The sequence below is a fragment of the Triturus cristatus genome, chromosome 2_1, assembly GCF_964204655.1.
Source record: "Triturus cristatus chromosome 2_1, aTriCri1.1, whole genome shotgun sequence".
Taxonomy (NCBI): domain Eukaryota; kingdom Metazoa; phylum Chordata; class Amphibia; order Caudata; family Salamandridae; genus Triturus; species Triturus cristatus.
This window is the reverse complement of record NC_140581.1, coordinates 397,308,959-397,381,047: the sequence shown is the minus strand read 5'-3', so window position 1 is coordinate 397,381,047 and position 72,089 is coordinate 397,308,959. Positions and strand designations below refer to the sequence as shown.

Below are 72,089 nucleotides of genomic sequence, written 5' to 3'. Positions count from 1 at the left end.
ACTATAACTATCTACTGGCGACCGCCAGTAGATTATATATATATATATATATATATATATATATATATATATATATATATATGGTTTTGACCGATTCGAATGTTTACTAAGATCTAAGAGCCAATCAGAATCGCGCTCGCGCACGCCACCGTACGCTTACGGTAAGCGCACCGTAAGCGCACCGTAAGCTGGCTCAGATATATATATTGATTTAAAGGCTATTTTCTCAGAATCTACTGAACAGATTTACACCAAACCTACAAAAGGCACTTCCTTGACCTGAGGACTACCTCTCTGCCAAATTTCTAGTAATTCTGTTCAGCCGTTCGGGCTGTAGCTGTGTCTAAAGGTCCTATGGAAAAATGCATGGGAAAAACGCGTTTTGGGACCCCCCTTTTATCTCAGCCCCCGCTTGACGAATCCCCCCGAGACTTTCAGGGTAGGAGCGGAGCGTAGCGCCCCACCTATTTTGAAGGATTCGTCGACCGGCGCCAAAGTTATTCAAAATAGAATGTTGCGGATTTCCTATGGAAACAGGGTCCTAACTATAACTACCTACTGGCGACCGCCAGTAGGTAATATATATATATATATATATATATATATATATATATATATATATATATATATATATATATATATATATATATATATATATATGCACCAAGGTGTATTGAAGAATGAGTGGGTGTATAAGTATCTGAATAAATAATTTAGTAGGTGCGTGACTGACTGTATAAGTGAGTTATTAATCGTGTCTTACTGAATGCATGGGTTAGTGAATAAATTGTGTGAATGTCTGTATTAGTCTGTCAGTTGGTGTGTCGGTGGCTGCATGAGTTGGTGAGTAGCTACATGAGTGTCTATATGGGTTATTGATTAGTTTTCTGAGTATCTGTATGGGTGCCTGAGTGTCTCTGTAGTTGGGTGGGGGATGTGTGCATAGATGTGTGAGTAGGTGATTCACTGGGTCTCTGGGTTCAAGAGTGCATCTGTGAAAGGCTGTAGGGGTAGGTGAGTGTGTGTATGGGTGTGTTGGTGAGTGAATGGATATCTCAGTGGCACATGTGTGAGTAACTACATATGTGAAAGGCAGTATATGTGAGTGTTGGAGTGTATAAATGACTATAAGTTAGAGTGAGTGATTGTGAGAGTGCCTGTATGGCTCTGTGTGTGCTTGTATTTAGTTATTGTAGAAGACTGTAAGTATGTGTTACTAAATGTTTGAATAAGTGAGGTGGTGTGTGTATAACTGTATAGGTGAGTAAATGGGAGTGTGATTGATTCTTTGCATGGCTGACTAGGTGTGTGAGTAACTCTATGGGTGAGTGGTGGTGTGTGAGTGTTTGTATAGGTGTATGAGTGCATATGATAGTGCTGTATTGATGAGTGACTGCAAGTATGAGCAACTGTATGGATGAATGAGTGGACATGTGTGAGTGGACATGTGTGTAGACCTAGGAATCAGTGAGTGGGTATGTAGTAACTGGTATACTATTGGTGTGACTATGGTTTCAAAAATGGCAGTCTGCATTTTAGAGTGGGTGTAACAAAGGTTATAGTAGGGTGTGAGGAGTTGCCTGAATGGTGTTTTGTAGCTTGATCTAGTGATACCGTGTTGGCAGGCGTTACATGATTTACATTAAAAAAAAACTTTTCTTTGAGCCAACCAAGTCACAGATGTTTTGTCAACTGGGTTAGTCTGCACCAACTCATCTTTCATGGAGGGGGCTCCACTGTAGGTGAAAGCTTAAGTGGCCTATCGTTGGATCGTTTAATACTACCGGCCAGTTTCTCCGGATAATACGGTAAATTTCTTTCTCTTGTCTGCTAAACCCAATTATCATTCTGAATGTATCCCCTGAGGTGCTTTGTCCATCTGAAACTGCCACCGATGTTGGGGGGGATACTTGGGGTTGATTAGATTTAAGTAGATCTGCCCTAAGTGACATCTGGCTTTTGGTGATAGCTGCATCAATACATTTTCTCGTGTACCCCCCTCCAGAAGTCTAGCTTTGCTAGCTTCTTGTGCTCTTCTCAAATCCTCCGAATTGCTACAGATTTGTTTCAGTCTAATCATTTCCCTGTAAGGGATACTGTGTATGAGGTGTTGTGGGTGGGCACTGGCTGCATGCAACACTGAGTTGCCAGCCATAGGTTTTCTGTGTGCCCTGGTCTCAATTTTACCCTCTTTAATGTAGACCTGAACATCAAGAAAAATTACAGTCTTAGTGCTGATATTGGCTGTAAATTCCAGATTAATGTCCTTGTTGTTTAGAATGTCTATGAATTTCTGTGCGTCTGACACGGTCCTGTGCCAGATTAAGAACAAGTCATCTATATCTTAACCACATATTGAAAATTCTTTGTAATACTGTCTCATAGGTTTTTTGTAGAACCAGCTCCTTCCACCAACCCATGTGGAGGCAGGCATGGCTGGGGGAGAAGCTGGCCCCCATTGCTACCCCACGTAACTGTTGGTACAAGGTACACTGGAATAAAAAGATATTGTTATTCAAGCAAAATTCAATCATATTAATGAGCATTTTGCTGTGCTGCTCATGTGAGGCGGGTCTTCTTCTGAAATATTGTTGAACCGCCCTTATGCCATCTTTATGATTGATGCTTGTATAGAGTGCCGTAATGTCCATGGTTATTAAAAGAAAGTCCTCTTGTCAATTAAAATGTTGTATTTTTGCTAAGAAATCACTGGTGTCTTTTAAATAGGAGGGAAGTTGCTGGACGTGCTCGTGCAGAAAATGGTCTCCCAATTGTGATGTTTTTTCAGTCAGACTGTTCCGTGCAGATATTATTGGCCATCTAGGGGGTCTAAGAGAGTTCTTATGTAGCTTCGGGATGACCAGAGTGGTTGGTGTGTCATTTTTTTAAAATGTGTACTCATCCGTTGTTAGTAAACCTGCACTTTTCCATGCTAATAGTTTATTATAGTATACATTGTAGGTTGCTCTTAAGGAAAGCGTGTCACTCTTGCAATAGCAATTTCAGTCTGATAATTGCCTTGTAGCTTCCTCTAAATACTCTGCTTTCCCCAGATAACTAGGTTGCCTCCTTTGTCAGCATTTCTTATTATTATCTGAGGATTATTCTTTAATTTGGCCATGAGTTGGGGGTAGTGATTTTCCTGTCTATTGTTTTTGTCTTTGTGGGATCCTCTTATATTGTGGTTTAAACATTTTATACCAGCGATAGTCTGTTCATGAAATATATCGATCAAATCTCTAGCCATTATTGGAGTGAATATTGATTTTGGTTTGAAGAGTGCCGTGGCAATGAGCTGTTGTTTATCCTTGTTGATGCCGGATTCTTCTGTTGTAACTGATGTTAAAATGTTCACTCCCGCTTCTAGATTCTCTTGGGCGAATTCCTCTAAATCTCTTAATATTGGCAATTTTTGATGTTGTGTAATTTAATGATTTTTTAGGGCAGCATGACAGTCCGAGGGCCAATATTTGTTTTTCTGCTTCATTTAAATCAACATTTGCTAGATTGACGACCATGTTGTTGGAGACTGCAGTACCTGTCATCTGCATTTCCAATTGAGTGTGTTTGGTCTTCTTTGTTCTCCCTGGTTTAGTTTGTCTCCTCTGCCCTATTCTAGTTGTGTTGTTTTTCTTTGTTTGTTTTGCTGGGGTCGTGGTCATCGAGTCTGTCTTCGTTCTTCGCATAAAAAATCACGTTCTTGTTCTAATGATGATTTTGCTGGGACCTGCATACCTCTAGAGTGTCTAGATTCAAGCTCGGTCTCACTCTGTAAGGCTGAACTTAAGACCGAAGTGGGGGAGTCTATATGTGCCCCCCTATTGTTACTAGTATCGGTTTTTACTGTGCGTGAGCTGCTGTATTTAGAGATTTTCAAAGAATTGTATTTCTTTGCAAAAGTAAAGATGCAGCCGCACTCATAATCAGCATTGTCCCTGTGGAACTTGAATGTCTTGCGTTCCTGAATTTTCTCCTCTTCCTTCCACAGACTTTTAGTCATTTCATCATGTAATTTCATCTCCTCTTCTCTATGACCCATCAGGATAAATATTTTCATTTCACTTTTCTATTTGTTCCTGTAATTTCAGGTGGTTGAGTTCGGCATATTTAACAAGTATCGCCATTAGTTTTTTGAGGACTCTAAATTGGTCTCAGCCCACTCTTTCATCATTCTTGGGTCGGGGGTCTCGTAGCTTGGCGCTAATAAGATCCTCAATCCTCGTGGGATTCTTCCCAATCTTTAGAGGGACTTGCCCTCCCACCCTGTGCTCTACTCGATTTTCATTAGTATTTCCAAAACCGGATTTTCGCTGCCACCTGCCAGAAACAGAGTTCATATTGCTGCGTGTGTATATATATATATATATATATATATATATGTATATATATATATATATATATATGTATATATATATATATTATCTACTGGCGGTCGCCAGTAGATAGTTATAGTTAGGACCATAGGAAATCTCAAAATTCTATTTTGAATAACTTTGGCGCCTGTTGACGAATCTTCGCGAAATGTTCAAAACTAATGGGGCGCTCCGCTCAGCTCCTACGCTGAAAGTCTCGGGGGGATTCGTAAAGCGGGGGCCGAGAAAAAAGGGGGGTCCCAAAACACGTTTTCCCCATGCATTTTCCCATAGGACCTTTAGTCGAAGGTACAGCCCGAACGGCTGAACAAAATTACTTGAAATTTGCCAGAGAGGTAGTCCTCAGGTCAGGGAAGTGCCTTTTGCATATATGGAGTCAATCTGTTCAGTATTTCCAGAGAAAATTGCATTTAAAAGCACATACATATCTATAGCCGCGCACAGTGCGCGCACCATGAGCGCACTGTGCGCGCACCCTAACGTGCGCGAGCGTAATTCTGATTGGTTGTTACATGTCAGTCAACGTTCGAATCGGTCAAAATCAGGAAGTGTCGGCCGCCATTTTGTTTGTTTTCAGTGCGAGAGTGGAAAAGGAAGGTGGCGAACGTGAAAAGGGGGCAGGGTAGAGAGTTCCTGACCCCTTAGCCTTTGTCAAGGGGTCCCTGAAGGAGCCCGAAGGCAGAAAAAAACATTTAATTATTTTTTTTTTAAATCGCGAGGGTGCGCGCACCGTGCGCGCACGGTGAAAAACCATAAAAAAATTAATAAATTTAATACGTAGTTTATTGAAAAATAGATATATAAAAAAAAAAATAATACATACATAACTTAGCATTTAAAAAAACATACAAATTCACTGAAAAAACCATAGGTTTCACACACGTTATAGTTAGGAATTAGCATTTAAAAAACCTTGCAAATTCACTTAAAAAACCGTAGGTTTCACACATGTTAGAGTTAGGTGGATATTTCACTCGTAAAAAACCAATGAAATTCCCCCGTTATAGTTACTTCAGATAACTATAACTCGCGCGACCGGCACTCTATCACAAGGATGATGTCATCAATGATGTCAAGAGTGATGCCACTGACCATGTCATGAGTGATGTAATATGTGACGTCATGAGCAGAGGATTGCGGGCGCGCGAGTTATAGTTATCTGAAGTAACTATAACGGGGGAATTTCATTGGTTTTTTACGAGTGAAATATCCACATAACTATAACATGTGTGAAACCTATGGTTTTTTAAGTGAATATATATATATATATATATTATATATATATATATATGTATATATTCAAGGCTCAGTGGGGTGTCCAACAAAGTAAGCAGCACTCGAACGCAGTTCCGCTTTTCCCCGTAAAAGCCTTTAATGGTATGCATGACATTCAATCTCAGTCCTTATATAAGCATACGACCACAGCCTTACGCGTTTCGTGGCTTCACTTCATCAGAGGCTGGAAGGTCGAAAGAGGCATTGCGGGTCACACCTCCCTTTAAACAATATCCTACGCTGTCATGCAGCTGCTCTGAATGAGTCTGTATGTAGTGTTTCTGGGAGATGTAGTCCGCCATTAATCCTCAAATGGATGCCCCTCAGATGAATGCTGGATACAAAGGGAGCCACGGAGTCTCAATGAGGGACTCAACGGTGGAATGCACTTCCTGGATTGAGCATGACATCGCTTCTTGGGGCTCATGGTGAGCTTTGTATCCAGCATTCATCTGAGGGGCATCCATTTGAGGATTAATGGCGGACTACATCTCCCAGAAACACTACATACAGACTCATTCAGAGCAGCTGCATGACAGCGTAGGATATTGTTTAAAGGGAGGTGTGACCCGCAATGCCTCTTTCGACCTTCCAGCCTCTGATGAAGTGAAGCCACGAAACGCGTAAGGCTGTGGTCGTATTCTTATATAAGGACTGAGATTGAATGTCATGCATACCAATAAAGGCTTTTACGGGGAAAAGCGGAACTGCGTTTGAGTGCTGCTTACTTTGTTGGACACCCCACTGAGCCTTGATATATGTATATATATATATATATATATATATATATATATATATATATATGTATATATATGTATGTATACGCTGAAGAAGGCATATGTGATGCCGAAATGCATTCGCCGTTGAGAAGCTTGTGATTGAATAAAGTGGCCTCCCTGCTTACCCCAATTATGGCCTCTGCTCTCTTCTTGGAGTCTGGGATATAATTAGCGCGTATGCCAGAAGCGCGCTCTAGAGGCCCCCGCATCTTAAAGTTGGCCTTGGTCTCGCTGGCACTGCTGTGGCGGACTTTGCGTTTTTCCAGGGTACTGGATCACCGAGGCCCACCCCCGGGTCCAAGAGGAGATGGGGCGGTGACGGAGTTACTCAACTCTGCACTGGGTGAGATAGGATCTCCGGTCTTGCCCCCACCGAAGGGAATCCTGTTCCGTGGAGGTTGATGCGGTCTGGGGACCCAGGGGGACACTGTAATTCATAAAACAGGCAGTGGATTTGGCCAGATGACATCATGATGCCAATTACCGCAATAACAACAAGTTTCCCACCCGCCTTACCTACCTGGATTTCTATTGCATCCTGGGAACTGTAGTGCACACGTATCAACTGCACTACAGGTGGTGAGAAAGGACATTGCTCCTGGGGGCGGGGCAGACCTAAACCAATCATGTTGGGGCCAATATTTAAATACACAATGTTACCTGCAACTCCGTATAAGACTCCTGGCGCTGAAGAAGGCATATGTGATGCCGAAATGCATTCGCCGTTGAGAAGCTTGTGAATGAATAAAGTGGCCTCCCTGCTTACACCAATTGTGGCCTCTGCTCTCTTCTTGGAGGAGTCTGGGTGATATATATATATATATATATATATATATATATATATATATATATATATATATATATATATATATATATATATATATATATATATATATATATATATATATATATATATCGCACAAAAACCCCGGAAGTACGGAGCTTCGGACACGGCGGTCCTGGACGTGCTCCGGCTGCCCTGTACGTCACATCCACAACTTTCCAAACATTACGAAAAGAAATCCAGGACACCCAGGGGTGCTTATTCAAGGTTTTAATCCCGTCAAATTATCGCCTCACCAACGCGTTTCGCTGTAAAAGCTTGTTCACGGTATATGAACAAGCTTTTACAGCGAAATGCGTTGGTGAGGCGATAATTTGCCTGGATTAAAACCTTGAATAAGCACCCCTGGGAGTCCTGGATTTCTTTTCGTAATGTTTGGAATGTTGTGGATGTGATATATATATATATATATATATATATATATATATATATATATACATATATATGTGTATATATATATAAGCACTTGAAAGCGAGAATGATGAGGGTAACAACACACGCTTGATTATGACGTATAATGGTAATTCTACCCAGATACGTAAGGTGATCAACCGTCATTGGAACATACTGAGAAATGATCCCATAGTTGGCAAGTCGTTATCAGAAAGACCCAGCATAACATACAGAAAGGGCCGCAGCCTCAGAGATTCTTTGGTGCATAGCGATCTAACAACTAATGTTGAAGGGAGGGGTCTAGATATAAAAGGCTTCTATCCGTGCGGCCACTGCAAGGCATGCAGCAACAGCAAAATGGTGAAAGAATTCTGGAACACGAGCACCAACACCATGATCACCATTTCCCAATTTCTCACCTGTGCTAGCACTTTTGTCATCTATGTGTTGGAGTGCCCGTGCAAACTACGTTATGGGGGCAGTACAACACATATGGCAAAAAAGCGTGTACTTGAACACATGCGGGCTATCACCAACAACGATAAACAATATCCGATAGCCCGCCATTTTGCCAGTCACCATTATTCAGACTACAAAAAGCTTAGGTATTATGCAATTGAACAGGTTCTACCTAAAGTGAGAGGTGGAAATCGTGTGCTAAGACTCAGGCAACGAGAATCAAGAAACATCATAGGTATGTGCACCCTCTTTCCAGGAGGCCATAACTTGGATGAAGAAATGGCCATTCACTTACAAGAGGAATGAGGGCTGCATAATATTATGCGTTTAACTCACAAGTTATGACTCTCATCATTATATGATTACACTGCAAAACACTGTACATATGCATCATACCTATGTTGTTTATTGTTCTATGTTTTTATGCTTTATGCTTTTATCTGTTATCCTATAATGTGAGCTGGTAGGTCTTTGTCTGACAATACCTCATCAACTTGACAACTATATTTCTATTTCCCACAGGAGGAAAGGAAGGGAATTGTCATCTAAGGTGCCAACGCGATCCCTACCCTTTCTTCAGATCATCCTGCAGTTACAACACGGAGATAAGATTTTAACATCCACTTTTGATTTGATTATGTTATTGGGAAATCACAGTTTACTCTTAGTAGTAGGGGGTATTAAATTAGATGCCGGTTTATTTGTGACCTTCCATTTTTACAGTTTACCAAGGGACTAATGGGTAGCATTTATACATATCTGCTTACAATCGCGATGTATTTATATGTTTGTACAAACTAGCCATCTTACATGAGAGACAGCGTTACACCCACTAGCCAGGGTATTTCATGATTTTTCCACTCGAGTAACGCATTAATTGAAGGAGAGCGCTACACCCACTAACAAGGGTGGTACACAATATTTCAGATATTCGATGATCACTTGTAAGATGCATTTGTGATGTCAAGTGCAATCGAGAGCTTTATTACTCACATAGTTCAGCACATACACAGTTGCGCACCCACCATGAGAGTATTACCCACGATTAGGGAATCTTGAGTGGAACCTTATAGAAATTCATAACGCTTTCATACGAATGTGTACGGGACATTTTTTACATGTTTAGACCAAGAATGTACAACGTAATAAGCATGTTCAAGAACATTTATGCATAAGATTCTATTATGTTAAGATGTTATAAGATGGCGCCCAAAGCTACCTGTAGAACCAACGGTGTCCTTTCACTATGTTTATTGACTACCAATACGGAAGTATATGTACAGGCATCTTTATTGAATATCACTGTGTGAACAAGCCACCACGGTGGCGAAACGCGTCACGGTGGGTTTATGAAGATAATAAACCCCCACTTGGATATGATCTAGTACCTGGTTTACTGTGTCAGAAGTTTCTTGAGAGCATGAGTGGAATCCCGTTTTTCGACATATTGATTTACCGGTTCTCCGCCGGTCTCGCGCCACCCCTCTACGGATTGGGAACGCTAAAGGAGGAACTTGGATTGATTGGATATATATATATATCCACAATGTGTACCTTTCACTATGTATGGGGCAGAGGTGGGGGCGGTTCTAACTGCTTGTCTATCCAACAGGATGAAAGCAGATTTTGCTGAAAGTTGCTATCTGTCACTATTTTGAATGCACGTTTTATCCTTCACAAAGAACTCAGACTCCCCTATATAACAGATCTGATCAGGATATGACCAGCCCTCCTCCGGCTCTTGATCTGCCAAAATAATGAGGCTACTGCTGGGTTGTGTATTGCTCTTTGTGCCTCTCGTGGCGTCAAGGAATCTCCATCTATGTAGGATTCTCAAACCGGAGGGGTAGAGAGACGGTTGGATCCTGGAGAGGGACGGTTGAATGTTCGTTGCTCCTGTTCCTGTCTTGTTTGGCAATAAATACATTTCATGAACTTATCAAGTTGCTTCTTTTCACTGGCGACGAGTTGCCGTTTGCCATCAAGATGTCCATGCGTGCAGATCCATTAGCCTCAAGAAGGAATTAGCCATTCGTGCCATTTTTAAAGCCTGATTTCTATTGAAATTTGTGCCTGACCTTCTGAACTTGTTTGGCCGCACTGTGAACCTCGAATCTCGTCTGAATTTTGCCATTTTGTTACTTTACCTTCGTTCTTCTCAGCGGTGACACACACACCCTTATAACAGTGTGTCCTTATTTCATTTCGGTGACACACGCACCATTCTTTAAAGAACATTTAGCATATTATCTATTGCTATCTTACCTTTATTGTAAAAAATAATCTACCTTGTACTTTCTATCATTTTGTGTTCACATCATGCAACAAGTTATCATGCCTCCTGCTGCATTCAATCCTAATCCTGCGTCCCCTGAATCTGATTGGGAGAAATGGGAGGAAAGTTTAGAGGCAAACTTGAATGCTCTTGACGGTGATTCCTACACACACAAAAAGAAATTTGCCATTTGAAGGCATTTTTGGGGTTCAGAAGGCCGCAGTATTCTTAAACATGTTCTGAAAGTTTTAGTTCTGTTAATTGAAGGTGAAGGCAACTGTGTTGAAGATGAATATGCCACAGCCATTAAATCTCTTGACACTAGATTCAAAGTTCGCAAAGTACCTTTAGCCTTGCGCGATGCATTAAAAAAGGAACTGGACAAACTGTGTTCTAGCGATGTCATACATCCCATTGAATCATCTGATTGGGTTTCCCCCATTGTTTTAGCCAGAAAAGCGAATGGGGTGTTGTGCATGTGTGTTGATCTTCGCTATTTGAATTGCCACACTTGGGTTGATCAACACCCATTGCCCAACATTACAGAAATGACAACTACTCTGAAGGATGGTAAGTGGTTTAGTCTACTTGACATGACATCTGCTTATCATCAAATCGATTTGCACCCCGAGTCCAGACACTATACTACGTTCATCACCCCAGATGGTTTGCTCCAATACAAAAGCTGCCTTTCGGACTTGTTTCCGCATCTGTGGTCTTTCAGAGAGTTGTGGAAAGCATGGTCAAAGCTATTCCCGGGGTGTTGGAATTACACGATGGTGTATGGTTCCGATTGGAATCAACACAACGAAAGATTGCATACTGTTTTTTCTATTCAACAGAACAAAGGTGTTACCCTGAGTCTTGAAAAATGTAAATTAGATGTGAGTTTTGTGGAATACTTAGGATACAAAATATCTGCCAAGGGTGTTAAACCTAAGACCAGCCTAGTCAAAGCACAAGAGGATTTTTGTGCACCTGGTGATAAGGATCAATTGAGATCCTTCATGGGACTCATTGAATTTTATGCTAGATTCGTTCCAAAACTTTTCTTATGAGGAATCTTCTTAAAAAGAATGTAATTTTCAAATGGAGTGTTGAGTGCCCTAAAAAATTTAAGCTGATAAAAAAGAAATTGCGCATGCCATTCCTCTCAAGCCTTTTGACATTAATGATCACACAATAATCATGACTGATGCCGGTCAAAAAGGAATTGGCACCGTTCTTGTCAGGTTTGGAGTTGAGAGAGTCAGATTCCCCCGATTACAACTACTACACGGTAGTCAGACCAGATTGGGGAGAAGGAAGCGGAGATGTGTGTCTGCTAGATCAATTTCCGCTTTCCTTCGTTTACTATTAGTTTAGATAGTCGCTTAGTTTCCATCCCTGTCCCCTCCCTAAGATGGCCGCTGGTTGGTACATCACTTCCCAGTTACTCCCGCTGTGGCTGCGTTGCAGTGTTTCATTTTTGATTTAGTGCGCGCGTGGCCAATACGCGGCGCACTTCAACCGTCAAACTCGGTGAAGAGGCGGTTTTCGTCTGGAGATCCGACTCTTCCCCTCAGGTTATTTTCAGTCGGATTCTTGGGAAGTTCAGCAAGTGTTTCCCTGTTTGGGTGACTTCCATTTGGCTCTATTAGCGGAGCGTATTTTTCGAGGGAAATCTCCACAGCGTATCCTGAGAAGTTTTGTCTGCGAGAAGCGGAGAATTCTGCTGTCTGCATTTTCTGTGACTTCGTTCTTCTGAAAGTAAGGAGGCAAGGTGGCAAGAGGGAGTCCATGACTCTTGAGAAGTAAGTGAAGCCTCTCATTCAATTTGCTGTTGCCACATCTTTCCAGTGCCTTTATCCAGAGACAGTTGTAAATTGAATTCAGTCATTCAGAATCAACTACGAGTTCCAGCCAAGTCCTTCAGTAGTTTGATTTACTAGTAGGGAGGCATTTTCAGTCGTCTAAACATTGACTCCAGAGCACCTGAAAAAATAAAGAGACTTGTGAGGAGAACTTTCATCAAGTAGAGACCTACCTACAGGCCACAAAGAGCTTCCTAGTAGTATATTGATATATATATATATATATATATATATATATATATGTAGGGTATACTTTAGTTCAGTAACCTATTGTGGAGTACCAAACTCTGAAAGAAGATTCATTATTACTTCAGCTCCACCTTCAAATTCAGCGATAGATTCAACTCTCTCAGATGGTAGACAGGTAAAGATAGTTACTAGAAAGGGTAAAGGGTGGGGAAGGTCATGGGTAGTTTAGGTTCTCACATGTGAATTTCTATTACAGGAATAGTTGCATGCCATCCACCCACACCAACTTCCACAGAAGAGAATCTCGCTGAAGTTGTATAGAGAGCAGCTACCCACTGTATCTGGACAGGTATAGTGTAGAAGGTGGTAATTAGAACTTTGTGAGTTAGTAGGAGTAGAGCAGTTGTTAATGAGTTTTCTTTGCAGGATCCTTGACGAAGAGGTTTCGAGGCCAGTCCAGGAAGAACGTACAGTGCAGTCTCTCTTGTCTGTCCAATTCCCCTTTCCCCCTCACTGCTGCTCGTGAGCCTTAGAGTTCGCGGTAGCGGAGTGGGGGAGTGGAGAACCAGCGTCTGCTCCTGTGGATTAAGAACTCAGCTGAGGAACTTGACAGATTGAAGTGCCTTAAAACTGAATTTTCCACCTGAGCACGATGGCTGAGGGAATTGATGTCAAGGCCCTAGCCACAGTATTAGATAGTATCCAAAAACAGTTAACAGATACTATGGAAGAGAATAGGTCCCTGAGAGAAGAAGTTAGGAAGTCAGTCTCAGATGCTAGTCATTTGCGCCAACAGTTTGAGGAGTTTTCTGGGGGAATTCGTTTACCTGTCAAGGAAGATAAGTCCCCCTCTTTCGCTCCCGCCCCATCTGCGGCGGAACTCACGACACAGGTGATCCACGCAATCTCGCCAACTATCCCTTTGGCAGCCCCTGAGAGATATAGTGGGGACCCGAATAAGGCCCAAATTTTCCTCACACAATGCTCTTTACACTATCTCTGTCGGCCCATAATTTTTAAGGAAGATCAGTCAAAGGTGGCGTTCATGCTGTCGTACCTGAGTGGAGATGCCGCCGCTTGGTCCATGCCTTTAGTAAATAACAATGATCCCATTTTATATGGTTTTGAAGAATTCAAGAAAGAGTTTCTACGGATTTTTGACAGACGGTCCATCTCCCAATCTACAGATAATGAATTATTAGATCTGAAGCAGGGGAATCGAGAATTAGTTGCATATTTGGCGCAATTTAATAAATTAATTGTTGAAACTAACTGGCCAGAAGCAAAACGTGCTGCAATCTTTTATCGAGGTCTCAAGGATGAGATCAAGGATGGCCTATCTCAGATCCCAAGACGTCCCACAGAGGTTTCCGAATTGATTGACCTTGTCCTTCAGATTGATCAGCGTCAGAATGAGAGGAAGAATGAGAGGAGAAGGGAAACTAGGTTTATCCCTCCTCGTTTCGACAGAATGAAGGCAGAAGGTGCTAAGTCAAAGGAAACGACTTCTGAAGATGAGCCTATGCAGATTGGTTCAGTGCGAGGACCCTTGTCAAAGGAAGAAAGAGAGAAGAGACGTCTGGGTAAGCTGTGCATGTACTGTGGGAATCCAGGTCATTTTGTGAAGGAATGCCAAAAGAAACCAAAGAACAATTCTTGGGTAAAAGATCGGCTCCACCAGTAGAAGGGGTTGCCCTGGTGGAAGCGAAGGAACAGCCAACTCCAGATTTGAAATTAGCGGCAAACACCTTGCAATCTTCGGCCCCACATTTGATTTTATTGGTACGGATAAGGTTTGGTGGGCAAGTCAAGGAGGGGATTTCTGTCATGATCGATTCAGGGGCCACAGGAAATTTTTGTGACATTGGTTTTGCTAAGGCTCTTGGAATCGCATTTGTGAGAAAAGAACGGCCAGAGCCGGTACGAGCAGTAGATGGAACGAGTTTGTCCTCTGGACCCATAGTCTAGGATTCTGAGGAAATTTTGTTGTATGGTCCAGGAAAACATTTAAGCTCTGTCCAATTCAATTTGATTGATGCTCCGCAATTCCAATTTATCTTGGGTCTGCCCTGGCTCACTGAACATAACCCTCAAATAGACTGGGCTCAACGATCCATTCGCATGAATTCAGACTACTGTTTGCAACATTGTTTCCATTAAAATCCAGATACAACAGTGGCAACACTAGTCTCTCAGTCCCAATGTTTAGCCAGTATAACTCAGACTATTTGTGCAGTAGATACACAAGAAATTCCCCAAGACTATGAAGATCTCGCCCCAGTGTTCGATGAAAGAGAAGCGGAACGTTTGCCCCCCCATCGAGAGTACGACTGTCGAATTGAGCTGGAGCCTGGTGCCTCACTGCCCTGTAGCCGAATATATGCACTGACCGAAGCAGAAAATGTCCATCTGAAGGAATATCTGAGTAGATACTTGGCCAATGGCTTCATACGCCCTTCTCAGTCTCCGGTTTCGTCTCCCCTCTTCTTCATTCCGAAAAAGGATGGCCAACTGCGCACTTGCATTGATTATCGTGCCCTCAACTTGGTGACCAAGAAGAATCGTTATCCACTACCTTTGATTTCTGAGCTCTTGGACCAGGTTAAGGGAGCGAAGTTATATACTAAATTGGATCTGAGAGGTGCCTATCATCTGGTACGTATGGCAGAAGGAGAGGAGTGGAAGACGGCTTTTCGTACTCGGTTTGGGTTGTACGAATACCAAGTCATGCCCTTTGGATTATGTAACGCCCCAGCTGCGTTTCAGCACTTCGTGAACGATGTGCTACGTGAATATTTGGATCGATGTGCAGTGGTGTATATTGATGACATCCTAATTTTTTCAGCCAGTTTAAAGGAACATGTCCAGCATGTTCGATCCATCTTGAAGAAGTTGTTTGAGAACCAACTTTTTGTCAAATTGGAGAAGTGTGTATTTCATTCCACCCAAGTTGAGTTTTTAGGATTTGTGCTGTCACCTAATGGTGTGTCCATGGATGAATCCAAGGTTAGAGCCATCAAGGAGTGGCCCTCTCCGAGCTCAGTGAAGGAAGTTCAAAGTTTCTTCGGCTTCGCCAATTTCTACAGGCGTTTCATCGTCAACTTCTCTGAGCGAGTATGTCCTCTCACGAGACTACTCAAGAAGAAGACCAAGTTTGAGTGGAATGCAGAAACTGAATCAGCGTTCAATGAACTTAAGAGAATTTTTGTATCCTCCCCAGTGCTGCTCCATCCAAATCCTGAAGAACCATTTTTTGTGGAAGCAGATGCCTCCAATCTGGCCATTGGGGGTATCTTGTCTCAGCGCCATAAACAGACAGGTCAGCTGCATCCAGTAGCCTATCGTTCAAGGAAATTATCAGCTGCGGAAATCAACTATCCCATCGCTGATAAGGAGCTGTTGGCAGTCAAGGATGCGTTTTTAGAGTGGAGACATTACTTGTTGGGTGCCAAGCATGTTGTAACTGTCTTTACGGACCATCGAAATCTGCAGTTCCTAAAATCCGCTCGCACCCTAACTCCACGTCAATTGAGATGGTCTTTATTTTTTGCAGATTATGATTTTGTTTTAACTTACAAACCTGGAACAGCTAATGGAAAGGCGGACGCTCTTTCCCGTTTGAATGTGGGTGAAGAAGTCCACACCAGTGACAAGGGGGTAATTATCCCTGTAGAACGAATCATTGGAACACTCTCCTATGCTGACATTGAAAAGAAGTTAAGTGATTCGCAGTCCCCTGAAGAGGTGAAGACTTGGACCGCCAAGGGAAAAGAATTCCAAGTCAAAGAAGGGAAACTCCATTATCTTGACAAGGTGTTGGTGTTAAATTTGGATTTGCGAAAGCAGATCATAGAACATTTCCACGACGATCCACTGGCAGGACATAAAGGAGTGAAGAAGACATTGGAGCTGATTCGGAGAATTTTGGTGGCCGGCAATGGAAGCTCAGGTGCGGCAGTATGTAGCCACTTGTGTGTTATGTATCAAGGGAAAGACACCTAGAAGGGCTCCACAAGGTCTTGTACAGCCGTTGCCTATAGCCCCATACCCTTGGCATACCATTTCTATGGACTTCATAGTTGATCTTCCGTCCAGTGGAGGTCTTTCTGTCATTTGGGTGGTGGTGGATCATTTTTCTAAGATGAGCCATTTCGTCCCATTGAAAGCTCTCCCCAATGCCACACTACTGTCCAAATTGTTCACACAACACATTGTAAGGGCACATGGAATTCCGAAGACAGTTATTTCCGACAGGGGCCCGCAGTTTGTCTCTCGTTTTTGGAGATCCTTTTTGAAGAGATTGGGTGTGGATTCTCGTCTGTCCACCAGTTTCCATCCAGAGACTGATGGACAGACAGAAAGAGTAAATCAGGAATTGGAACAATACCTGCGCCTGTTCTTGATGGATCAGGAGGGAGAATGGCCAGATTTGGTTTGGGCAGCTGAGTTTGCCTACAATAATGCTCAGCATGCTTCTACCGGTTACTCCCCATTTTATTTGAATCAAGGTAGGCATCCAAACACCCTAGTTGGTAAGGAAATCAGTGATGTTCCAGCAGTAGAAACGGTAGTACAGGAGTTACACTTGGCCTATCAGTCAGCTTCCAGAAATCTATCTAAGGCAAAAAGTTCTTTTAAGAAGCAGGCAGATAAGAAGAGGCGTCCAAATCCAGTTTATAAAAAGGGAGATCTGGTTTGGGTTTCTACTAGAAATCTACGTATGAAGGGGAACCGGAAGTTTCAACCAAGGTTCGTGGGTCCCTTTCGTGTAGACCGAATGGTGAATCCCGTCAGTGTCAAGGTTAGACTCCCACCTAGGTTAAAGATTCATCCAGTCTTTCATGCCTCACTGCTCCAGCGTAGTCCCGAGGGTTGTAGGCTAAGGAAGTCTCCTTTGTCAATTCAAGTGCAGGGTAGTGAGGAGTTTGAGGTGAAGAGAATCTTAGATTCTAGGCTACAGAGAGGGAAGATTTTCTACTTAGTGGATTGGAAGGGTTATGGTCCTGAAGAGAGATCATGGGAGCCATCATCCAATATTCATGCACCACGTTTGCTTCAAGAGTTCCATCGCACTTATCCTGCTAAACCTAAGGAGGGGAGGAGAGGGGCTTTGGTGGGAGGTACTGTCAGGTTTGGAGTTGAGAGAGTCAGATTCCCCCGATTACAACTACTACACGGTAGTCAGACCAGATTGGGGAGAAGGAAGCGGAGATGTGTGTCTGCTAGATCACTTTCCGCTTTCCTTCGTTTACTATTAGTTTAGGTAGTCGCTTAGTTTCCATCCCTGTCCCCTCCCTAAGATGGCCGCTGGTTGGTACATCACTTCCCAGTTACTCCCGCTGTGGCTGCGTTGCAGTGTTTCATTTTTGATTTAGTGCGCGCGTGGCCAATACGCGGCGCACTTCAACCGTCAAACTCGGTGAAGAGGCGGTTTTCGTCTGGGGATCCGACTCTTCCCCTCAGGTTATTTTCAGTCGGATTCTTGGGAAGTTCAGCAAGTGTTTCCCTGTTTGGGTGACTTCCATTTGGCTCTATTAGCGGAGCGTATTTTTCGAGGGAAATCTCCACAGCGTATCCTGAGAAGTTTTGTCTGCGAGAAGCGGAGAATTCTGCTGTCTGCATTTTCTGTGACTTCGTTCTTCTGAAAGTAAGGAGGAAAGGTGGCAAGAGGGAGTCCATGACTCTTGAGAAGTAAGTGAAGCCTCTCATTCAATTTGCTGTTGCCACATCTTTCCAGTGCCTTTATCCAGAGACAGTTGTAAATTGAATTCAGTCATTCAGAATCAACTACGAGTTCCAGCCAAGTCCTTCAGTAGTTTGATTTACTAGTAGGGAGGCATTTTCAGTCGTCTAAACATTGACTCCAGAGCACCTGAAAAAATAAAGAGACTTGTGAGGAGAACTTTCATCAAGTAGAGACCTACCTACAGGCCACAAAGAGCTTCCTAGTAGTATATTGATATATATATATATATATATATATGTAGGGTATACTTTAGTTCAGTAACCTATTGTGGAGTACCAAACTCTGAAAGAAGATTCATTATTACTTCAGCTCCACCTTCAAATTCAGCGATAGATTCAACTCTCTCAGATGGTAGACAGGTAAAGATAGTTACTAGAAAGGGTAAAGGGTGGGGAAGGTCATGGGTAGTTTAGGTTCTCACATGTGAATTTCTATTACAGGAATAGTTGCATGCCATCCACCCACACCAACTTCCACAGAAGAGAATCTCGCTGAAGTTGTATAGAGAGCAGCTACCCACTGTATCTGGACAGGTATAGTGTAGAAGGTGGTAATTAGAACTTTGTGAGTTAGTAGGAGTAGAGCAGTTGTTAATGAGTTTTCTTTGCAGGATCCTTGACGAAGAGGTTTCGAGGCCAGTCCAGGAAGAACGTACAGTGCAGTCTCTCTTGTCTGTCCAATTCCCCTTTCCCCCTCACTGCTGCTCGTGAGCCTTAGAGTTCGCGGTAGCGGAGTGGGGGAGTGGAGAACCAGCGTCTGCTCCTGTGGATTAAGAACTCAGCTGAGGAACTTGACAGTTCTCATGCAACATAGGAATGGCAAGGATGAGGTGTTAGCTTTTGCTTCCAGAGGCCGTAGAGGCGCCGAAGCAACGTACTCAGTGGTGGAACGTGAGGCTTTAACTTGCTGGTGGGGCATTGTTCATTTTAAACAATATTTATGGGGCTCCAAATTTACTGTAAGAGTGGACCACAAACCTTCAGGTCAGCTTTTTACCACCAAGAGGGGAGACAAAGCACTACCTCAGATTGCCAAATGGCAAAATAGGCTTTTAGAGCACAATTTCAATGTTGAGTACGTTCAAGGAATAAAACACATTTTAGAGGAGTGTTTGTCCAGATTGCCCTGTTGTAGATATGATGTGTGTGATTATGAAGATAAGAATTTTGACTCTGAGAATTTTTGTAATGCTGTGTCTCACCTGGATGGTGCTATTTTGGAGAGCAAATGGAGAGATGCCTATGGAGCAGATTTAGCGGTTCTGTTGGGTAAAAGAATGATTTCTTCACAAAGACACAGACAATTTCATTGATATCATTCAACTTTGATACCGATGGAACACAAACCAAAACCAAAAATTATGCAAAAAGATTTTACTTCATAGAATGTCGGTTTACCTTTTTACAGAAAAATGCAATCAGAATGTTTATTTTAACTTTTAAGGCTGTCAAGATATATAGTGACATATATCACAGTGACGTGAGTGCTCAGTGACTGTGGTAATGTGAACGCATTATATACAGATGTAAACGTTAGATATTTACAAATGATCAGACTGGATGTACAAATGAGGAAAAAATGGTCGGAACAAAATAAATCAGTTACTACGGTAGATGGCAAGCGTGCTCATTATTCTAAACCAAGAGACTTTTTGTAGCTGAGCCAACGTGTAACGCTGATATTTCGACCCTGAACACAGCCTAATTATTGATGTCATGATGGGTCTTCTTCAAGGCTAGGGTGTTGTAGGCTGCCCAAATGGAGGGGTGCATTCCCTCAGAGTAACCTCTTTAAGTCGAGGCTAGTGGTTGCCTGATGAAAATCAGGGACCAATAAACATTCTGATTGCATTTTTCAGGAAAAAGTGAAACTGACAATCTATGAAGTAAATGTTTTTGCATAATTTTTGGTTTTTGTTTGTGTTCCATTGGTATCAAAGTTGAATGATATCAATGAAATTGTCTGTGTGAAGAAATCATTCTTTTACCCAACAGAATCGATGTAGCTTTTCTGATAAATTCCCAGGTTCTGAGGGACACAGGGTCACCCCATTGGATGTGTACAAAATGAAGCAGACTTAGAAATTAAGAGACTTATGGAGGTGGTACACACAGTTTGGATGAGAGAATGTTCATAAAATGATGTCATCAGTAAATTCAAACATGTATTTGATGAACTTTCTGGTGTCAATGGACTCCTTTATTGTTCTTCTCTACTAGTGTTTCCTGTAGGCATGAGGGACAAAGTTCTTACCTTGGTCCATGAAGGCCACATTGACATGCGTGCCATGAAAAGAAGAATTAGAGAACATTTTTGGTGGCCTGGCCTAGATAGGCAAGTGGAACATTTTGTGAGAGATTGTTTATGCTGTGCTGTTAGAGACAGATCTCAGGTAACGTTTCCCAGTCCTGTTGAAGCTGTGAACGTTCCTTCCAAGTCTTGGTCCAAGCTGGCCATTGACATTATTGGTCCTTTGACATTGTCTAACAATGGTGTTCCTGAATATGGAATAGTTATCATGGATTACTACAGTCATTGGCCTGAGTTAAAGTTTGTAAAGGTTCCCAAAACTGTTTGTGTAATAGAATTTCTTGAATTTCTATTTACAAGGGAAGGCGTTCCTGATTAGGTGATTTTGGATAATGGTTGTCAGTTTACTTCTTTACAATTTGAGAAGTTTTTGGACTTCATGGGAATTAAGCACATCACAACCTCACTTCATCATCCAAGAAGCAATGGCCTTGTTGAGAGGTTCAATAGAGTAATCAAGGATAACATACAGTTATTCAAAGCCAGTGGTTTGAATTGCAAAAATGACCTGAAAAACCTGTTGTGGGCTGTACGCACCACTCCTAATTCTGATACCGAGGTTTCTCCATTCATTTTGCTCAGAGGTCGTCTTCCCTCTTCAAAGTTATTGAGGAGGTGGATGGGTGTGTTTGAGTTACCAGAAGCAAAGATGAAGGAGGTAGGCGAGAAAAGGGTGGAAGCTCAGAATAAATACGTTCAGCCAAGAACTAAGGAGTTGAGAGTGGAAGTTGGACACTGGGTCAGGGTCAAGTGTCCACGGATTTTTCCCAAGGGTGAGTCCACATTTTCTGATTTAAAACTGTTGAAAGAGTCAACAAAAGTGTGGTTAAACTGGAGGATGGCAGATGGTGGAACAAAAACCAGATTTCAGTTCCCAAGTGACATCTTGATTTGACGCCTGGTCTTTCTACGTCTCATACCAATCAGGGTGTGGTATGTCATGACAATAATATTTATGTTCCTTCCTCCAGGTCAACAAGGTTACCTGACAAGTTTCGTGACTATGTTATGTATTGTTATATCTTGTTCTTTGCATTTTTCTGCTATGCTATGATTACTATGATCTTATGTCTTATGTTAATTTGATGTTAGTTCTCCATTTAAATTTTGTTTTCATTTGTATAAGGGGAAGATGTGTTGGGTTGTGTATTGCTCTCTGTGCCTCTCGTGGCATCAGGGAATCTCCATCTTTGTAGAGTTCTAGAACGGGAGGGGGAGGGAGACGATTGGATCCTGGAGAGGGACGGTTGAATGTTGGTTGCTCCTGCTCCTGTCTTGTTTGGCTATAAATACATTTCATGAACTTACCAAGTGGCTTCTTTTCAGCTACCTTGACCAGAGACATCATAATGGATTATCTCTCTCTGCATAGAGGGATACAAATCCCAACGGACTGCAATGTGAGGGCTGAATATTTTAAACTTGGGATGCAATCTATCTTCACTGACCCCTTAACTAGTGTTAGAGTGAAAAAAGGATGATACAAGCATTCTGTACTTCCTTGATGTGACTAGATATCTTGGTTTGTACGAATTCGATCATACTACGGATTATATTCTATGCGCTTGAATTGCCTTCTGTATTTCCTTGGAATCATTGAGGCTAAGGGATGTGGAGGGGATGCAAAATGTCACTAGATATTTTGGTTTGTACGAATTCGATCACACTACTGATTATATTTTATGTGCTTGAAGTTGCTGGCATCATTCTCTGCTTTTTCGTTTTAGGTCAGATACCATGAAATACCTCTTCTGCTTTCCCATGGGTGTTGCGCACAGCCTTGAAGCAAACTTATGATCCTGTGATGATGTATCTGGCCAATCCATGCCTCATTTTATGTTTTCCTGCACATTTTATGTAAGATACACCAGACTCTTTTAATCGCACTTTTAAAGAAGCATTGCTATGATCTCAGACAATGTAGGTCCATGATAAACTAGTCTTTTAAATAATAAATTACTGTCATGATGACCGTGTTTAAATTAATTTTATGGATTTTATTTGAGCATGCTCATCTTACACTATGCAATAATGTCCATGTGGACTTTGACTCTGTTTTATTTACACTGTTTATTTTGTGTTCCCTTGTTCAATGAAATGCATATTTTTGCATGATTGTTTTATGCAAAGCATATTATACCTCCTTTTTTTAAATTCTTCTTTATTATGCATTTTCTCATTTTAAACACTCCAGAAGCCCAACCCAACCCACCAACCCACCTCCCAAGCAGCTGGTGAGAGATCTTAATAACAAATATATAATTCATTCTTAAAGTTCTTATACAAATAAGTAAATTATATATAATCCATAAAACCTCATATAAAAAAATACAATAGAGAACAAGAATATACACTCCCCCAAACCTATAAATAACCCTAAAGTGCCCTGTGCCATAGCAGCAATCTGTTGATAATCCAATCCGCCCATGCCAGTTTGGAGGCTCCTCTCAACCCATTCTGTCAGTGGAGCTCAATTTCTCAATCCTTTCTGCTGAGCACAGGCCCCCTTTCTTGCATAAACATCTTTCTCCAAATTATAAACGGCTAAAAGCCGGGCTAGCCAGTGCTGAAATCCCGGAGGGTTGGAGTCCAGCCATGCTTAAGCAATGCATAGCCGCATAACAACCATAGCAATAAAGATCAGATCTCGCCCTGCAGCCTCCACCTCCTTCCCTGCCACTCCTAGCAACATCAAGGTGGGAGAAATGGTACATTCCAGTCCCAGCTCCTCCCTGAAGAATTTAGCGATTTCTTGATTCAGGTTTGTAAGCATACTCCATGAAGCAAAAATATGGACACTGTCTGCACGATACAATGCACAACGAGGACAGCATGTCCCTTTAACCTTCCCCCATGTAGCGATCTTATATGGGGTATAATAAAGGGAACAACTGATCTTAAAATGCCGTGCTTGCAGTCAATCAGGTAATAAAATATTTTTGGCCAATTTGTAAGACTGGAGGAACAAAATATCTGAAATCCCTACCCTTTCTTGCCACTTCTGTGAACATATCTCCAGATTGTCTTTCATCACTAAGTTAAGGAGATTATAAAGAGACCCTATTGACATGTCCCTGGTATCTACCAGATTGTCAACTACAACATCTTTAACAAATCCAAATGCTCCATCCCCCTTTTTTGGATAGAAAATCCCTAACTTGGGAGTATTAAATAAATCCCTCCAGCCCAACCCAAAAATGTTTTTAAGGTCATCAAAGGAGGCTATGCCCAATGGGGAAAAAACCTCCAGTCTAGCCAGAACAAGTTCCACCCATCTTTTGATAGGTTCATCCCCGAAAATCTCAGATACATTTAAATTATTTGCCAGAGGTGTATGAAAATTAAGCCTACCAATACCCAATGACCTCCGAGATGTTCTCCATATTTTGAAAACCCCATACAATGTCTTAAAACAATCTTTCTTGTAGTAGCTATCATTTAATTGCTAACACAGACATCCCCATGCATCTCCCCCATTATACGTCTGTAAGAATATGGAACCCCCTCAATAATCCCTTCCCCAGGCTTTTCTTACAATAATATTACACCGTGCAACAAGTAGGTGGCCCAGTAGTAAAGCTTCAGATTGGGCAAAGCCCAAACCCCTCTCTCCCTTGGCAGTGTAAGAAACTGTAATGCTCTTCTAGGTTTAGCATAGGCCCAAACAAACCTAGAGAACAGATCTTCCATTCCCTTCAGCCAATAGGCTGAGAACTCTAATGGGATTGCTTAAAAAAAATACAAAATCTTGGGGGAAAAGCATTTCAACAATATTGCATCCACCAACAATAGATAGAGGAAGATTATTCAGTTTTAACGGATCATGTTTAGTTTTGCTTAAGAGGGGTTCCGTATTGTCTTTAAATATGTTATCTAATTCTGGTGAGATATTAACTCCCAGATAGGTTGCTTTCTTTGCCACTCATTTGTCTTGTATAGTTCTATTCTCATTAACAACCACTTGTGTTTTATTTTGGTTAGCAGCATAACCAGAGAGTTTCCTAAACCTCTCTGCTTCCTCTTCTTCCTTGAGAGCATTTAAGAGGTCTGAAGTCACAAGGGTGATATCATCAGCATAAGCTAATACATTTGTTTCCCACCCTTGTGTCTGAATTGGTAAAATAGCTCAGTTGTTTTAAAGCCTACGTATCAGAGAGTCAATGTAGATAGCAAACAACAGTGGGGAGCTCAGACATCCTTGTCGAGTCCCTCAGGTTATTAAAAATGGGTTCAACAATGCCTCATTCACAAAAAACCTGGCCACCAGGTAGTAATATAGCATCTTAACTGCTTGCATAAAACCCTCCTTGACACCCAACCTCGACAGGGCTACCCATAATAATTGCCAGGAGACCCTGTCAGAGGCGTTTTCCTCGCCAATCAGAATTAGTTACATCGGGTCCCTTGTAATAGTGGTGGCATAGAAAAGCGAGATCACCCTCCTTACGTGGTCAATTTTTTAAAAAGATGGGGATCCAATTCCGTATGTGATTACAATAATCCTCATTAATTAGTAAGGCTTACTCAAAGCTCCAAGATGTTTCCATAGGCTGTAAGTCTTCCCCCTTAATGTCACCCACTAAATAATTGTGGTCTGAAAGTATATGATGAGTTTTCTCTATTGAGCAGTTATGAAGTAGCGAATGAGAGACAAACACATAATCTAATCGGATATGAACACTATGCGGTATAGAGAAAAAAGTATATCCTGAATCTGACAGTCTTTGCCATTTCCATACATCGATCAAACAATGATCTTTACATAAAGCTCTCAGACCACGGAATACCTTAGGTTTCCTCCCGGTAGAGACCTAGTTGGCTTCTGAGTTCAGCGACCAATTAGCAGGTATATTAATGATAAAGTTCCCACAGAGAACGACTGCGAGAGGCCACTCTGAAAGTTCTCTGGTCACTTGTTCAAAGACTCCTGGGTCATCTACAATGCTACCATAAATTGAGCATATAGTAAGTGTTCCCCCAGTGCCTACCAGGCATTCAACTATGACCCATTGACCATAGTTATCGGCTAGCATACGAGTGAATTGTAGTCTGATGTTGAGCACCAAAATAGCCACCACGCATGTCCGGTATTCTGTGTTGTCCCCCCAACCAGCCTACGTCCCAGTGAATTCAGGAGATGAAGTTGGGCACCATCAATATGAGTCTCCTGGATACACACAATATCGGCTGTTAGCAATTGTAATACTGCAGCATATTCTGCCTTTTCTTGGGATCATTAAGGCCACTGAAATTAATAGTGGCTATACGTAATTTACCCATTCCTTGGCGAAAAGTATACTAATACTTCTAGGGCAATATATACTGTAAAGTAAAAGAGCTGTATGACCATTCACCCACAACCTCCACCCACCACCCATTACAAAGGCAACTGGGCTCAACCTGAGCCAGGACGATGTCATCTGAAACAATCCCACCCCCACCACTCCTCTAGCACTTCTCTCCAGCCAACCCAAAACAGAAATTTGAACTGATCATTCACCAGATTGCAAACCAGCAGACTAAATGAGGAAACTGACAATTAACACATCACCCTCCATGCTGTCCTTTCATTCCCCCTGCACAAATAGTGACACCGTAATCATATGATCCATAGAACCCCATTCCCAGGCACGCCCGTTATATCCTTTAAAAATGCCTGAGCCTGAATTTCTGAGGTGAAGCTACATAGTTCCCCCTAAAAGAATCTTCAGTTGAGCCAGATTCTGAAGATATAGTTCAGCTCCTAGTTGTTTGAATGGAGCAAAGAGCTGCCTTATACGCCACCTTCGTTCTACATTAGCATGAGCAAAATCCGTTCTGGTAAATAAAGTCACTCCATTATGCTCTCTTTTGGCAGTAGTATGGGCCATATCGTAGAGGGCTTGTTGTTTCAGAAAGTTACCAAAATAAACCAGCATTGCCCTGGCCAATCTGGGGTTTTAGGGGCACGTTTGGATAGCATTAAAGGGAACCTGTGAACCCGCTGGATTTCCCTGTCCCAATCCCACGTAACTAATTCAGGAAAAGCACCACTTAGAAGAGAAACCATATACTTTATAGCATCATTCCCCTCAACCCCTACTGGTATCCCCAAAAATCATAAGTTGTTATGGTGTTGCTGGTTTTCTTGCTCTTCAATTTTCCACATCATATCCTTGACTAGCCCCTCTTGAGTTACACCCTAAGATTTTAGGGCCATGCCTTCTGTTTCAAGGCTTCCATCTGGGTTTCAACAGCGGCTATTCTCTCAGCTATGTCAGAGCAGGTTCTGCCCACTTTCCTAATGGCACCCTGCAATTTTTAAGCTGCAAGTCGAGCTCTCCGATTATCACTTTTCACTTCCTCCTGAACGTTTTTAGTAGATTGCAGAATCATTGCGAGAGAGGGATCTCTCAGATTTCCACTGTCTGATGTACCACCAGCATTGCAGACCCGCCAACTCTCTTCAATGTTTACCCCCTCCTTCCTCTGGAGCAGCGAACTGTATGTTGGAGTAATCCCACTTCAGATACCCCTGACTGCCTCCTTCGGACGTTCCCCGTAGGCTCTTCTCATTCTTTCTCCCTCTTTCAGAGAGAGATTTTCTTTACCACTGAGGGTTTACTAGATCTTCTGGCCCAGAGCTGCTGTTCAGTTAGCTCCTCTTCTATGCTGGAAGTCGATATCCTAGCATCGGAGATATCTCACTCATCCATCAAGGAGTAAAATTTCTCAGTCACATTGGAGGACATCGCTCGACCTTGAGGGGTAATTACTATTTTGCACTTGGTGGTTATGTCATCCAGAGGCACCACTGCTCTGGGTGTTACTGCATCGCTTGCCTTGACAGTCATCACAATTCGAGGGGTCTCGGTGGAGGACAGGCTCTTATCCCGTAAATGAAGCTTCTAAAATGGACTCTACTTTAGTTTGTAATAACAGGCCAGATTCAATTTCCACAGCATCACCTAAATCCTTGCACCCTACTGATAATGGATCTACTAGCGAGGTATTAAGCTTCTCGCTGACAGCGTTAGACTTGTTAGCAAGTTGAGTTCCAGCCCCCTACTCCTGACCACCAGGAAGCAAACAATCAACTCCAGAAGTGAAAAATTATTTAGTGATTAGGAGTTGGGACCCTTCCACATCCCGAGAAGGCCTCTTGGGTGCTTTTTACACAGTCTCCAACGTATCCTACTTACCGGTTCGACGTCGCCCTTCTTGCCGCCGGTCTGACTCCCTGTCGCTGTCTCAGGCAGTGGGGAAGGCTGGCCAGTTATCGTCGATGAAGAAGGAGCTGGGAGGGCAGCTCATTGCTCAGCACCTTTGCCACCACGCTCTGTCATTGCAGTCAAAGGACGCCCCAGCTGAGAGACCGGAGGCAAAACAGTCAACCTCCAAATAATGAGCCAGCGCTGCCGGATCGCTGAGGCAGCCGTGACCCAAAATATGCCCCACCAAGCACAACTTGCTCCAAAAATCCTCACATGTTTACTTCGCCATTTGGTTGGCTCACTTGAGGGCTGGAGGTCCGGCTGCGGGAGAGGTTAGAGCAGTGGATTCACTCGGACGCCACCTTGCCCTGCATATTATGCCTCCCAGTAACGTTTATTGATTGTTTGATTGATTGAAACATATACTCAGAATATGACGGAATTGAGAAATATGAAGGATAAAATACCAGTAACAACTTACATTGGTGTGCTGTGAATTGACTTCTCAAAAGCAGATAGGCAGCATTTGTGCTCACTGTTATCTTTGATATGCTTATGATGCTATGTCTGTGCCCTGGGATCACTTCATATCACCAAGAATGTTTACTTCTTGAACCCCAATTTTGTGAATCAACATCTAAATGTTTTTTCATACGTGGTGATGTCTCCCTGCCTACAGAACACATTGGCTTCCTTGAAGCTAATTTAATCCATGAAAATCCTGCTAATATGTTGGAGGTAGGTTGCAAGGGCAGGTGTTTGAAAACAGCTTGAGGCCAGACGATTGTAGGGGCCCCCCTTATAGTCCTTGGGGCGAGGGGGGCTAAGATTTTGTTACCCCAATGACGCATTTGTTTAAATTGCAACAGCATGCATGCTGAGTTCATCGCACATTATTCGTCTGTGGTGTCACTCAACACAGAATTGATGCCAGAAGATTCCGGCGCCTATTTGAGTTTGACTTATTCTGGGACGTAATATCACACTCAGCAAAGACCTCCATGTGCGATATTTAGCGATATAAGCTCGCTTTTACCGCGTCACTCATAACAAGCTGCTTAGATTTCAGAATGCTTAGGGACTGTACTGTACAGAGCTACCAGTGCAAGTTTTAATTCTGAAGTTTGTAGAATTGGTTCCATGACCCCACTGTGCAAAATGTAAGAGCGTTTACAGGTTAGAACAGTATTTAAATAGCGCAATTCTAGTATGGCTTGGAGTTCAAGCTGCTCATGCATATAGATGACTTAAATCTTTACAAACAGAAAACTCTGGAGGTGCAGGGAAAATTTAAATGGTTGAGCGTTTAAGGTTTTGAAAAGCTCTTTCAGGACAGTAAGACACGATTCCTTTATCCCTCCTCGTTTAGCAGAACTCGGGGGCTGCTGCCTGCGCGAAAGGGCAGCGATTGCTTTAGTTTGATGGCTGCCGCCTGTACCTGCGCTGCGGTCGCTCTGTGCTTCGATTTCAAATATAAAGACGTTGAAAGTGGAGTGAAGAACGGTGAAATGGAATGATTGATTCCAGCTGAGGCTCTCTTATTTTTTTATTTTTTTTGCAATGTCACAGAGTACTGCAGGAGTCAAGATTCCTTGAGGGAGTGATATCATCAGTAGTTCAATGTGTTGCAAATGAAGATGTAAACGGTGAATAGGTATCGCTCTTTAAAGGCATTCAAAAATACAGTCTGCAGAGGAGCAGGGGGTCGGTATTTTACGAGCGTGACTTCAATATATTTATTAGACCGTATTCTTTAAACATCGCTAATATAGTGTCACATCCAGGCATCCACTAGGAGCAGAAGATGCGGTGATTTCCCTATTATGGAAGAAAACCCTTCTAGAGGGTGACGTCCAGAGGGACGCCCATCAGGAGTTGGCCCACTTTGGGCTTTTGAATGGCAAGTAGACAGCACCGACAGCCATGGCAGGAAGATATGGCTGGGCGCTGGTTGAAAAAGAGCGGTGTGTTCGCCAGCAGGGCCTGTGTTGTGCTTTGGGAGCTGTGTAATGCAGCAGCCCAGTTTAGATGACTGTGTATGCAGGTGTGAGGTTTGTCTGGGTAGAGAGGCCGCTGTACCATGGAAAAGAGGCGTTGAATCATAAGCAAGGGAGCAGAGGTGGGATTATAAGCAGCCTGACGGCTTCCTGCTGTCTGGTGGTTCAGTGATGTCACCGGTGGTTCAGTGATGTCACCAGTGACCACGCGTCCTGGACTGACTGATGTGTGGTATTACCATGGGAAGGTTGGCCACACATGTCACTGAGGTAAATGAGAGGTCATTAATGAATAGCCTGCACCTTTATTCAATTTCTCCCCTCCCTAGTCAAAAAGGAAGATCATCCTGGAATCATTCTGGACTCATCCGATGATTACAGTCAGGCTATTCCTGCAATTATCTGGGGAAGTCATCTGAAGCCATCCTGGAGTATGCCTATAGGAAGAAATATTTAAATGAGATGACTCTATAGACTCATCACAAAAACTACCCTAGGATGGTGCTCTGATGACTTCCACTGGCAGGAAGCGATTACCTCTTACAACTCCACGAATACTAATTGACAACTTCAGGATGAGTGAGAATTACTCCAGGATGGGTTCTAGCCAATTTAAGGATGGCTGTCAATTATTCCTGGATGATCCTATAACCGCTTCAGGATGGAAGTTGATTACTCTGGAATGATCCCATGACAATTTCCAGATGAATGTGGATTATTCCTGGATGATCCTAATACAGCTTATTGATCGCTATTGATTACTTCAGAAAGGCCCCATTATATTTTTAGTAATGTGTAGATTACTCTAGGGTGCTGTAATGCCAACTCCAAAAGGAGCTTGGATTACTCATGATTATTTGAAATACTCCTGGATGACTTTAAACCAACAGAAGAATAAGAGTAGATTACTCCCAGATGATTTAATTAATAATTTAGAATGCCTGTAGATCACTAATAAATCATTACAGGTGCATTACACCTTGACAATTCCATGTTAGGAGCACGTTAGCCACCTGCCAGTATTCCCTACTAGTTTAGGACTATGAATTTGCTGGTAGGAAAACATTTGGCAGACAACCTTAGATGTATTTTCCTGTTGAAAACAGGTCACTTTGATGTAATATGCCTTTTTTTTACACAATACCAAATATTGTTTGCAATGCCACAAGTTCTAAAGTAAGGCCCAGCTTTACAAATCTGTCACTGAACGCAGTGCAGCACCCGATTGGCTGTGTTGCATAACCAGGGAGAGAGCTGGGAAGGGTCATGTCTATCTCTCTCTAGCACCACTGCACTAGAATGCAATGTCTGTGAGAGTCTAGCCTGGGTTTTGTCCTGGAAGGTTACGCTTCTGGTTCCCAAAAAATACTGGGGCATATTTACAAGCCCCATGCATCACGTTTACGCCGCTGTTGCGTCACTTGCGTGACGCATCGGCGGCGTAAACGTGGCGATCCCTGCGACCCATTTACAACATGACGCATCTAGGCAGATGTGTAAGGTTGTAAAGCCCTGCACCACATGTGGGTGTTCCCGGGGCAGGTGCGCCTCGCAAAAGTGCCTGCGTGAAATATTACATGCAGGCACTTTTGCGACGCTACTGCGGCAATTCCTTACACCTGCTTGAACCAGGCGTAAGGACTGACGCACCGCCGTGATGCAAGGGTAGTTTTGCGTGACGCAAATCTTCTGGCGCATCTCTGCTGATTTGCAGAGATGCGCCAGAAGTTGTAAATATGCCCCACTATGTCTAGGCAAACGTGTAACCTTTCCCATTTTGGATGAGTGTTGTACCAAATACCAATACACTGATTTGTAAATCCTGAAAAGGATTTTGATTCAGGTCTGCATTGTAAAACTTAAGCAAACCAAAGAAAACTTCCCTAAATCTGGTCCTAATAATCTGATTATTTTTTAAATTGTACAGTGAGAGGTAGATACCTGTATAAAATAAATCTGAGAAATGCTATTTTTGGCTAGGTTTGTGCTGCAGAAATACCACAAGCACCTTCATACAAAAGAAGTGGTCTGCAAGAATGTTATACTTTGCATTCAGATAAGTGTAACAACCAGTAGCGGCTTGCATAGGGCGTGCAACAGGGCAGTGGGACGGGAGGGGCAGGGTGGGGGAGTAGTAAACACTGACATACGATGGACGAAGGCAAGTAATTATTACGTTCCTCCGTTCTGTCGTATGTCATTGTTTGCTACCCTCCCACCCTGTCTCTCCCCCGCCCGCAGCACGCCCTATACGAGCCGCTACTGTTAACCTGTGCTGCTACTCACATACTCCTGACTCACTGTGACTTGCCTTATTTTGAGGTACAGAGCATTATCTGAATCTGTTTGACATGGTGACCAGTGGCAAAAGAACAAACCAAACAGTGGTTAAATGAAAAATGTTCCAAAAGGTATGTGTCAACATGTAATTTTATTTATCGAAAGCACATATTTGGCCCCATAGGGGCCAGGATACCAAACAAGAGGAAAAATCCAGAAAAAAAAAAAAGTCAAGTAAAAAACAAAAAGGAGGGGGAAAAAGGCCAGACAGAAAAAATTGCTTAACGAAAACCAGCAAGTTCATGGTTTGATTCGAGATGCGGAGTTTTCTTTAATCCTCTCCTAGCATTACAAATCTTTGTAGCCAGCTTCCTTCTCATGCTTCTGTAGTCCAGTGATGGCCAGCCATTGCTACTGCACACAGACTTCATAAACTCTGGAAAAATAAAACATACATCAGTATCATGTCACCACCACTATTTTTAGATTTTAAATGGGCTGATCTGTCTTTAAAAAGTTTCAGTACCATTATTTCATATAGAGTGCCAGATGAGATAGGGTTACAAGGGTTCACAAGTGTAACATTAAGGGCAGTTGGTCAAAGAGGCACAGGTGAGAGCAAGGCATTGATGAAGAGGGGGCGGAAGGTGAGGAAAGAAAAAAGTCCCTTTATGAACTTAAGAGGGAAGCAGCAAGTTGTGGATTCTGGAAATCTGTTGGAGTTTCAGGAAGGACACAGAAATGTGCACCTTCAACAAAGGTCTTAAATGTTGTGCAATGGGACCCCTGATGATAAAAGATGAGGTCCCCTCCAAAACTTCAGATAAAACTCAGGGCAGCAGGAGTGGGCATGGCTCAGAGCAGGCGTACATTTCTGCATCTCTAAATCCACATTAAATAGGAGAATTATTAAGGAGCAAACGTGACCGACGACAGAAATTGAACACAAAGCACCACCACATAACTGGTGTGTAGCCCCTGGTCCCTAATGACCATTACAGCCCAAAGTAGAAGTCTGTCTTCTCTGCCTCTTTCACCCTTTTGAAACGCTGGGGTACTTGGAATAAAGACTGTACCGATGTAGAGGAAGTGAAACAAACATATTCTGTAAACACAGTCACGCTTCCTCTGCAAACAAAGTAATCAGTGCCAGATTTCTTAACAAAACCATCCTGGAGGCAGAACTCTACTTGCAATGTTCATATTTTGAAAACAGTCTAACTAGCATAGGGACTAGAAATAAAAATTGGAGCTTACAACCAAGTGCTAGGGACCGGACCAACTGGTCTATTAATCATAAAAGCTTCAATTACAGTATTTTATAATTTCAGTTTGCTATCACCCATTCATCCAGTTTGAGCCCCTCACCTGGACCACAGACTTAGAAATAAAATCCCAACTCAAGGCTTTGTGCCAGATTTGTAGCACAAACTCAGCACACATTGTTAATAAATGACAAGCCACCACCATTGTTCTTCTTGTTCATTTGCAGACATCTGTTGAGTAATGGAGTTATCGTACCATTATATGATACAAGACCACATATGCAAACCTTCTTTAACACCATGTATAATAATGAATTTTCACAATCCCAGATAGACAATGTTAAGTTGAACATTTGTAATATCTTACCAAATAATGCCTCGACCTTCTCCTCATCAAGGACAGCTGCTCCAGCACGAGCCTTCGTTACACCTTTTGCCGAAGCAAGTTCTTTGGGCGAAAAAAGTATTTCGCTGATGCCATTGAGTAGAAAACCCGCACTGTCTCGAGCTGCCTTGGCTTCCTCCAAGAGTTTGTGCAATTTTCGCTTTGGTACGAGAACATCTTTGAACCGTGAAGGATCATTTGAGTCCTTGACCAACTGCTGCATATCAGGCTGCAAAATAATACAACTATTAACTATTTGCCATCATGTTAGGTTACATATTAAAAAATATATGAGTTTTATATTTTGATTTGGCATCTATACATTGTGTTGTATATTGATTCTTACTTAACATGGCTGACTGTATTAGTTAGTCCTTTCTTAGTGTTATTACCTCCTCAGCCTACCACATTACCTAAGAGTACTCTAGCCTGTACTCTAGCATTCTACACTTGTCAGCTGATGGCCTGGTCAGCTGGTGAGGTTTTCTGAACTCTGCTGTAACTTGAATAAATCTACTTATATCTAACAAGAAGCTTCAAGAACATATTTACAACACTTTGCTAACAATGTAATATTTGCTAGTGTAGCACCTAGAGTATAAGGCAGCCATATTTAAAAACATAGCATGCAGAAAGATTTCAAAGTCCTCATGCAGGAAATCTACAAGGTTTACCCTATATAGACTTCAACTGGGCTAAAAGAGTGGCAGAGAAAAGAAGTACCTTTTGTACAGTGAATGATCGACTGCATATCTTTGATGCTGCTGTATCTGTTACGTTGCTTGCATTGGTCAAAGCAGACATCGCAGCTTGCAAATACTCCAATGCCAACTCCCTATTGCAAGTGCCTTGCAACTGTGCTATAATCAAATAAATACAGTTGTTAAAGGCAGCAGATAATACAATAGTCACATAACGAGCATACTCTTTGGCAATGCATGTATTTTGGTGGGAAAAATCATTATTAATGGGAATTTGTTGCAGTTTACTTGGGAAGGTAGAATATCAAGCACGCACCCTTTAAGTGTTCGATTTCAGCTCGTAACCGTACACACTCCTCATTCTGACAGGAACCAGGGCCAACGGAATAGTTTTCATTGTGATTAATTATGGCCAAGGAGTTATATACCATTTCCTTAGAGAGAAAGCAAATCATAATTAGGCCATACAGGTGGAAATGCAATTTCCTATGTATCTTAAAAAAAACACAAAAAAACATTACCCCAGTGTTGAATGATGGACTTTCCTCCGTCATCAAATGAAAGACACAGAAGTCACAAAAAATCCTGTGCTACACGTTACCAAGGGCAGAATTGAATTAATTTGTCCTTTTTCTACATGAGAGTAGACAGAACATTTCATTAAAGAAACAGATGACATCATTATACAACATGCAGCACCAAAGAAAGTAAAAGTAGGATCCTTGCAGACTTCAGGCACAGCAGATGACATTATCCCCAATGGTACAGTATGAAATTATAAACTCCTTTTTATACCGCGTGCATTAACAATTTGATGTCTGAAAGTATATACTTTGACAGCACATCACTTGCGAAAATGAAGGCCCTCATCAACCCACATTGAGTTTCTGTCACAGGAAATGTAATTGGTTACTGACGTACAATACATTTACAATCTAATTAACCCTATTTTGCTTACTAAATGTACAATGACGTACTTTCTTTTGTCATAGGTATTCATACATCACCTTCTGCAGAGCATACAGTGCATTCAGCCAACTGTCCAGCATTACCAGAGTATACCCCACCAGTAGAGGACACAGATGAAGATCCAATTGATGCTGTTTGGGATACGCTTTGTAGCAGCTTAAAAGGTGAAATGGATGCTCAACTTAAAGATGATTTAATTAATGACTCGGATTCTGGTTTTGAACAACTTTTGGAACAAGTTGGATATACCATTCAAAATGAGTACGAAGATATTCAAGTTTGTTCTGATCAAACTAATACCACAGATGAATCATCACCTATTTTTGAGGGCTCTAACAAATGCTTAGGGGTCGTCATACTATTGCTTTGTTGCTTTATTATTCGTTTTCGCTTGAGTGATGAGGCAGCTGGCTATATGCTGAATCTCATCTATTTGCTCTTGCCATGTGATAATAGAATGTTCCGAACTATGTATCACCTTCACAAATATATCAAAAAAAGTGTTAAGGCCCCAAATATTACTTACTATTGTGCCACTTGCTATACACATGTTGATAAAAACACTCAGACCTGTACTAACCAACACTGTGGGAAAGATTTGAGTCCAAGTGAATCGGTGTCTTATTTCATTCAGCATAGCGTAATTGCACAGTTACAGACTATGTTTAGGCGGAGACATTTTACAGAAAAGGTGAGGAAACATCGATTTGATCACTATATGGAGAATGAGAAACAAACAATGAAAGATGTATATGATGGAGAACTGTATTTGGATTTATTCAAGAGTGGATTCCTGAAAAACCCTAACAGCCTTTCATTTGCAATGAACACAGATGGTGTTCCTGTATTTAAAAGTTCTAAAATATCAATGTGGCCAGTGTACTTAATGGTAAACGAGCTGCCTGCATCCCAAAGAAAGCTGCGTGAAAATATATTACTATATGGTATTTGGGTTTCTGCAAAAAAGCCAATAATGTGGTCTTTCTTAAAGCCATTATATAACGAACTTGCACAGCTGGAAAGTGGAGTGTCATTTAACGATCACAACAATTGTAGTTTTACTTGCCACGCTACACTTCTGACAATCACATGTGATTTACCAGCTCGTTGTCTTGTTTCAAACAGCACCCAGTTTAATGGGAAGTTTGGGTGCTGGCATTGTTTACAAGAGGGTGAAGTCACTGTTTCAGGAAAAGGGCACTGTAGAGTATTTCCCTACAATGCTGAAAACCCAAAAGGGCCACCAAGGACACTTGATACTATTAAATCGGATGTAAACAGTGCAATAGCTAATATTGAGAGTGGACTTTCCGATTACAGTGTAAGAGGGATCAAAGGTCCCATGTGGTTCATGTTTTTGAAACATTTTTGTGTAAGCAGAGGATTTGTGATTGATTACATGCATGGTGTATGTAGTGGCATTATGAAATTGTTGATGACCATCTGGTTCACTAAAGAATATAAGCACCATTCATACTCTTTTTATGAAAAAGTCAAATTAGTTAATGTCTATTTGAAACAGATAAAACCCACACTGGATGTTAGTAGAGTTCCAAGGTCTGTTGATGAACTACCATATTGGAAGGCCTCCGAGTTTCGGAACTTTCTTTTATTTTATGGAATGCCTGTTTTAAAACATGTTTTAGATAGATCACGCTATTTACACTTTTGTGTACTTATGAAAGCAATTCATAAGCTATTAAATGATGACATTAGCCAGGAAGATTTAAATATAGCAGAACAGTGTTTACTATTGTTTGTGCAACTGTTTAATGATTTATATGAAAAAAGATTTTTGACAATGAATGTTCATCAATTGGTCCATTTAGTGGACAGTGTAAGAGCAGCAGGGCCTCTGTTTACTGCTAATTGTTTTGTTTTTGAAGATCTTAATGGTTTCCTTTTACAACATGTGCATGGTACAGTAGGTATAGAAACACAAATTCTAGATGCAGTAAATATGATACAAGTAATACCTGTGTTAGTGGAAAATCATTTGCCTCCTGATAGTGTTGAGGCAGAATTTTACCAGAGTATGATGTGTTCATATAAGAGAAACAGACAACGATACTTAAAACTAGAAAATTGCATTTATAGCGTTGGTTCGACATACCCTTACAGCTTAACAGAGAATGAATATGTAGCAGTAACTCAGATCACTCATATTTTAGGCTCTGATGTAGTAGCCTATAACAAAATATTTTTAGAAAAAAGCAATATTCTTGTTTACAGCTCAAATTACACTCGTATTCAGAGGAGAGACCAAAGTGTAATAAAATATGAAACAGAATCCGGGGTGTTTGCCTATGGCAGGGTCACTAGATTCATTCAGTGTAAGCAGGCAGACGTTTCTATTAATATAGCACTCATGGTTCCACTTAAGTGTGAATCCTATGACATCCGTGAACCAGTTCATCTGGTAGTAGTAGATAACATCATCACAGCTATCAGGATATCAATGATAAAATGTGCCTGTTTTTACATTCAGGTAGAAAATGAATCATTTGTTAGTGAAATGCCAAATCTGTTTGAAACAGATTAAGGCAAATCATGATAGAAAGTTCTCCTACATGCACGTCTCTTTTTATAGCGCATTTGATTAGAAATCATCTTGATAAGCATTCTTAACATGTGCCCCAAGGACACCTAGGGGCCCGCAACACCTATGAAGGGGTCCTAGACTGCTCATAAAACATAGTAATGTTGGCCAAATAATAACGTGTATAGCAATATAGATGCAAAATGTACAACTGAACATAATATGCAGCATTTATTTTTGTTATGTTATTTTGTTTATCCGGCCGCATATTTTCATACTTCATTTTCACTTAACTTCAGTGACCATGCATATAATGCCCAATGTTCATCTTCATTAATGTTATGCATTGGTCTTTTTACAGTGGATGCTTATTTTACCTGCCTTGTACAAAAAGAAAGTGACAAAAATAAATACATGTGTTAAAAATAACCACTGACTTATACACTGTTTGCTAAAGCACATTGTATGCTCTGTTGTGTATAATAGAAAACGTATATGTCATTTTGCGTTTATCACACTATCCACTTTGTATAATGCGCAAAGCGTCAGTTCCACATCATCATTTACACAAGTGTTGAGCACAAAAAAACTGATTTTTGCCATAAAGCGTTACACCAAAACCTTTTGGAAAGACACTTCTCTTTGTAAAAGCTGTTTGTAGTTTACTCAGTTTGTCTCCTTCAAAATTACTTTTAGCCAAAATGTTGTTCCACCAGATCCCTTATATTTAAATTTTAAAGGTGTGTGAAGTTCACAAGGATTATAAAGTTTTAGAAAACTTTAAAAAGGTGGAAAGGAAAAATCTTCACCAGTTTTAATCACTGGCCTCACTCTTCTCAGCTCACGTAGCGGGTAGTTTCGCTTAGCGGAAATATATATGTATTGGCACTGAGCGAACTGCTGGTGAAATATATCTGTATTAGGGGACATTTCCCTTATTTAAAAGCAAAAGAACCTAACCTAAGACTTAAACACAGACACACAGTACATGTGATCACGGTTCCTTCTTGAAGAGATGGAGCAATGTTATGAAATGTTAGCACACTCGCTTGGCACGCCTGCGCGGCAGCCATAGACAGGGCCGGACTGGGAACCAAAACCGGCACAAATGTGCACACTGGTATTGTTGTGAGTACGGAAGATGAGACTTGCTACTAGTAACAAGTGGCCTGCCCCAACATGTCCGTAACCCTAAAACTACCCCGGACCACTAAAAATAAACCTACACCCCAAAACCTAAACCTTAAACATACCCCTGCACCCCAAAAACTAAACACACCCTGAACCCTAAAAATACCCCAGCACCCCAAAACCCAAACATACCCTTAACCCTAAAATTAGCCATGACCACTAAAAATAAACCTGCACCCCAAAACCTACAACGACCCTGAACCCTAAAAATACCCCTGCACCCCAAAACCTAAACCCACCCTGAACGCCCAAAATACCCTGGGCACCCCAAAACCCAAACATGCCCTTAACCCTAAAACTACCCCTGACAACTAAAAATAAACCTGCACCCCAAAACCTAAACCCTAAAAATACCCCTACACCCTAAAACCTAAACCCACCCTGAACCCTAAAAATACCCCAGCATCCCAAAACCCAAACATGCCCTTAACCCGAAAATTAATCCTGACCACTAAAAATAAACCTGCACCCCAAAACCTAAACCCACCCTGAACCCTTAAAATACCCCTGCACCCCAAAATCTAAACCCACCCTGAACCCTACAAATACACAGACACCCCAAAACCTAAACACACCCTGAACCCTATAAATACCCCAGCACCCCAAACGCCTTAACCCTAAAATTTCCCCCGAACCCCAAAGCATATAACCCTACACTCCAAAACCCAAACCCTATACATACCTTATACTTACATATAAATCACATATGCTTCTACCATTCATGCATTTACAACAAATTGCGTTGTAAAAGCATGTGTGGTATATGCATTGTAATGCCATGCGTTGTAATGGCATTGCCGAGTAATGGTAGTTGCATTGTGATGGTATGCGGGGTGATGGTAGTAGCGGTAAAAGATTAGTTGTAATGGGTGTTTACCTCTTGCACTAGAAGTATAATCATTCTCAAAACATAAGGAGCAATTTCATCATGTTAAGAAGAAATGATGCTTGTGGAGATTTGGATGTTTATTTTCCAATCATCAAGCACAATTGGATCTTATGAAGTAATCACATACTCATTCTTAAATCCTCCTGAAGTCATCAGGAAGTCACACCTTGTGAAGTCATCGCATACTCATTCTTAAGTCTTCCCGAAGTCATCAGGAATAGTCACACCTTGTGAAGTCATTGCATACTCATTCTTAAATCCTCCTGAAGTAATCAGGAATAGTCACACCTTGTGAAGTCATCAGATGCTCATTTTCACGTCATCCACAAGTCATCGAGCTCAAGTTTCTAAACTCTGCTGATGACTTCAAGAGCTTGATGATGTCTGATGATGTGAAAATGACTTCTAGAGTAGTTGGATGATCATCCAATGACTCTGGGATTGCTGCTAAAGTAATCCTGTTTGACCTGGGCTGTCCCGTTCCCTGGATGGAACTGGATCAATGATCGGCCTTGTTGTGACCCCCTCTGCTCATAATTTCACTGTTATGGCAGCTGAGACTATGCCTCGGAGTCTAGGCACTGCATTGCTCCCCCCACTTCCCTGAATCTTCTTGTTGGGAGCACAGGTGGACTAAAAAGGTATGTGAGGGCTTGGAATGCCGTGGTCCCGGACATTGATGGTAACATGAGCCCGTGGGGGTAGGGGGATATTTTGGCAAATGCTGTGTTGCAGTCTCTCAAGCTCCACACCTACCTTGGACAACTGCTGCTCTTGGAAGTGCATTCTGGTAATCCATCCGAATCCTCCTCCAACATTGGCTGACCAACCATTCTACTCTCAGCAATGGAAAAAGACAAACGTGATCCCATCCCCAACCAGAGTAACTATCAGAAATGTACTCATGCAAAGAAGCTGAATGGCTCCTAAAAGTGAACAAGCTGTGCCACCTGCTGGCAGAGTTGCGGCTGTACACTGTCTTTGGCAGTTTTCATCCCGCTAGATGCAAAAATGCATGGGAATTTAGGCACAGATGTAGTGCTTTTATGACAGAATCTTTGCAACTCAGTATGCAGAGTGGCTGAAGCAGCGAGAGAAGAGTAAACAAGTTGGATGAATCCATGAAGGAGCTGAAATTCGCAGTGGCATGCTTGATTGGCATGTGGAAGACCCTGGAGAATCAAGTGTAGGATGTGGAGAGCAGTGTCAGAAGAAACACCCTATAATAGGCATCCTGGATTCACCCCCAGAGTGGTCCTTGGAGTCATGGTTGTGCACCTGACTGCCAGCAAGGAGCTGTCGATGTTTCATAGGTGAGAAGGCGCATAGGGTACTGACAATTGGGTGCTGCTCATGGCGCTGCTGAGACCACTTATTGTCAGAATGTTTTATTACAAAGGCTGAGATGTGGTACTGTCTGCAATTTGCCAGCAGATAATATACTATTTGAGTCTGGCCACGTAATGATTGCCCTCAACTGCAACAGGCTGGACCAGAAACACTATATTACGTTAAAGAAATCAAGGAAACGTTTTGGTGATGTTAATGTACTAATTATTTCTTTACCTTCACAAAATTCTTGAATTCAAAGTTGCATTTCTTGGAATCTCGTGAACAAGTCTGGGACTAGGTCGCCGATCATAAATATCAAATTTTATCCGCGAAGTCTATTCAATCAAGGGTTGCCTTGGACCTTTGACTACAAAGGCAAGGGTTTGATGACAGAAGATCAGGTGGTACTGTGGCATGAAAATTCTGTGTTGTAAAGTTTCTACTTGGCTCGTACATCACTGCAAGGTAAGTAACAAATTATAGATATTCAATTATTCCTTTTCTAACAATTCAAGTATACATGCTAGACCTCTAACATCTTCGCTTTGACACTAATATATAATATGAGTAGATACCCTTGCTTGATAGTCCTTCCTGTTCCATCAAGTGATATGCAAATAAATCAGTGTCAGAAGAGTTTATATAAATGTTAAACTAGTTCAAACTTTGTTTCCATTAACGATACAACTTCAAGAAATACTTCTCTGTATCCTCAATGTCTTTCAATATAATCCAAGGAAGCAACTGGTGTCTAGCACAGAAAACCCTATATGTATGTTAGAAGTCCTGACTGCAGCAACTTTGTTGCACGATTTCCTAGCAAAGATACTGTGGGCCAAGATAGCAGTTATACCCAAATATCTATGATGGCTGTCCCATCTCCAGACTATGTGGGTGTTCGTGTCCTGCTGGCAATTGTAGTTTGTCCCCAGGAGAATGTCGTGTGGTTCATTCCCCATGCATGCAAAGCCACAGTTTAGATAGTATTAACACACGGCAGGGCCCGCCAGGCATTCATTTCCTGGCAAAGACTAACTGCGAGTGGGATTAAAGTATTGCTCCCTGTAGCAGTAAGCAATACTTCAAGCCCTACTTCCCGACACATTAAAGAGCACCTTTCACACTTACAGTGTATTAAATGTGGGCACTTCATAGAAACTGACCATTGCTGGAAGGAACAGACGAAAAAGATGTAATTCGAATCCTCAAAACACTATGGGGCTGATTTACAAGAAACTGACACATCTCTGCATCATTGCAGAGATGTGTCAGTTTACTTGCATCACACAAAAAAACCCTTGCGCCACCATGGATGGGTTCCATTTACAGTGCGGCACACCATTTCGCAAGGATTGACAGATGCGTGACGCATCTGATGGCGCAAAGATCACCCTTTGCTGGAGACGTGTCAAGCACTACGCAACTCCAGCAATGCTCAGGAAGAACTATAACTATTGTGCTGCATCACTCCTTACGCCTGCTTAAAAAAAAACTTTCAGACCAATTTCCTGGTGTTTTTGCGGTTATTTAGGACGTCTCGATGATTTCATTAACCGCAATAATCACGCCTTTTCCATAAAGTCTAAAACACATATATCCATACATACTACAGTATTTTCCATCCTAGGGGTTTCTTATAGATTTGGTGCATATTGGGACGCGCCCTTCGGTTTGGAGGAGGTGGGATTACCGAGGCACTTGTGGATTATATATATATATATATTCAGTGAAAAAACCATAGGTTTCACACATGTTATAGTTAGCTGGACATTTTACTCGTAAAAAACCAATGAAATTGCCCCGTTATAGTTAGTTCAGCTAACTATAACTCGCGCGCCCGCAATGCACTGCTGATGACGTCACATATTACATCACTCATGACATGGTCAGTGACATCACTCATGACATCACTGATGACATCTCAAATGACATCACTGATGACATCACTGATGACATCATCCAGTGAATGTGTGTTTTTCTGAAAATTAAATATGTTTTATATATGTATATCTCAAGGTTGATAGAAGAATAAATGGGTATATTACTGTCTAAATGGATGATTTCTTTTTGAAAAATTGATTGTGTAACTGACTGATTAAGTGTATCATAGTGAATACATGGCTTAGTGAGTAATATTTAAATATGTAAATATCTGTATCATTTTTTCACTTTGTGTATAAGTGGCTGCATGGGTTGGTGAGTAGCTACATGGGTGTCTATATAGGTTATTAGTTGGTTTTTTTGAGTATTAGTCTGAGTGTCTGCATGGTTCGGTGGGGGGTATGACGTAGTGCATAGGTGCATGAATGAGTGACTCACTGTTTGTATGTGTTGAACAGAGCATGTGTGCAGGACTGCATGGGTGGATGCGTGTGTGTATTGGTGTGTTAGTGAGTGAATGACTGTCTCAATAGTGTCTTATGAGTAACTACATATGTTTTAAACTAGTATATGTGACTATTGGTGTATATATGTGAGTATATGTGAGAGGGAGAGATTGAAAGAGTTCCTGTATGAATAAGTATGTGTTTCTATAAGTGATTGTTTAAAAGACTAAGTATGTGTAAGTTTCCGTAGAAGTAAGTGTGGTGGTGTGTGTATAACTGTATATGCAGGTGAATGTATGTTTGATTCTTTATTAGCATGAGTGACTATGTGTGTGAGTAACTCTATGGATGAGTGGCATTATGTAACAGGATGTATAGGTGTATGAGTACATATGATGAGTGAGTACATGTATGAGTGACTGTATAGGACTGTTGGTGAATGAGTGGATGTGTATGTTGATCTTAGAATTACTGAAGAGGTTGTTGTAACTGGTATTGGTATGTCCATTGTTTTGAAAATTTTAGTCTCTATTTTTGAATGTGTGTATCAAAGCTTATATTAAGGTGAGAGGAGGTCTGCCACTCTATCACAAGGATGATGTCATCAGTGATGTCATCAGTGATGTCATTTGAGATGTCATCAGTGATGTCATGAGTGATGTCACTGACCATGTCATGAGTGATGTAATATGTGACGTCATCAGCAGTGCATTGCGGGCGCGCGAGTTATAGTTAGCTGAACTAACTATAACGGGGCAATTTCATTGGTTTTTTACGAGTAAAATGTCCAGCTAACTATAACATGTGTGAAACCTATGGTTTTTTCACTGAATTTCTAAGGTTTTTTAAATGCTAATTCCTAACTATAACGTGTGTGAAACCTATGGTTTTTTCAGTGAATTTCTAAGGTTTTTTAAATGCTAATTCCTAACTATAACGTGTGTGAAACCCATGGTTTTTTCAGTGAATTTGCAAGGTTTTTTAAATGCTATTTTTTTTTTTTATTCTTCATTTTTTTCAAACATATTTTTAATTTAATTTTCTTACCTTTTATAAAGACTATGCTTAAATTTTTAAAATCATGAAATATTTATTTTATATAAATTTTTTAAAATAAACATGTAAAATTTATTTCCAGATTTTTTTTTTTTTTTTTTTTTTTTTTTTTATAGTACGCGTACCGTAAGCTCACGGTAAGCGTACGGTTTACGCAACGCCCGTAATCTATCTACGCTGCTTGCGTATAGTTACGTACTTTGCGTAGCCGCGCGTACTGCGCGTGGGTCGCGTGCGCGCTTACGCCACACGCGCACGTTACGCGGAAGTGCCGGGGAGTGACTGTTATGCGCATGCGCGCAAGCGCGTGTCTTTTTTACGCGCATGCGTACTTTTTGCCGTAAGCGCACCGTAAGCGTACCGTAAGCGTACGGTAGGTCATGTGATCATGAAACACAACTTTTGATTGGTTGAAAGTACTTTCAGTTCTAGAACTCTCCTACACCACACCCATTCCCCTCATTTCTGCTTGTGATCCCTTGGGAGAAGGAGCTGGTTTGTCTTTGGGATACGATGGCAGAACAGCAGAGCTCTTCTGAGAGTGAGGCTAGCACCAGCAGCACTGTCTTGAGGCAGAGAGCGAGGAAAGTAAAGCCTTCTTATGTTTGGGATTATTTTACTTTTCCAGAAGGCCAGCAAAAGGTGAATGCACCCTTAGTTACTTGCAAGCTGTGTAAGCGTGTACTTTCTAGAGGTAATCCTAACAGGAAGTATTCCTTTGGGAATCACACCATGAAGAGACACCTCCAGGATGTATACAGAAGGACACATGGTCATCTTTTTGGAGGTAACTCTTCAGAAACACGAGCCAGTACATCCACAGCAGCTCAGCCTGGACCATCACCTGCAGGGCTTACTCCTTCTTCTGCAGGTCAGGTGAGCCCTTCATCTGTGGGGGGAGAATCTCCTTTTGCTGGCCCTCTGGAAATGAACCTTCGATTTCGGAAGGTTGATATTCATTGCACATTTTGTAAAGGTCTAATTTGTCATAGGGAGACCAGTGTTTCCCTAGTGAACAACAAAATAGATCAGCACATTTGTAGCTTTGAATGATTTTCCCATGCTTCCTTTCCTCTGTCCCTGCATGAACACAACGGTTCTTTTAAGAGCCAACCTTATCTTCCATCTTTTTTTTACTTGTTTTTAAAAACTTTTTTTTTTTTTTTTTACCGTACGCGTACGGTAAGCGTACCTTTTTTTTATTTTTAAAAAAAAAACACTAAAAATCATTTATCACATTATAAAGTCCTTGAGAGACTACAATTTTTATTATTGACTTACCATACTCACTCAAAAAAATATTTATTCATTTGTTTTTTTTAAAAATAGTTTTTAAAATGGTTGTAGTTTCCGAAAATTTTCTATATCGATCTGAAAATAAAGAAAAAAGTATTAATATTTTTAAACCATTTAATAATACAGTACACATATTTACATTTTTTACCAAAAAATATTTTTGCCTTATTTTTGCTGTTTTCAGAATAAATTGCATTTCACTATTAATTGTGAAAGCAATTGCATTCATCATTTTACAGCGGGCAAAAAAAATTAACAATCACAAAGATTGTATTAAAAAAGCCCAGAATCTCTTCTCACTTAAACTTATCATTACAGAAATGCATATTATTCTAAAAAAATATCATCTAAAAACAATACTTTTTTCTTTAAAATACCGTCTGATATGTTTGTTTGAGAAGTATAATCACAATATTATATCTCAAATAACTCCAAAATACATCTGATTTTATTTCCTTTAGGCCAAATAGTATTTTTTTTTTTTCCTGGAATAAATTTCCAAGGGAAATCCATTAAAATTCTAAAGTTTAATCTGTCCAGATCTCACCGATTCTCTGTAACATTTTGGTTCACGAAAATTTTTTGAATAATTTATTTAGTCCACAATAGAATTGCTTACTTTTCCACATGGCCAAATAGTAATTTTTTAAATCATTTTTGAAAAAAATTTCCAATGGCAGTTCAATAGCATTCCAAAATTTAAAATGTGCAGAAGTTACCGATTATCTCTAAATTATTGGTTTTTCAAAATTGCATTAAAAATTAAAAAAGTCCACATTACAATTGGTTATCTTTCCTTTAGGCCAAATGATAATTTTAAAAATATTTTTTCTACAAAATTGCAATGGTAATCCAGTAAAATGGTAAAATTATTTTGTCCAGATCTTGCCAAGTCTCTCTAAAATTTAGGTTTCAGGAAGATTAGATAGGAATTTGCTAAATCAAAAGGCAAACGTTGTTTGAAAATCAATTGGGAATCATTACACAGTGTCCAGCCTTTTTCACATTTTAGATAAACTGTGTAATGTCCAGAAGTAACAGTAGGTCCATCATGGAAAATTATTGCAACAGTTACAAAAGTTTTTCCTGAAATTGATAATTGCTGTCCTGTAAACTTCTTTATTAAAGTATCCAATTTTGATCCATCAGCTCTACATCGTTGCATCATTAAAATTACATACTGTCCGTATTCCCTTAAAATTAATGTTGATAACATGTCAGAATTACACTCACCACATTTCATGCTATGATTAGCATCTTTAACTAATTTTGCAAAAGTGACTGTTTTACTCTCTGGCAATGTCAAATAAATAAACCTTTCATTATCAACAATAGAGCCACATATATTATAACAATTATCACAACTATGTTCCCATTTATAAGAGAGACCAAAAAAAATGTCAATGGGAACTCCTTCTTCTTCCACTACCTGAAGAAAATACATCAAAAATTTGTGTGCATCTTGCTGTTCATTTTGAGAAAACTGTGTTCGTCCTGAACATACATCTAAAAGTTTTCTAATGTCAGTAGCACTTTCTATTTGAGTTTTATCTTTACTCAGCTTTTGAAAAAGGAGACTCAGCTCTGAACAGAATCTTTTTCCCTGATTTACTATTATCTGCTCTTGCAAACTTTCCAGATAAAATGCAACATTCAGCACTACATTTGCATAGCAGTTGACACCAGAGCTATTTTCAAAATGACATCCTACAACCTGTTCTTCATTTTCCTTTTTCTTTTTGCTTGCAATTACATCACTCCTCTTTTTTTTCCTCTTCTCTATATCTTCATTACAGATATTCTCATTTCTCCTTTTACGAGAAACTACACGTTTCTCCAACACAGGATACTGACCTAAATGAGGAGCATAGCTTCTTCTTAATCTATTATACTCCTTTACACAGTTTGTATCAGCACTAACTTTTGAGTCATCAAAGTCTATCATGAATAAACCTGATAATGTTTTGACTCGTGACAAAGCTACATATGCCATACCTTCTTTGAACACAGTTGAACCAATGTTCACAAATTCACAATCTACAGTCAATCCTTGAGACTTGTGAATAGTTACAGCATATGCTAGAGAAAACGGAAACTGCTTCCTACGTACATATAAGTCTTTCACAAGCATAAAACGAACTGTACAACGACAAATATCTTTAACTTCTTCTATCTGATCAAATTTTATTTTTAAACATTCAATTCCTTCTTTTTTCTGATAATTAATAAAACCCACAACTCTTCCCATTGCTCCATTCACTAAGCCTTTCTCAACATCCAAATTTCTCCTTAAAAACACTCTACAGTTCATGCAAACATATAGATTTTTTTCTAATCCTGCTGTTTTGGAGATGTTCTTCTCTAGTGAGTCCAATTTATTTTTCAGTTTGCCTGTTACTGTGACAGTAATTCTTCCATCCTCAATTTTGTCCACTGCTTCCAATTTCCTGATGTCTTCCTTTTCCAATTTCAAAAGCTCCTCATTAAATATTGAGCATTCACGTAGAGTTGGCATTAAGCAGATGACACTTTTGTTTTCTGCAATATTCTTGTATATTTTCTCTGCAACTATTTCTTCCTTTGGAAATAAATTATGTAGCAGCCGACTCTGTAATGCTTTTTTCCCAACTTCTGTGAGTATTCCAATCCTGATATCTTTCAGAATACTTCCATATTCTTCATCGTTTGCTTGCCTCATATTAGTTGTAAGTTCCTTGTACTCAAAGAAGGACCAAATATTTGTATTTCCAATGCTTCCCAATGACTTCTTCGTGTCTTCATGTGTCACAGTATTAAACACTGGTTGTCCTTTAACTGGAGTAAGTTGCAAAAGATCCCCAAAAACTATGACGTGTTTTCCACCAAATAACACGTCATAGTCTGTCTTCAAAATTTGCTGCATTCTTAAATGCACAAAGGCAAGCATTAAGTTCGATACCATGCTCACCTCATCAATAATGAGAACTTGCATCTTCTTCAATACTCTTGAAACTTCCAAGGATGCTTCTCCAGTTAGCTTGTTGAATTGTATTTTGTTCTCATGCTCCACTGGTAACATTAGCAAACGATGTAAGGTGATTCCTTTTATGTTATATGCTGCTAACCCAGTTGGAGCAGTAACCACACAAGACAAAGTAGAATCCGTTTTTTGCTTTAGGTAGCTTCTGATGACTTTAATTAGGAAACTTTTTCCAGTGCCAGCTTGTCCGCTTACATACATCCTGATTGGATGAAATGATGTGCATGAGCACTCTTTTTTGATATGTAGAAATCCGTGATCAATTTTGTTTTTGATCTCTTCATAAATTTGTTGCTGCTCTTGATTCAGTTGTCTTTCCAAATTTTCTAAGTCTATAAATTCTTCTTGACCTTGATTCATAGCCGTTTCCACTTCATTCATGGCTATTGATGCTTTATTTTCAACGATTGGTTGTCCTAGGGGATCTTGACTGTATGTTCCTGAACTTTGGCTGTCCTGAGAACTGTCTCTAGCTATTTCTGCTGCAATTGTAGTTTCCTGTTCAATTTCTTCATTTAACATTTGCAGATAAGTTGAGAATGTACTGCATTGTATGCTGTCTTTACAAGCATTAAAAGAATCTTCATAGCTCTGGAATTCTCCCAGTAGTTCATCCTCTGTACGCCATGGTTTAAACAACTGTAAAAGAGCCAAGTAGTAAAATTCTTTCTTGTCGGTAGTGTCGCAACTCAGCTTCCGGTGATTTATCAAACTTCCTTTGGTTTGCTTCACCAAACATCCTTCTTCACCAACAACTTTATATTTTCCACTGTTGATGTCTTCTGCAGCTTTCCGTGAATAAATGTAGTTCTGTAACACTTCATAGAGACACATGTTCTCCAGATGATGACTTCTCTTGGGATAATATGTGTCCAACATGTTTGTTTTCAATATATCTGTACTTTCTGGGTCATTCTCAGCCAAATATTCAATTTCTCCAACAGATTTCAGTACCCGATTTCTCATTGCTGCAAGGCCTAAACTTGCCCAAATTATTCTTCTTGACTTCGAGTAGAGACTTGCAGAAGATAACCTATCTGAACATTCGTAGGATCCAATTTCTCGATGCGATAACATCTTCAAACTGAAACTGTACAGCTTCTTACTGACAGTCTTCTCGTGAGAAATCTCTTCCCACATTTCCTTCAATTCTGTTTTTTCTGATTTCGTAATGTAAGACGTTACATATCGAGCAACAGCAATGGAATTGTCAGCAACATACTGTATATCCATGTTAGCGTTCCACATGGATAAAATGACTGGGTTGTAGTCATTTATATTTTTAGATTCTTCTTTTCTTTTAAGGTTGTAGGTATTCTTAGGTGATTTTCTTGTGATAGTATGTCTCACAGCTGACATAAAACTGTTGACTCTTCCATTTGAAAGAACTGGTCTAGGAAATCCAAATCGACATTTAGTGTAGTATTTTTCTTTGCTCTTGTATTTCCGTCGACAGTATTTTCCACACCGATGACTTTGGAAACGTAGAACTTGCTCCTTTAACTTGTTCTCTTCTGGGCTTTTTGGTATAGCACATGTTGCATATTCTTCAATGTAAGATAACACTGCTTCATCAGTATCTGTTCCAAACTTTGGGGCATCCTTGATCCACAGCAGCATATGAATATGAGGAGCACCTCTTGCCTGGTACTCTTTTCTCCAAAAGAAATCCACTACTTCTCCAAGGGGTGGATTTTTTTTATTGCAGATGAAGGACATCATAGCCTCAAATCTATGATTGAAATATCTGCAAACATTAACCGGATCCAATGAGCACAGTTCTCCTGCTGTCTTGTATTCGATGTTTTTAATGTTTGAATTGGCCTCTCGTAGAAAATCCAGTAAATCATCCCAAGCGTACTCGGCACAGCTTAGGGTAAGGAACCATGTTGGTGTTCCTAAATTGCGTAACATGCATTTTAGTTCACCATGGCGTCGGTACCAATATTCATTTGTCCCACGCTGACAAGCCATCAGATTGATCAGTTGTGTTTCCAAATGATCATCTCGGTGCTGCACTTTCTCCATAAAATCCTTAGCAGACACATTTTGTAAATGTACTCCACTTTTTAAAATGTGATTTACTGCATAAGACAGTGCAGACAAGTCGCTTTCAAATAAAAGATGGAACAAATAAGGAATACTTTGTCGAAATCTGGGATCTTCAGCATATAGTCTTGTAGTTTGATACTCTGAAGCTGGAATCTGTTCTGGACGTTCATCGTATCGTCCTCCTGTTCCTTTAGGAAACAGCTGGGGAAAACATCGAGCTTCCAAGCTCTCCTCCCATACACTCACGGGATTTCCTTTTGCTTTCTTCATCTGAAAGAGATCAATATTGTCTCCCATAACTTCTTTCGAATGGAGAGGATGTATGCTAAAATGTTCATAAATTTCTTCTTCCTTTGACTTGTCCACTTTTTCAATTTGTCCAGTTGGTGTTTCTGTGTCTCCTTGTAAATCTTCTTCTTCTTCTTCTTCTTCTATATAAATTGATTCATACCATTTGTTATTTTTTTTCAAATACAAATTTGCTCTTTGTACTTTCCGCACATCTACCAGCTCCTGCCAAATCTTCTTATTCTTTGTAGGTACACCATTAACCAGAATAATTAATGGTTCAGTTTCCAAAGTATCCGCATCAATAGTTTCCATATTTTTTTTCAAATCCAAGGGCAAATACACCACTCTACCTTTTAAACCTCTCAGTAAATCTGAAGGAGGTAATTTACCAGTTTTGGGCTCCATACGTACTATGGTCTGGAACGGATGAACACATTGAATGAGTATAGACTCATATGTATTTAATTCAGAAAGTTCAGCAGGAATAGCATCCAATTCTAAATTATTATGTACAGCTCTGGTCGGCATTCTATTTTCCTCTAACTTGTTATAACAGTATTTACAAATACGCTGATCTTCACCCAATTCAAAACAATTTTCTAGAAATATATATGTGGCAAAATCCTTCCACTTATAATTATCTTCATTTTCACTCTTTCTGTAGAGATCAACATTCCTAGTTTGTTTTCTATAATGAGTTCTGCGGCAACAAATACAAGTAAAATTTGGTCTTTCATTAGAGACTATTGCAAATTTTGTTATGTGATCATTAAATGTGTTACTTACAGAGGGTTCTACATTCTCTTCCACTTCTTCCTCATTTACTGTGTCCTTCTCTGCACTGTTTTGTTCAGGACCAAAGTAACAAAACTGAATTTCATCAACAACCTTCTCTACATCTGATACCGTTCCTCGGAACAGAGCCCTATTCAATTCATTTAACTTTATTGCTGGACTTTTGGCAAAATACAACCGTCTCACAAACTTTCTCATTTCAGTATGATGAACAGCCAGCATCCTAAAATGATGGAAAACACTATTGCACACTTTTCTAGATAGACAAGCAAGAGAATGACCCTGCAAACCAGTATTCTCTCTCACTCTGCATGGATCCAGACTTTGAAGCACCTTAATCTTTTGTTTTACACTTTTTTTACTATATTCTCTTAGAAACTCTCGAAATCTGTCAATAGATTCCTGACGCACAGTGCAAATACTACTACAATTCCAAGTGTACACTGGGGCTTTAGGACGTCTCCCCATTGCCTCATCTGCCATCACTTGTACCTCATCTCTTGGAACCATTATCTCCTTCTCCATTATGCAACCATTTTTTACTTCGTATGAACGACCTCTGGTGTCAACTGCATGCAGCAAACTATTACTTTGAAAATAGCTCTCTTCATTAAAAAAAGGTTCACTACTTGAACTATGCATCCACTTTCCTAAAAACACTTTACAAAAGTTTGTTCTGTTCACTACTCTTTTGCTTTTGCTTTGTGATTTCAGTACATTAACCATTTTATCTAATGTACGCATCCTATTCAAAATTAATATGAATAGTTTCCTTTTTAATTCTAATGCTTTTGCTGCAATGGCTTCAATTTCTTTTTTTCTCTTGTAATATTTAGCCTTTTGCTTATATTTCTTTATATCCTTTATCAAATTGGACATAACTCTTCTCTGAAACATTTTTCTACGTATCTCTTTAAATGCTGTTTTTCTGTTTATGTTAAACTTTTCAATTGCAGAAGGTATATTTGCATTAACTAAATTCTCAATTTTTTGCTGTTCTCTATGTTTTGTTACATTTTTCCGAGAACAGACATTTTGTACATTTTTCTTTGTTTTAAATATTTTGTTTAGGAATTGTTTTTTTTGCTTACCAGAAGATTTTTTCTTTTTCCCAACATCAGCATCTTCTACTAACTTTGGTCCTCCAGTTGTCTTCAAATATAGTTTTTTTTTTAGCGTTTTTTGAACTCGAGATTTTGTAGGCATCTTAAATTTTGTTCACTGTTCTTCAGCAATACCTGAAAAAAACTAAAAAAAAATCTGTTATTGTATTTAAATATATTACTACATTTCTTTTCACAATAGTCACAAAACGAAATTTCTTTGCCAATTTGAATGCACACAAACTGCTCTTTTTTTTGGGCAAGTGAAAATCTCTTTTACAAACTGTCACATTATGAAACCACTTTTCAGATTTTTTAAAAAGCCCATGTCCACAGTGCTACACTCCACCAAGGGCAACCAGCCTTAGTGATGCTGAATGTATTTGCATTACAGACTTAAACCTGAAAACCCCACTGGCTTGTAAATACTGTGCATGACTATACACGGCAAGGACATGGGTGTGTGCTAAGCCTCTGCTTCTTCCCCCAATAATTCGCTCCCCCTTTCCATCTAATGCAACTGTGAAATCACCAGAGCAAGACGCAATAAATCTCTGCCTATAATTCTTCTATGCACACAGAGTCATGTTTTCACATTAGTGCCAAAACGAAATTTCTTTGCCAATTTCAAAGCACACTTACTGCTCTTTTTTTTTCGGGCCAAGTGAAAATCTCTTTTTACAATTTGAAATCACTTTTACAGACTGACACATTATGAAACCACTATTTTTGATTTATTTAATTGCACGTGTCCAAGCTGCTTTTTTTTCAGACCACCACCATGTGCATTCTCTGTGACTGCCTACACTCCAGCAAGGGCAACCAGCCTTAGTGATGCTGAATGTATTTGCATTACAGACTTAAACCTGAAAACCCCACTGGCTTGTAAATACTGTGCATGACTATACACGGCAAGGACATGGGTGTGTGCTAAGCCTCTGCTTCTTCCCCCAATAATTCGCTCCCCCTTTCCATCTAATGCAACTGTGAAATCACCAGAGCAAGACGCAATAAATCTCTGCCTATAATTCTTCTATGCACACAGAGTCATGTTTTCACATTAGTGCCAAAACGAAATTTCTTTGCCAATTTCAAAGCACACTTACTGCTCTTTTTTTTTCGGGCCAAGTGAAAATCTCTTTTTACAATTTGAAATCACTTTTACAGACTGACACATTATGAAACCACTATTTTTGATTTATTTAATTGCACGTGTCCAAGCTGTTTTTTTTTCAGACCACCACCATGTGCATTCTCTGTGACTGCCTACACTCCAGCAAGGGCAACCAGCCTTAGTGATGCTGAATGTATTTGCATTACAGACTTAAACCTGAAAACCCCACTGGCTTGTAAATACTGTGCATGACTATACACGGCAAGGACATGGGTGTGTGCTAAGCCTCTGCTTCTTCCCCCAATAATTCGCTCCCCCTTTCCATCTAATGCAACTGTGAAATCACCAGAGCAAGACGCAATAAATCTCTGCCTATAATTCTTCTATGCACACAGAGTCATGTTTTCACATTAGTGCCAAAACGAAATTTCTTTACCAATTTGAAAGCACACTTACTGCTCTTTTTTTTTCGGGCCAAGTGAAAATCTCTTTTTACAATTTGAAATCACTTTTACAGACTGACACATTATGAAACCACTATTTTTGATTTATTTAATTGGACGTGTCCAAGCTGTTTTTTTTTCAGACCAACACCATGTGCATTCTCTGTGACTGCCTACACTCCAGCAAGGGCAACCAGCCTTAGTGATGCTGAATGTATTTGCATTACAGACTTAAACCTGAAAACCCCACTGGCTTGTAAATACTGTGCATGACTATACACGGCAAGGACATGGGTGTGTGCTAAGCCTCTGCTTCTTCCCCCAATAATTCGCTCCCCCTTTCCATCTAATGCAACTGTGAAATCACCAGAGCAAGACGCAATAAATCTCTGCCTATAATTCTTCTATGCACACAGAGTCATGTTTTCACATTAGTCCCACAACGAAATTTCTTTGCCAATTTGAAAGCACACTTACTGCTCTTTTTTTTTTCGGGCCAAGTGAAAATCTCTTTTTACAATTTGAAATCACTTTTACAGACTGACACATTATGAAACCACTATTTTTGATTTATTTAATTGCACGTGTCCAAGCTGTTTTTTTTTCAGACCACCACCATGTGCATTCTCTGTGACTGCCTACACTCCACCAAGGGCAACCAGCCTTAGTGATGCTGAATGTATTTGCATTACAGACTTAAACCTGAAAACCCCACTGGCTTGTAAATACTGTGCATGACTATACACGGCAAGGACATGGGTGTGTGCTAAGCCTCTGCTTCTTCCCCCAAAAATTCGCTCCCCCTTTCCATCTAATGCAACTGTGAAATCACCAGAGCAAGACGCAATAAATCTCTGCCTATAATTCTTCTATGCACACAGAGTCATGTTTTCACATTAGTGCCAAAACGAAATTTCTTTGCCATTTTTAAAGCACACTTACTGCTCTTTTTTTTTTCGGGGCAAGTGAAAATCACTTTTTACAATTGGAAATCACTTTTACAGACTGACACATTATGAAACCACTATTTTTGATTTATTTAATTGGACGTGTCCAAGCTGTTTTTTTTTCAGACCAACACCATGTGCATTCTCTGTGACTGCCTACACTCCAGCAAGGGCAACCAGCCTTAGTGATGCTGAATGTATTTGCATTACAGACTTAAACCTGAAAACCCCACTGGCTTCTAAATACTGTGCATGACTATACACGGCAAGCACATGGGTGTGTGCTAAGACTCTGCTTCTTCCCCCAAAAATTCGCTCCCCCTTTCCATCTAATGCAACTGTGAAATCACCAGAGCAAGACGCAATAAATCTCTGCCTATAATTCTTCTATGCACACAGAGTCATGTTTTCACATTAGTGCCAAAACGAAATTTCTTTGCCAATTTGAAAGCACACTTACTGCTCTTTTTTTTTCGGGCCAAGTGAAAATCTCTTTTTACAATTTGAAATCACTTTTACAGACTGACACATTATGAAACCACTATTTTTGATTTATTTAATTGCACGTGTCCAAGCTGTTTTTTTTTCAGACCACCACCATGTGCATTCTCTGTGACTGCCTACACTCCACCAAGGGCAACCAGCCTTAGTGATGCTGAATGTATTTGCATTACAGATTGAAACCTGAAAACCCCACTCGCTTGTAAATACTGTGCATGACTATACACGGCAAGGACATGGGTGTGTGCTAAGCCTCTGCTTCTTCCCCCAAAAATTCGCTCCCCCTTTCCATCTAATGCAACTGTGAAATCACCAGAGCAAGACGCAATAAATCTCTGCCTATAATTCTTCTATGCACACAGAGTCATGTTTTCACATTAGTGCCAAAACGAAATTTCTTTGCCAATTTGAAAGCACACTTACTGCTCTTTTTTTTTTTCGGGGCAAGTGTAAATCACTTTTACACACTGACACATTATGAAACCACCATGTGTAACTACAACAAAAACAATTCCCATTTCTATTATTCATTTCTTAAGTTACCACATACATCCCCTCTCAAACTGTAAACTCACCTTTAAAATTAGTTAGTTGTGAAAGAAATGTGACACTCAAACAGCAGATTATCAGAGCCAGGATCTCTGTTCTGTTCACCTCTCTCCTCTCAGCAGAACCAGATAATGGCAAACTTTCCCTCTATTTTTCCACACATATACATGTAAGTTTCAAATCTCAGTGCTTCCCCCTTTTTTTCACATGTATTCACACATTTCTATTGGTTGAAAACCAACCCTTTTCCAAAAGTACCCTGCCCCCAACTTGACTTCTGCCTAGTACCCTTCCCCCAACTTGACTTCTGCCTGCTACCATAGCAACAGCTCATGGAACACTGCTGTGTGCAGTTAGGTCAGAAGTTCGACACACAATGTTTCAATTCCACAGAGCAAGAGTGCTTGACTTTTCAAACCTTACAGCAAATCCATAGTACTGTTCTTTGGTTACACATTTTTTTGTACCAATACAAAACATGCTTCTATTAATTTTCACATACAGCCTAGTTTTTATTCTAGAATGGTATGAAACAGCCAATCAGTTCTTTTTGTTTTAAAAAAATATGTATGCCTCCATTTCCAAACTGTCTTTCTTTTCTTATTGCCATTCTACTGAAAGACACCTCCTGAGTGCATCCAGTTCTCCTTTGAAGATGTTCACAGTGTGGATTGTAGGGCACAGCTATGTCTTCTGGAGTGAAAAGTTTGCAGAGAAAACAGATATGGTGAGAGACCTTGCTTTGCCAAATGTAGACATTAAATGGATTGGTCAGAGAGGGTTAAAGTGGCACCAATTGATGCCATTGGTGAAATCCTTCATTCAAATCCAACACCCTGACCTCATAATAGTGCACTGTGGTGGCAATGACCTAGGCACTTTGACTGGGGTAGGTCTGGAAATGCTTATGAAGGACACCTTTGCACAACTGTTTACACTTTTCCCTAAAACTGCCTTTGTGTTTTCCAACATATGCCAAAGGCAAAAATGGAACTGGTCCAATCATTTCTGTCCACAGATTGACAAAGCAAGAAAGCACGTCAACAAATCTGTTTCTGCTTTCCTCCGTGACTATGGTATGGGTGCCATTTACCACAACAACTTGCGTTATGACATGCAAGACATTTATAGAGGAGATGGTGTGCACTTCAATGATGAAGGGAACAGAGTCTTCCTCTTGAACCTTAGACTCTGCATCGGTACTTACTTGTAGGTACCACTAAAAAAATGACTTCATAAACACAACAGCTCTTTTTAGAGCTCCCTAATTTCTAAACTCTTAAATCTGCTTTTCATTTATCTTTTTTTTTTTTTTTTTACCGTACGCTTACCGTAAGCTTACCGTACGCGTACCCCGTGATTTTTTTTTAAATCAATAAATGTTTTTTTTGTACTTTTCTGTCCTTCTTTGACCCCCTTACAAATGTTAGGGGGTCTGTAACTCTCCTCATTGCCCCCTTTCCTTGTTTTCACTCTTTTTTTTCAGAGTGAAATACACAAAATGGCGGCCGCCGCTTCCTGGTTTCGACCGATTCGAATGTTTACTAAGATCTAACAGCCAATCAGAATCGCGCTCGCGCACGCCGCCGTACGCTTACCGTAAGCGTACGGTAAGCGTACCGTAAGCGGGCTCAGATATATATATTGATTTAAAGGCTATTTTCTCAGAATCTACTGAACAGATTTACACCAAACCTACAAAAGGCACTTCCTTGACCTGAGGACTACCTCTCTGCCAAATTTCAAGTAATTCTGTTCAGCCGTTCGGGCTGTAGCTCGTTCTAAAGGTCCTATGGAAAAATGCATGGGAAAAACGCGTTTTGGGACCCCCCTTTTATCTCAGCCCCCGCTTGACGAATCCCCCCGAGACTTTCAGGGTAGGAGCGTAGCGTAGCGCCCCACCTATTTTGAGAAATTCGCGAGGATTCGTCGACCGGCGCCAAAGTTATTCAAAATAGAATGTTGAGGTTTTCCTATGGAAACGTGGTCCTAACTATAACTACCTACTGGCGACCGCCAGTAGGTAATATATTACCTACCGGCGGTCGCCAGTAGGTAGTTATAGTTAGGATCTAGTTACATAGGAAAATGGCAATATTCTATTCGTAATACCTTTGGCGCCGATTGACGAATCTTCGCGAAATTTTCAAAACTAATTATTTGTTGAGATCTGCTCCTATGTTAAAAGTTTGGGGGTGATTCGTCAAGGGGGGGCTGAGAAAAAAGGGGGGTCCCAAAACGTGTTTTCTCCATGTTCATTTCCGTAGGAAACTTTAGACAAGGCTACAGGTCGAACAGGTGAACGGAATTATCCACAATTTGGCAGGGAGAAGGGTCTTGGTCTTGAAAGCACGCTTTCGTTTATTTGATGTAAATTTGTTCAGTAGTTTTTGAGAAATATCAACATTTACAGATATGGATATTTGGGAATTCTGCCATCTGATTGGATGAGGCATTACGAGCACAAGCTTGTTGCTGATTGGCTGCAAGCGGTGCGAGTGGTTGCAACTAGGAAGTGTTGCCTGCCATTTTGTGATTCCGTTGAAGCGAGTAAGGTGAAAAAAGGGGGAAAAAAGGGGATAAAAGTGGTAAATAGGAGGGTAGGAGCACTGTAACCTCTGTGGGATGATTAGGGTGTGCTCTAGAGGGGGTGCAAAGCGAAGAATTTACCCCTACCGGTGTGTTAGTGGTGGGCTACAGAAATTAAGTGAGGTATTGGGTAGAGTCTGATGCAGGTAAGGTGAGCTGATGCGGGACTCGGGGATTAAAGCGTGAGCCCAAATTGTGTGTCTTATGCTGTGAAGTCATGTGCCGTGGCTGCTGCACTACAGTTGTGGAAGTAGTGTCCGGATGTGTTTATAACTACTAGGACGAACTACGGACCCGTACTGGAATGAAAGTCCTGGGGTACGGAATATATGTGAGGTATTGTCTAGAGTCTCATGTTGCTAAGCTGAGCTGCTGCCGGAGTCGGGGATTAAAGCGTGAGCCCAAACTGTGTGTGATATGGTGTGAAGTCATGTGCTCTGGCCGCTGTGCCACATTTGTGCAAGTAGTGTCATCATGTAGTTATAGGTACTTGGATGAAATTTTGTTTAGAACAGTGTAGCTTGTGTCTGGTGCTTTGGTGGTGTTGTCTAGGGAGTGAGAAGGTAAATCAATATGGTATTTGTAGAGCGCAAACTACTCACCTCTATGGGTGAGTAGAGCTGGGGATCAAAGCGAGAGGTCTGAGCTCCAAAGTGAGATGGTCCGGCCACTGCGCCACAGCTGTGTGGAGAATACATTTTGGTGAGGTTGCGGGAGCTGGCGTTAAATGGCCCTAAAATAGGGAGCCTAAGTTGTAAGTTATAGGGTGGCTCTAAAAAGAGCCCTTGTGTTCATTAGTTGGAGCTACATTTAAGTGCGGTTGCACAGCTTCAAGTTATTCAGGAAAGCTCAGTTTCCCTGATCTGTGAAGTGTACTCCATCACTTCTGTATATATCCGCCATATAAAAACGTATGTTGTTGTTGTATATGGACCCCATTTTGTGGTCTCTGAGCTATGCAGAGACTGCTTTGTTGACTTTTTTCCGAGATTTTTCAATCTGAGGACAAAATAGTTTGGACCGTTTCCACTTCTATATTTGGCATATGTTGGAACATACAAGTTTGAGGCAAAAGTAACATCAATTGTCCAAAGGTGTCCTTCATAAGAATTTCCAAATCTACCCCAGTCAATGTGCCTAGGTCGTTTCCACCACAGTGCACAATAATGAGATGCAAACAGGTTTTAACCAAAGGCAACAATTGGTGCCACTTCAATCCTCTCTGTCCAAACCATTTAATGTCCACATTTTGTAAACCTAGGTCTACTGTTCTGTATACCTCTTGCACCAGAAAACATAGCTATGTACTACGATCCACACTAGCATTTTGAAGGTATGGCTGGAAGGTATGGAAAGATGTCTGTAGCTCATGCAGTTCCTTTGTAGAATAAGAGATATGTTTAAAGATAGGAAACTAGTTTCTTTTCGCATACAAAACGGTACCTGATTGGGAGATAAAAAGCATTGTTTTTTAAAAGTAGGGTGCACATTCGTTTTGTGGAAAAGTATGTTTGTGATTGGTTAAGAAAACGCAGTTTGCGCGTACATATTATAGTACATATAATAGGATAACATTTGCTCAACTCAACCACACCTGCTACTTGCATTTGGAAGGCACTGTTCGAACTTAAAACAGTCGTGAACTTTTAACCTGCACGTGCCGTTAAATGTTTGCGAAAATGTTACAAAAAATAACGTTAGGTTTAAAAAAAATATGAACTTTTAACCTCCACGTGTTGTAGTATGTTGTAGAAAGTGTGTTGATAGAATACGTTGCATTTCTGACTTCGATGTGAACTTGAATATTTAAAAAACTATTTATATGGAAAAGTAGAAATACAGTAATAGAGAGAATTTTTGAAAGCTAAAAGAATCAAGGAACTACTGTAATTTGTTCTTGATTACCTACTGGCAGTCGCCAGTAGGTAGTTATCACTGTTAAATGTCTGAAAGTACGGTGTTGCTCAGAGTGGCATGGTGGTGATATGATGTGGTGCTACACTCGGGTATGAAACAGAGAGGCTAAACGAGTAGGCGTTTATACCATACAGGAAGTGGGAAGCAAACTATTGACAGCTACTGTGTGTCGATAGTATACCGGAAGCGGGTAGCAAAGTAGTTACGCCTACCGGTGTGAAGACTTAGGGATGAAACCAAGCTGATTGCTGTAAAGTAATGGGCTCTGGGCGGTGTAGGATACTAGCCTCTGTAGTATAAGTATGTAAGTAGTGTTAGTAGTGGAAGCGAACTACTCATCCCTACTGGTGTGAAGACTCGGGGATTAAACCGTGAGCCTAAATTGTGAGCTCATTGCTGTAAAGTGATGTGCTCTGGGCACTGTAGCATACTTGTGGAAGAAGTGTTAGTTTACATTTATACCACATAGGGAGTGAGAAGCGAAAGTCTTACCCCTACCAGTGACGAGACTCGTGGATGAAACTATGAGCTCATTGCTCTAAAGTCATGTGCTCGGTGTAGTATTCCATTGTAAGTCATAGTACAATGCTAGTATGTAATTCTACTAGAATCTAAGGGGCATATTATCAAGGAAAGGCGTTAAAATTATCGCTGCTTTAGCGGCAGGAAACTGCCACTAAAACGGCGATAATGGGCTTCATAATATGCCGTAGAGAATTCCAATAGAAGCCCATGTTAACACGAGAACATGGGCTTCTATTGGAATTCTCTATGACATATTATCAAACCCATTATCGCCGTTTTAGCGGCAGTTTCCTGCCGCTAAATCGGCGATAATTTTAACGCCGTTCCTTGATAATATGGCCCTCAGTATGTAATGTTAGAATGTAGGGCTGTCACGAGGGGAACTTTGCAGAGTTTGTGCATGGTGCTGGATTAGACGGTTGCTTTGCTGTCTGCTCCTGTTGGTGGTTGTTTCAGGTATCATGTTTTCTTGTAATAAATCTACTTATTGGATTCACTGCTGTCTGCCTCTTCACTACACAAATTTGGCGACGAGTGGGAGAAGGCAAAAAGAAGGCACCACTGAGCAATATTTCAAAATTGCTCGCGTTGTGCTGAAAACCTGTTTTGTTCCTATAGATGTTTCTACTCATGCCAGGGTCGTCGGCTCATTGAACTATGTCATCCGACTTCTGGTAGGATTTATATTTTAAGATTTTGCGCTTCATCTGCTTCTTCACTACATTCTGGTAGCTGTACTACAAGCTGTGTAAGTAGTGTTAGGATGCTTTTGTACTAACAAATGCAGGGAGGGCGACCTCTCAGGTGCAGCTCATACAATGTCCCGGGATGTGCATTCGCTGGACATTTGTGATTGCTATTAGATGGTGGTGCATGACTTCTATCCTTTGATAGCAAATACTTGTTCGACTACTTGAAGCGAGAGGAAGAAAACCTCGGGGTCTCACCTGTTCTTTTAAATGAGGCCCCTGGCGGGTGGGTAATATTCCGTGGCCAATACAATTATTATATTGCAGGGTCTCTGTACGACTGGGGATCTTAATGTCACATGTAAATTAGGCGCGGAAGGGCACAGAGACGTTTTGCAGCCTAGGGGAGTGCCACCTTCCTGGGTATTGTTTACTAATTGTTCGGGGGGTTCGAGGCCAACTGAAGTCCGGGGATCGCCACACTCCGGGTCTTTATTTAAATATACAGGGTGGGCCTCGGTAGTCCCTAGAGCCTCGGTGGCCCTAGGCAGTGCCTTATTTGTTCTGTAATCACACGGGCAGTACTTATGGTGTTATAAAGTTATACACTCATAGAAGTCTTGCAGTTGTACAATTACCCAGGCTTCATTTGTCTAATAGTCAGTTAGATTATGTTTGGTTGGTGCACTCTAATTTTAAATAATGTTGTCCTTAAAATCTCCTAGAAACAGATGATTTTCACAATAAACAATAGACAAGTGTCTTCAGAAAAAGAAGACCTATACACTCAGTCATTTATTTGAAAAAATAAGTAACCTTTATTAAAACAGAAATAAATAGAAATGTAACTTTAATAGAACAGTATAATAAAAAAACGTGGGTTGGACTCCAGTGGAAGCAGCGTAGGAAACCTGCAAGACAAAAATGAAACATAAGTATGTGTGCTATGTGGAAGAGGTAAAGAAAGGTAGTCCGAATGAAAGGACCATAGTGAGGATGGAAGGGAGGGGAGTGGGTGGAAGGGAGAAGGGTAGGGAGAGTCAAAAGAAGAGAGGGAGGAGGAGACAGAGCATCAGCCTATTGCACCCAGCCCTTAGTGTTTACCCTCCGTCACCCATTTGTCTAGGACGCTGGGGTCTGCGAGAAAGAGTATGGTTCAGCAAGTCCTTAAAATTAAATACATGAGGCCAGAGATTATGGGCCATATTATGAAGGAAGGGCGATAACATTATCACCGCTTTAGCGGCAGGAAACTGCCGCTAAAGCAGCGATAAGGGGTTGATAATATGCCCTTGTGAATTCCCTTAGAAGACCAGGTTCTGGTGTGAACCTGGGCATCTATGGGAATTTACAAGGGCATATTATTAACCCCTTATCATCGCTTTAGCAGCAGTTTCCTGACGCTAAAGTTGTGATAATGTTATTGCCATTGTTTGATAATATAGTCCTACATTATTCATTATTAGCTACGGGAAAATTGCTTGCATGCACCTGTGCACCCAGGGTGCTGCACCCCAACCCCTTCCCCTGCACTGTGCTCAATTGTAGGTCCTGCACACTGAGGCTTCACTGCTCACCTGCCACCACTGGTGTGTCCCACGAGGTGTTGGTGCAAGCTCCCAGTCCGGGGTATGTTTGTACGATAGACCAGGTCTCCGGTCGGGGACGGTGTCTTGATACCACAATGGAAGGTGTCAGAATGCCAGGGCATCATTGCGGGGTCAGCTCCCGCTCCGCCCTTCTTTTGGCAATCAATGGAATGTCTGAAAATAATTTAATGGTGGAAACGTCTGGAGGTAAATGAAGGTTTATTTCAAGCTTGGTAGAAAATAGGAGTTGAGTGCATCCTTCGTTTTTGAAGTACGATCTACCAACTGTTAGTGGTAATCGTGGTTCAAAGAGGAGTTGGAGTGCACGAGAATACAAAAGGTTAAATAATAATATGTTATGCCAACGTTCACATACAAAGGAACAGAGCGCATGCTAGAAGCATAATGTGCGCGTGTAATTCAGTGGCGGGAGCCTGTGTGCATGTACACTTAGTAAGGAGCTCACTACAGTGTCCTAAAAGCCAACGCCACGTGTCTGTAGGGCAGCGCTGCCCGCTGGCTCAGGCCTACAGTACAGTCCAGCAGGTCCTTAAAATTAGACCGATGTGACTGAATGAGGTCAGAGATCACATCATTACGCACGGCAACATCGCTTTTTTGCACGTGCGCACTCAAGGTGATGCACCCCACCCCTCCCGCAGAACCGCCCTCAAAAGGTGTCTGTAGGGCAGCACTGCCCGTAGGTTCAGGCCTACCTTATGGTATAGCAGGTCTTTAAAATGAGACAGACATGTGACTGAATGAGGTCCAAGATCACATGTTAATACATGACAATATCGCTTATTCACACGTGCGCAGTCTGGCTGATGCATCCCATCCCTCCCTCAGCACCGCGCTGAAGAGGTGTCTGTAGGGTAGCACTGCCTGCTGGCTCAGGCCTACAGTACAGTCCAGAAGGTCTTTAAAATGAGACAGAAAGGTGACTGAATGAGGTCAAAGATCACATCATAACACATGGCAATATCGTTTGTTAGGACCTGCGCATATAGGCTGAAGCACCCCACCCCTCTTGCCGCATCGCACTCAATTTGTGGCCCTGTGCACCCAGGCCGCTCTGCTTACCTGCTGTCATTGTTGTGTGAGCAAACACTATGGGCAGTAGCGCTCCCAATTCAGATGGAGTGTTGATTGCAGGAGAGTGTACACCTCATGGATCCCTTTCATAGACGACGGGCAGTAGGGCTCACAATTTAGAGCCTGTGTTGATTGCCAGGATGGAGTACACCTCATGGATCCATTTCATTTTTATTGCGCATTGTGATATGCGAGGTGGATGCGGCAAATCATTTGAGGTACTGTGGAAGAAGAGGGACGTGTGGCGTCATGGTTATCCTATTTATACGTACGCAAAGGGGGCTGGGCTTGCGTACGCCAGGCCAGCATAGTGGTGTGAATAAATATTCCGGGGACTTGGGCGTTGTTCTGTTCCTGCCTGGCCCGGAAGTGTACATATGTGTGTTTCTTTTGTAGTTTTGACCTCGCAGAGTGTGCAATTTAGATTAGTGGAGCATGTGTTGGGAGGGCGGAGACTATCGTTAATGAGATGGCATGTGATCTAGGATGTGCAGTCTGCCCATGGCGGATGATGCTCCATAGAGCCAGCAATACCCAGGCCGAAAGGCAGCACAGTAATGTGCAGACACACACACCAGGGGCATCGTGTAACACATATTTGTTTTTTGATGGAACGTTTGAGATGCATGCCAATCATATGTGGAAGGCTAATGTACAGAACATGAATATTGATCAAGATGATCGTTGCATGTTGTGTGTAGTATAAGATATGTGTATACAGGAAAACACTTCTCAAAAAAGCTTTCTAAGCAGAAGAGGTGTCTCTCATCAAACGCTGTAGAGAGAATGAAATGTGTGGGGTTATACAACTGTTACAATGGGAAATGTTATGAACCAATCAAATGCTTTTTTTTAAGGTCACATTGCAATCGCGCACCGAGCGCGCAAGGAGGCTGCACCCGACGCGATTTTGACAAAATATATATATCATAGAAGTTTATTACAGTTAGAAATATATAAATGTTTAAAATAATTTTGATTTTCGCGTGATCTCATATACTGTTTAAAGTTATTTAGATCTTTTGAGACAAAAAAAAGGAAATGGGGTACACGGCACGAAACTATATGTCTGTGACGTAACACAGGGCCTGGCAGTGTGTACTCGTCGAAAACGCAACGCGCAGCAGGCACGACCCCATACGTACATGACGTAACACGTGGCTTGGTACTGCGTACCCGTTGGATACCAAAGTAGTACCTGGGGTGACCATGCATATATGATGTTACGCGGGACTTGGTGCCACAAACTCGTCGGATACGAAATGCGCATCATTTACGAGTTTAGCAATCTGGCGGATAGGATTCGTGTGGTGATGGAGCTTGGTACGCTACTGGTATGGGAGTGCAGTTTTCTCCCCCCAAACAAAATATACATATTTTTGGGGGAAATAAATAAAACATTGCATGATTTTTAAAGTTAAAAACAAGAAGTATAATAGAGTTCCAAAATATTTAAAAATATAATAGAAAAAATATAGGTTTTATAAACATTAAAATATAAAATTAACATTTAAAAAACCTTCGAAATTCATTGAAAAAACCATAGGTTTTACAGACGTTATAGTTAGGAATTAGCATTTAAAAAACCTTAGAAATTCACTGAAAAAAACACAGGTTTTACAGATGTTATAGTTAGTTGAACATTTGTCTCATATAAAACCAGAGAAATTCGCCTGTTATAGTTACTTGAGCTAACTATAACTCGCGCGCCCGCAATGCACTGCTGATGATGTCACATATTACATCACTCATGACATGGTCAGTGACATCAGTCATGACATCTCAAATGACATCACTCATGACATCACTCATGACATCATCCACGTGACAATCTGATGTACATACTGATGCTCTAATATAAACTTTGATACAGCCATTCTAAAATGCTGACTACTATTTTTGAAACCATACACAGGAGAATGCCATATACTACATAGCATTCACTATTTGCCAGGTCTACACACACATCCAGTCACTTATACATGTAGTTACTCATCAATAGAGGACTATAATATGCACTCATACATCTATACATGCAGTCACATGGTGCCACTCATCCATAGAGTTACTCACACGCCTAGTTAGTAATGCAAAGAATGAATCACATACCCATTTAATCATGTATACAGTTATACGCACCAACTACGTTATTTTTAGACATACCACATCACTTATTTATACAGATACTAACACATATTTGCTGTCTTATACAATCACTGATAGAAGCAGACACTTATTTATACACCCACTCTTGAAATAACGTATACTCATTTATATACACCAAGACTCACATATAGTGGCTTAAAACATATGTAGTTAATCACAGATATACCACTGAGACATTTATTCACTCACCAACACACCCATAGACACACTAACTCACCCATACAGCCCTTTCCAGATGCACTTTTTAATCCATACAACCACTGCTATTTCTGAGGTTCATTGTTTGCTAAGTGTCTTGTGGCTCAGTCTCTCATGCACCCTCGTCTACCATGCTGCTCATACTTGATGTGTTGCTTTCTTGTGTCTGGTCGCTCTCCAAGACATTGGAGAGTGCTGTGTAGAGCCCTGCGTGGGGTCTGTATAGCTCTGCAAGAGCCAGAACTCTTGTTGGAAAAGCTAAAATATTACAGGAGTGGCTAGTGGGCGCTCAGGAGGATGAAAATGATGCTAAGGATCATATGCCTGTATTATGGCCCTTTTTAGGTCAAGTCTAGCAGTGAGTATGGGAGAGAAGCTGCGCTCACTCTCTTCCCATTTTTTTCATTGGCTTGTGTCATTGTCTTTCGTAAATGCTGCCTTCGGATTTGTTAATAGGCTTGTTAGTGCCTCCTTAGTATGGCCGTGTCTTCATTTGTAACCTCCCATGGCTACTGGCCCCTTTACTTCGGTTGTTACACGGGACCTGTTATTTAGTCTGTAAGCACTATTTAGTTTATTGAGTTTCTCTTACTGCAAGCCGGACATGCGCTGCTTCAGCTGAAACTGCTTGTATTTTTTTTAAACAGCACTGCCAGTGCCACCCCATAACATGGTTGCCGGTCTTCAATCACTTTATCCCGTAATTATCTTGTGTCTGTTTCAAACTCCCCCACCCCCCAGTAAAATGAATTTAGAGATAATTACCGAATTAGGTCATGTGAATTCCAGGTAGCACATAATCCTATGCTAATTGGCTGAAGCTGACAACAGCACATCTGTGTTATATGTCATCTGTACTAAAGTCACCTGAAGGGTTGTTTAGAAAAGCCTGTTGTATTAACATCACCACCACCAATACCACACCCACCAATACCACCATCACCACCACCACCACCAATACCACCACCAATACCACTATCACCACCATCAATACCACAACCACCAATACCACCACCACCAATACCACCACCATCAATATCACCACCTCCACCACCACCAAAACCACCACCACCAATACCAACACCACCAAGCGCAAGCGCCGTAATGTCCCTCGAGATGATTAATGCACTCTATAAATACTATTAAATACAAAATACAAATATACCAATACCACCACCACCAATACCACGGAAACCAAAACCACCACCACCACCACCCCCATCACCATCAATATCACCAACTCCACCAGCACTGATACCACCACCAATACTGCCACCAATACCACCACCAATACCAATAGCACCACCATCACCAATACCACCACCAATACCACCAGCACCAATACCAATACCACCACCAATGCCAATACCACCACCAATGCCAATACCACCACCAACAATGCCACCACCACCAACAATACTACCACCACCAATACCAATACCACCACCACCAATACCACCACCAATACCACCACCATTAATACCACCACCACCAATACCACCACCAATACCACCACCAACAATACCACCACCACCAATGCAACCACCACTACCACCGCTACCACCAATACCACCACCACCAATACCACCACCAATACCACCACTAATACCACCAGCACCAATACCACCACCAATGCCAATACCACCACCAATACCAACACCAGCAATACAGACCAATACCAATACCACCACCATCAATACCACCAATACCACCACCAATACCAACACCATTAATATCACCACCATCAATACCACCACCAATACCACCACAAACAATACCACCACCACCAATACCACCACCACTACCAATACCACCACTATCACCAATACCACCACCACCAATACCAATACCACCACCAATACCGCCACTAATACCACCACCACTAATACCACCACCACCAATATCGCCACCAATACCATCACCAATATCACCACCACCAATACCACCACCACCACCAATACCACCACCACCACCACCACCAATACCACCAATCACACCACAACCATTACCACCACCACCACTACTACCCCCACCAATACCACCCTCACCAATACCACCACTACCAATACCACCAGCACCAACAATACCACCATACCACCACCATTACCACCACCAATATCACCACCAAAAATATACCCACCACCAATACCACCACCACTGCCAATACCACCGCTACCACCAATACCACCACCACCACCACCACAACTACCACCCCCACCAATACCACCATCATCAATACCACCACTGCCAATACCACCACCACCACCAATACCACCACCACCAACAATAACACCACCACCATTCCACCACCAATACCACCACCAACATCACCACCGCCAATACCACCACCACTACCAATATCACCGCTACCACCAATACCACCACCACCCATACCAATGCCACCACTAATACCACCACCACCAATACCACCACCACCAATATCACCAACAATACCACCACCAATATCACCATCACCAATGCCGCCACCACCACCACCACCACTTCCAATACCACCACCACCAATACCACCACTACCAATACCACCACCAATACCACTATCACCACCACCACCAATACCACAACAACAAATACCAACACCAATACCACAACCACCACCAATACTACAACCACCACCATCAATACCACCACCTCCACCACCACCAATACCACCCCCACTAATACCAACACCACCAATACTACCACCAATACCACCACCAATACCACCACCACCAATACTACCACCACCACCAATACCACCACTACCGATACCACCACCACCAATACCACCACTAATACCACCATCAATACCACCACCTCCACCACCACCAATACCACCACATATACCACCACCACCAATAACACCACCGCCACCAATACCAATGCCACCGCCAATGCCAATACCACATCCAATACCACCACTGCCAATACCACCACCACCAATGCCACAAACCACCAATACCACCACCAATACCACAACCACCACTAATATCACCACTACTGCCACCACCAATAACACCACCACCACCAAAACCACCAATACCATCACCACCAATACCAATACCACCAACAATACCACCACTAATACCACCACCACCAATACCACCACCACCAATATAACCAGCAATCTCACCACCAATATCACCACCTCCAATATCACCACCACTGATACCACCACCACTAACACCACCACCAATACCACCACCACCATACTACCACTGCCAATACCACCACCACCAATACCACCAATACCCCCACCACCAATACCACTACCACCAATACCACCACCACCAATACCACCACTACCACCATGAAAATACCACCACCAATACCACCACCACCTATACCACCACCAATACCACCACCAATTGAACCACAACGAATACCACCACTGAAGGAAATTTTACATTCAATACGCATCATAACAGGGCTAGAACACGCCCATAGTGAAACTGCCAATACCACCACCGCCATCAACACCACCAATACCACCACCAGAGTGGGCCTCTATCTAGACAGAAAGTATGTGCTAATACGAACAGTCTATTCATCAGTGAAGCAAAACCTAACATTGCATAAACGAAACACAACAGAGGCCCTTTCTCAGAAGCAGCAAGGAATTTGTTTCGATCACGGTTCAAGATGGTGTCTAAATAGAAAATGGTGCAGCAAATGCTAACTTACTTTTAGCAATACGCTAACATGAATAGTTGTAATCTAACACCACCACCAAAACCACCACCAGTACCACCACAACCAGCACCAATACCACCACCACCTATCCAATACTGCCACCACCAATACTACTGCCAATACCAATACTACCACCACCAATACCACCACCACCAAAACCATCATCACCACCAATACCACTGCCACCACCAATACCACTATGACAAATACCACCACCAATACCACCACCACTAATACCTATACCACCCCCACCAATACCACCACACCCACCAATAACACCACCACCACCAATACCACCACCACTAATACCATCACCGAATACCACCACCACTTCGAATACCATCAATTGAACGACCACCACCAATACCACCACCACCAATATCAACACCACCAATACCACAACCACCAATAACACCACCACCACCAATACCACCACCACTAATACCATCACCAATACCACCACCACTTTGAATACCATCAATTGAACGACGACAACCAACAATACCACCACCACCAATATCAACACCACCAATACCACAACCACTAATACCACCACCACAACCAATACCACCACCACCAAGAATACCGCCAATACCACCACCACCAATACCAATAACACTGCCAATACCAGCACCACTAATACCACCAATACCATCACCACCTATACCACCACCACCACCAATACCACCACCAATACCACAACCACAAATACCACCACCAATACTACCACCACCACTAATACAAATACCACCACCACCAATACCACTACAAATACCACTACTAATACCACCACCTCCACCACCACCAATACCACCATCACCAATACAACCACCATCACCAACACCAATACAACCACCAATGCCATCAATTGAACCACCACCACCACCAATACCACTAATAC

The 72,089-nt window shown here is 41.3% G+C and overlaps 2 protein-coding genes across 2 annotated transcripts; one reads left to right on the top strand and one right to left on the bottom strand.

Annotated features, from left to right (window-relative positions):
* Positions 1 to 32,247: 32,247 nt before the first annotated feature.
* On the bottom strand, positions 32,248 to 34,874 carry LOC146865368 (uncharacterized; the record flags this gene model as incomplete). Its single annotated transcript, XM_085639721.1, has 5 exons — positions 32,248 to 32,402; positions 33,599 to 33,845; positions 34,340 to 34,476; positions 34,634 to 34,751; positions 34,839 to 34,874. Coding segments are annotated over 5 exons (693 nt in total), but the record flags the coding sequence as incomplete, so codon positions are not given.
* LOC146865367 (uncharacterized) lies at positions 34,875 to 37,828 on the top strand. Its single transcript, XM_085639706.1, has 3 exons — positions 34,875 to 34,904; positions 34,965 to 35,079; positions 35,310 to 37,828. Exons 1-3 carry the CDS (start codon positions 34,875 to 34,877, stop codon positions 37,826 to 37,828), a joined length of 2,664 nt encoding a protein of 887 aa, XP_085495832.1.
* The last annotated feature ends 34,261 nt before the right edge of the window (positions 37,829 to 72,089 follow it).

Bases quoted from the DNA above. Each gene is read 5' to 3' on its own strand.
- LOC146865367 (XM_085639706.1), top strand. From the start codon at position 34,875: ATGAAAGACACAGAAGTCACAAAAAATCCT. The intron at 34,905-34,964 runs GTGCTACACGTT...ACATGAGAGTAG, and splicing joins CAGAAGTCACAAAAAATCCT to ACAGAACATTTCATTAAAGA. The intron at 35,080-35,309 runs GTACAGTATGAA...CTTTTGTCATAG, and splicing joins AGATGACATTATCCCCAATG to GTATTCATACATCACCTTCT.